At 42.1% G+C, this 72089-nt stretch overlaps 2 protein-coding genes across 4 annotated transcripts in view; one reads left to right on the top strand and one right to left on the bottom strand.

Annotated features, from left to right (window-relative positions):
- The window catches only part of map6a (microtubule-associated protein 6a), a 49238-nt gene extending 45688 nt beyond the window's left edge, over window positions 1-3550 (top strand). For 2 of the 3 annotated variants that reach the window (XM_034179021.1, XM_034179022.1), the window contains one exon: window positions 3388-3550. In XM_034179021.1, the coding sequence (XP_034034912.1) occupies window positions 3388-3535 (148 nt within the window). In that variant the 3' untranslated portion in view covers window positions 3536-3550. The remainder of the gene's footprint in view (window positions 1-3387) is intronic. The other variant, XR_004562876.1, reaches the window with a different exon arrangement.
- Window positions 3551-13996: 10446 nt separating this feature from the next.
- umodl1 (uromodulin-like 1) lies at window positions 13997-62929 on the bottom strand. Its single transcript, XM_034179121.1, has 18 exons — window positions 62854-62929; window positions 62087-62329; window positions 61724-61882; window positions 57666-57793; window positions 57410-57593; window positions 51104-51244; window positions 48381-48614; window positions 46989-47246; window positions 44541-44653; window positions 44227-44446; window positions 41998-42135; window positions 40647-41892; window positions 40313-40508; window positions 40015-40175; window positions 39555-39791; window positions 21966-22122; window positions 20741-20825; window positions 13997-14184 (listed from the first exon to the last, which is right to left on the bottom strand). Exons 1-18 carry the CDS (start codon window positions 62927-62929, stop codon window positions 13997-13999), a joined length of 4164 nt encoding a protein of 1387 aa, XP_034035012.1.
- Between the last annotated feature and the right edge of the window lie 9160 nt (window positions 62930-72089).

The following is a 72089-nucleotide window of genomic DNA, read 5'->3' as shown; positions in this document are numbered from 1 at the left end:
GGTTACCAAGTCCAACTGAGCAGTGAAGGCAGTTAAGATTTGCTGCAGCTCACCTAACATGCCTCCTGCTGGCGCCTGTGCACCTAGCATTGCCATTGGTGGTTCATCCGATGGTTGACGCCCCTTGGGATCCATGACGTTGGCCGAGAAATCCTGTTGTGAAAGTGTAGGTACACGGACCCACAACAGGGGGCGTAAATGAACGGACAATGGAATAAGCCAAAATACAACAATTTAATGTTGTGAATGTGCACAACAGAACAACAGACAACACAGTTTAGAATAGCAGCCAATAATTCACGGTGACGTGTGGGCAGGCTCTGGGCAGGCTCGAGGATAGAAGACGCCTGTCCAGAGAAGGCCCGGATTCCACACGTCTTCCACTGCCAACGGATCTGGAGCACTCCGGAGCCACCAAGCGCTGAGTCCCCAGGTGGCCACTGCCTCCGGCTGTCAGATCTGGTACTGCTGGCAGAAAAACAGACAGGTGATGGTGGGTGCGTGCACACCCAGCAAACAGTCAGAAATGGGTGGGAAACACCTCCACCTCAAACACAGTACAATTACGTGCAGTGCCTGATAACCTATCCCAATTTGGCGTGAGGAGCGAAGTCCGTCGTCTTCCTCACGATCCCCGAATCCCAGCCTCCAGCTGCAGAGATTAATCAGGAACGCCTGCAAAGAATCTAGACAATTGTGCGTTTGGCACCAGAAAACGGCTGAGAGTTTACCTGTTAGGTAGAATGATTTCTCGGCAGTGAGGTGAAGATGCTGCCCAGCCTTTATGGTGATGTGGTTGGTGATGATGAGTGACAGCTGGTGCTGATGATGAATGACAGCTGCCACTCCCAGTTGCTCCGGCGCCCTCTCGTGCCTGAAGCCCGCATTTCAGGCAGGGCGCCCTCTGGTGGTGGGCCAGCAGTACCTCCTCTTCAGCGGCCCACACAACAACCTCACAGCAGACACCCCCCACCCCCCCATCATCTTTGGTGCCCCACTGAGAAGGGGTTTGGCCAGGACCTTACAGGCTCCAGGTTATTTGGTCATTGTGCTATGGTTTTGTTAACCATGGTGGGAATTTTTTTTTAATGGTGCAAAATTTCTTTTTTCTATCTAGACTGTTGACATTCTTTGGTAATCCCTTGCCACCAACGGGAGGTTTTCCACAAACGCCCAAATGTTCAATATACTAGAGATGTGCTAAGGCTGTTTTTGCACACATCACGTTCAGTCATCAAGCTGTGTACACTGTAAACCTGAACAAGTTAGCATAACTCAAAAATATTGAGGCAATTGATTAAGTTTATACACTTAAAAAGTCAATTGTTCTCAGAATTTAAAAGGTTCAATTATGGGCTACTTGTACCTCATGATTACAATTAAATTAAAGTATTCATTAAGTCCATTCAGCTGTTCCCTTTTTTCACTCTGGGTCACCACAGCAGATCCGAAATGGAACTGCATGCTGAATTGGCACAAGTTTTACACCGAATACCCTTCCCGGCACAACTCCACATTATATGGAGCAATGTGGCAGGGGTGGGGTTTCAATGAGGAACCTTCTGAACCAAAACCACACTCAAAAAACTGACATTGGATTTGATTTCCATCTAATAAATCTATGTAAGCCCAACTAAATTAAATTAAATGATCTTGCATGGATGTGCTTTTTTGAGTTGGGGCTACATATATTTATTAGATGGAAATCCTGAGCATAATTGAATTGAGTTCATCCAATGAGTCATTTTTTTGTGTGCAAGCACACTAACCACTTGGCCACGACCCCTGATAAAGTGTTCATTCAGTCAACTCAAATATTTTCATATATAATTCCTTAATTCTTTTAAGTTGTGCTTAAGTTATGTTTTGACGTTTTGCTTAGTTATTATACAATTAGTTCAAGTCAATCAAAAATTCTGAGTTTAATTTACTCAAAAAGCAAGACCATGTTACACAAACTTGAACTATTTAAACAAATAGAATGTTTTCTTAAAACTGACTTTACACTACTTAATGTTTTTAGTTATTTTCAACATTGGGATTTACAGTGTACTAGTCGATCACATTCATGGGCAACTGTGATCTTCACATGCCACTCTGTAACGGGTATAGAATGTATTCTTCTGGGATACATAGTATCCATGAATGTGAGAACTGGACTTAAAGCTTGTCATTATATCAGAGGTGGGCATGAAGGGCCAAGATGGTGCAGGTGTTACCTCAGCAGGTGAATTCACAGATGATCAGGACTTAACATTGAGGGGAGGAAGTCATCAGTAAAACCACCCGCTGAGGTGGTTGGTTGGAAATAAATTGTGGCCCTTTGGCCCTCTGCATTATATTTTTATTTTAATTATCCATTTTTTCCCCATTTTAATTCTGATTCTAAAGCATGCTGCCACTGTTTTCCATTTGGACCTGCAATCTGGTTTATTTTATTTTCAGGACATTGTGCTGTGTCTAGAATATTTTTTGAGTTTGAGCTGGATATGAGCTAAACCAGCTGAGGTAAGTATGAATGGGATGAGGGGAGCGGCTTGACCAGAGGACATTGTAAGTGCATGTTAATTAGCTCTCTAATTTACTCACTTATTTACATTCAAATGTCATTTAGACTGTCAGACTGTCTTGTAGCTGTGTCACCGAACACCCTGAGACCCTCATTGCACATCTTAGTGTCGCCGTGTAAACTAGTCAACAGATTTAAAGCTTTTAAAAGTGTTAAATGGAGATTTAGTCAGTTTCATTGTGTAATTTTGGTGGATATTTGTGGAGATTAATAAAACTATACAATTTTTGTTTTTTTGTTTTTTGTTTTTTTGTTTTTTTTTGGGGGGGGGGGGGGGGGGGGGAGTGCACGCAATAGCCAATCAGAAAATGATTCAATTTTCCTGGAAGCCACTATGGTAGCCATCTTGGATGTGTAGAAATGGCACCATAAAACAGGTGTTTGTCAATATCTTGGCTTCTAAATGACCTAGGATCTTGATTCCAGTGGCTAAACACACATGTTTAGAGCCCAGGAATCCAGTTGTGCTCATTACACAAATGGCCATCTCAGAATTTGTATTTGTGATTTTGTCCACACATGCATTTTTATAAGTAGCACCATTGTATTGAACCATAGCATCTATTTCCTTCACTATTTTTGAACGTATAACGCTCCGTTTGAAGTCCACCGAGCCTGAGTGGTGATGGATGTTCTTCACAGTATCTTTGAAGTTGTGTAATCAGTGATCTATTGGTACTTCATTCTCCCTGGATAGTCTTGAGCGGTCCCAGGGTGCTCCGCTCAGCTCGTGTGAGATCACAGCCTGAGGGAAATGTCTCATAGTGTGTCTCTCTGTGTCTCTTCTTCTGCTATCTTAACGATGTGCTGCCTCCTAGAGACGCTGAAGACGAGGTTCTCCGATCCAGTCATCATCATTCCCGAGATGCTGCTGGAGGAGAACCAGAACCACTGGTGGACAGACCAGGACCTCGGAGGAGCGGCGGAGTCGTACGCTTTTCCTTCGACGTGAAGCAAATTGAATAGCTGTGAGGGGCGAGCCGCAAACACACACTGCTGCTCTGTACTGTACATATCGAGGTCTTGCAGGTAATCTTGGTGAATTCTGTGAAATACTTTCTGCTGTCCAAACGGAAGCCATCACATTTGAAACATGCATGTTTCAAACAGCTTTTATGCAGATGTTCAGTCATTTCATTGACATGCAGTTATTTAAAAGGACAATGTCTGTTATTAGTAAAACCACACCATAAAGTGCTTATATAACAAACAAAATCAGTACTGTACATGGATCCATTGTAGTGTAAATAAATGTGCATTACTTGCGGAGCATTGTGTTTATTTTCGGAACTTTTTGGACTGATGTGATGAAGACTGTGCAGGCTGCACATATAAGAACAACACATTTAGTCATTTTGTGCACATAATGATCAGGACAGAAAAATCTTGTACACACACACACACACACACATTCCAGTGAAAACAATACAGTTTTCATCCTCGATGCACAGGGTAAATACGACGGATCTAAGTTACTACGCACTTACAAGTACAGTGGACGTCCTGCTTGCAGATTCTGTCAAGCTTTTTGCACATTACACCACATTTTTGTGTGACTCAGTTCATAGAAGTCATCCGTTGGCAGTTTGTGACATTATGTTCATGTTGATTTGTGGTTCTGTGCGTCTCGTCATGTTCACAGCTGCTGTTTTTGTTGAGGATTTCTGGGGTTGTCATATTTGCTCGCGGTCAGGGCGTTTACTGAAGTGTGGGGGAGGGGTCAGGAAGCCACAACCTGTCCGCGTCAATCACTAAGTCAGCCGTCTCGATAAGATGCACACAAATGATTCAAAGCTCAGACGGCGTCTGTGTGACGAAAACAGACGATCGTCATTCCGAGCAGCGCTGTGCAAATGATTCAGTGTCTTTTTTTCTATATGTCAGTCTAAAATGTGTCAACGCTGTTGTTTTTACTTTGATATTATGTGCAGAGAGGCATGTGCTGACCTTTGACCCTGCTGCTCAGTTCCCATCTTGAAATATGAGTGAACCCAGAGAAAAGTTACGTCGACATGAGTGAGAAGCTGGAATCTTTTTTTTTTAACCATCGTCCCACCCCTGAGGCCCTGTGGGTGGCAATGAGTCAGTGTCCATGTCAGTGCTCGTTGCTCAAAAACAACTGGTCTGACTGACCTAAAATTTGTAGGCAGCATTTGAGGTGCTATCGTCCAACCACCACAAAGTGTCTCACAGCGCAATTCAGGCAAATCAAATCAAATCAATTTAATTTATATAGCGCCAAATCACAACAAACAGTTGCCCCAAGGCGCTTTATATTGTAAGGCAAGGCCATACAATAATTATGTAAAACCCCAACAGTCAAAACGACCCCCTGTGAGCAAGCACTTGGCGACAGTGGGAAGGAAAAACTCCCTTTTAACAGGAAGAAACCTCCAGCAGAACCAGGCTCAGGGAGGGGCAGTCTTCTGCTGGGACTGGTTGGGGCTGAGGGAGAGAACCAGGAAAAAGACATGCTGTGGAAGAGAGCAGAGATCGATCACTAATGATTAAATGCAGAGTGGTGCATACAGAGCAAAAAGAGAAAGAAACACTCAGTGCATCATGGGAACCCCCCAGCAGTCTAAGTCTATAGCAGCATAACTAAGGGATGGTTCAGGGTCACCTGATCCAGCCCTAACTATAAGCTTTAGCAAAAAGGAAAGTTTTAAGCCTAATCTTAAAAGTAGAGAGGGTGTCCGTCTCCCTGATCTGAATTGGGAGCTGGTTCCACAGGAGAGGAGCCTGAAAGCTGAAGGCTCTGCCTCCCATTCTACTCTTACAAACCCTAGGAACTACAAGTAAGCCTGCAGTCTGAGAGCGAAGCGCTCTATTGGGGTGATATGGTACTACGAGGTCCCTAAGATAAGATGGGACCTGATTATTCAAAACCTTATAAGTAAGAAGAAGAATTTTAAATTCTATTCTAGAATTAACAGGAAGCCAATGAAGAGAGGCCAATATGGGTGAGATATGCTCTCTCCTTCTAGTCCCCGTCAGTACTCTAGCTGCAGCATTTTGAATTAACTGAAGGCTTTTCAAGGAACTTTTAGGACATCCTGATAATAATGAATTACAATAGTCCAGCCTAGAGGAAATAAATGCATGAATTAGTTTTTCAGCATCACTCTGAGACAAGACCTTTCTAATTTTAGAGATATTGCGCAAATGCAAAAAAGCAGTCCTACATATTTGTTTAATATGCACATTGAATGACATATCCTGATCAAAAATGACTCCAAGATTTCTCACAGTATTACTAGAGGTCAGGGTAATGCCATCCAGAGTAAGGATCTGGTTAGACACCATGTTTCTAAGATTTGTGGGGCCAAGTACAATAACTTCAGTTTTATCTGAGTTTAAAAGCTGGAAATTAGAGGTCATCCATGTCTTTATATCTGTAAGACAATCCTGCAGTTTAGCTAATTGGTGTGTGTCCTCTGGCTTCATGGATAGATAAAGCTGGGTATCATCTGCGTAACAATGAAAATTTAAGCAATGCTGTCTAATACTGCTGCCTAAGGGAAACATGTATAGAGTGAATAAAATTGGTCCTAGCACAGAACCTTGTGGAACTCCATAATTAACCTTAGTCTGTGAAGACGATTCCCCATTTACATGAACAAATTGTAATCTATTAGATAAATATGATTCAAACCACTGCAGCGCAGTGCCTTTAATACCTATGGCATGCTCTAATCTCTGTAATAAATTTTTATGGTCAACAGTATCAAAAGCAGCACTGAGGTCTAACAGAACAAGCACAGAGATGAGTCCACTGTCTGAGGCCATAAGAAGATCATTTGTAACCTTCACTAATGCTGTTTCTGTACTATGATGAATTCTAAAACCTGACTGAAACTCTTCAAATAGACCATTCCTCTGCAGATGATCAGTTAGCTGTTTTACAACTACCCTTTCAAGAATTTTTGAGAGAAAAGGAAGGTTGGAGATTGGCCTATAATTAGCTAAGATAGCTGGGTCAAGTGATGGCTTTTTAAGTAATGGTTTAATTACTGCCACCTTAAAAGCCTGTGGTACATAGCCAACTAATAAAGATAGATTGATCATATTTAAGATCGAAGCATTAAATAATGGTAGGGCTTCCTTGAGCAGCCTGGTAGGAATGGGGTCTAATAGACATGTTGATGGTTTGGATGAAGTAACTAATGAAAATAACTCAGACAGAACAATCGGAGAGAAAGAGTCTAACCAAATACCGGCATCACTGAAAGCAGCCAAAGATAACGATACGTCTTTGGGATGGTTATGAGTAATTTTTTCTCTAATAGTTAAAATTTTATTAGCAAAGAAAGTCATGAAGTCATTACTAGTTAAAGTTAAAGGAATACTCGGCTCAATAGAGCTCTGACTCTTTGTCAGCCTGGCTACAGTGCTGAAAAGAAACCTGGGGTTGTTCTTATTTTCTTCAATTAGTGATGAGTAGTAAGATGTCTTAACTTTACGGAGGGCTTTTTTATAGAGCAACAGACTCTTTTTCCAGGCTAAGTGAAGATCTTCTAAATTAGTGAGACGCCATTTCCTCTCCAACTTACGGGTTATCTGCTTTAAGCTGCGAGTTTGTGAGTTATACCACGGAGTCAGGCACTTCTGATTTAAAGCTCTCTTTTTCAGAGGAGCTACAGCATCCAAAGTTGTCTTCAATGAGGATATAACATAAAGAAGGAATCATATCCTTAAACCTAGTTACAGTGCTTTCTGAAAGACTTCTAGTGTAATGAAACTTATTCCCCACTGCAGGGTAGTCCATCAGAGTAAATGTAAATGTTATTAAGAAATGTTCAGACAGAAGGGAGTTTTCAGGGAATACTGTTAAGTCTTCAATTTCCATACCATAAGTCAGAACAAGATCTAAGATATGATTAAAGTGGTGGGTGGACTCATTTACTTTTTGAGCAAAGCCAATAGAGTCTAATAATAGATTAAATGCAGTGTTGAGGCTGTCATTCTCAGCATCTGTGTGGATGTTAAAATCGCCCACTATAATTATCTTATCTGAGCTAAGCACTAAGTCAGACAAAAGGTCTGAAAATTCACAGAGAAACTCACAGTAACGACCAGGTGGACGATAGATAATAACAAATAAAACTGTTTTTTGGGACTTCCAATTTGGATGGACAAGACTAAGAGTCAAGCTTTCAAATGAATTAAAGCTCTGTCTGGGTTTTGGATTAATTAATAAGCTGGAATGGAAGATTGCCGCTAATCCTCCCCCTCGGCCCGTGCTACGAGCATTCTGACAGTTAGTGTGACTCGGGGGTGTTGACTCATTTAAACTAACATATTCATCCTGCTGTAACCAGGTTTCTGTTAGGCAGAATAAATCAATATGTTGATCAATTATTATATCATTTACTAACAGGGACTTAGAAGAGAGAGACCTAATGTTTAATAGACCACATTTAACTGTTTTAGTCTGTGGTGCAATTGAAGGTGCTATATTATTTTTTCTTTTTGAATTTTTATGCTTAAATAGATTTTTGCTGGTTATTGGTGGTCTGGGAGCAGGCACCGTCTCTACGGGGATGGGGTAATGAGGGGATGGCAGGGGGAGAGAAGCTGCAGAGAGGTGTGTAAGACTACAACTCTGCTTCCTGGTCCCAACCCTGGATAGTCACGGTTTGGAGGGTTTAATAAAATTGGCCAGATTTCTAGAAATGAGAGCTGCTCCATCCAAAGTGGGATGGATGCCGTCTCTCCTAACAAGACCAGGTTTTCCCCAGAAGCTTTGCCAATTATCTATGAAGCCCACCTCATTTTTTGGACACCACTCAGACAGCCAGCAATTCAAGGAGAACATGCGGCTAAACATGTCACTCCCGGTCTGATTGGGGAGGGGCCCAGAGAAAACAACAGAGTCCGACATTGTTTTTGCAAAGTTACACACCGATTTAATGTTAATTTTAGTGACCTCCGATTGGCGTAACCGGGTGTCATTACTGCCGACGTGAATTACAATCTTACCAAATTTACGCTTAGCCTTAGCCAGCAATTTCAAATTTCCTTCAATGTCGCCTGCTCTGGCCCCCGGAAGACAATTGACTATGGTTGCTGGTGTTGCTAACTTCACATTTCTCAAAACAGAGTCGCCAATAACCAGAGTTTGATCCTCGGCGGGTGTGTCGTCGAGTGGGGAAAAACGGTTAGAAATGTGAACGGGTTGGCGGTGTACACGGGGCTTCTGTTTAGGGCTACGCTTCCTCCTCACAGTCACCCAGTCGGCCTGCTTTCCCAGCTGCTCGGGATCTGCTGGGGTGCAGCTAACGGCGGCTAAGCTACCTTGGTCCACACCAACTACAGGGGCCTGGCTAGCTGTAGAATTTTCCACGGTGCCGAGCCGAGTCTCCAATTCGCCCAGCCTGGCCTCCAAAGCTACGAATAAGCTGCACTTATTACAAGTACCGTTACTGCTAAAGGAGGCCGAGGAATAACTAAACATTTCACACCCAGAGCAGAAAAGTGCGGGAGAGACAGGAGAAGCCGCCATGCTAAACCGGCTAAGAGCTAGTAGCTACGCTAAGCTAGCGGATTCCTAAAAACACACAAAGTGAATAATGTGTAAATAATTTAGAGGTGATTCAGCAGAAGGAGTGCTTTAGTTAAGACACGTGAAGATTACACTGAAACAAATCGTTATCTAGTTAACTAAATCAATCTAACTACACAGATTAAACAGCTAACAGATACAGAAAAACACCGCTGTGCTCCGGAACAGGAAGTGATACAATACCGCAGTGAGAGCCAACCACCAGTCAGTCAGCTGACAGGCATTACTCCTAATATCCACCCATGACCTCTAAATAGCCACACCTCTGTGTTCATGTGGGCGCACAAAGCTGGCACTCTCATATTGGCTGGTACCAGAAAGTGTTTGTGCCTGAGACCAAAAACCTGTCACAAAGTCTTATGCGGCATGTCCATGACGTGTGTACACTCTGTGCACAGCAACGTGAAGCAGCACATTATAACCTTGTGACACTGAATTGAATGTCGAAATTAATAATGGAATAATAGAAATAACTAAAGGAAAAACCATCTTCAATAACTCGGGTTTGTATTTTTAAATGTGGTTTGAAACTAAAAGTTTTTTATTATGCGTAATCATTCGGTTCTCTGGTGCTGAAAAATGAAGTGCCAAATTTTGCAGTTCCTTCAATGTCCACCTGAGGCTATCTCTAAAAGTGAGTCATGCTCCATAGACCCCCATGTTAAAATGCCCAACTTTTGCACATTAATGAACAGCCTGGTACAAAAAAGTTTTGGTATTTACATGTACTTCTCCCTTTCATGACAACTGTACAGGGGTGAGTTTTTACATAAGTCATCTGTTTAAGCTATTTTAAACAATAAAGTTATGAATAATTAGGGGTGTGGTTGCTTTGAGTGACAGCTAGTGTGCCAAAGGTCAAGGGTTACACCATCAGTGGTCAGTAGGTGCTTTGTGCTCGACTGTGTTTCTCCTTTCTGAGCATTTTATTACAAATACCTGAGATAACATGAGTTGCTGTGTGTCTTATTGTACTAATGTCTCAAGAATTTTGAGCTCCAGTATTTCCAGTGCTTGAAAATCTGTTATTTAAAAGTGTATGGCCACTGGGCTTTTAAGATTTAAATCAGGAACGGAATTCTCTTTGGCACCACTACTGTTTTATTCCTTAGCCTCTAAATAAGGGATTCATAATATGATATTACTAATATGATCAAAATTCACGTTGTCTACAAATAACTAATAATTAATTCAGTTGAAGGTTAAAAAAAAAAAATCAAACAAACAGCTGACCCAGTTAGCACAGGATGCAACTGTAATATTGCTGGGGGGGTGCAATCTGGTTACTCCAGAAGTAACGTTGCATCCATGTTGCATTTTTCCTCAAAATTCTACACACAATACCCCATAATAACACTGTGATTTTTGAGAGAGAGTTTTGGAAATTTATTAAAAAATAAAAAAAAAACTAAGAAATCACATGTACATAAGTATTCACAGCCTTTGTCACGAAGCTCAAAGCATCCTGTTTCCACTGATCATCCTTGAGATGTTTCTACAGCTTAATTGGAGTCCACCTGGGGTAAATTTGGACCACCTGTCTACATATAAGGTCCCACAGTTGACAGTGCATGTCAGAGCACAAACCAAGCATGAAGTCAAAGGAATTGTCTGTAGGCCTCTGAGACAGGATTGTCTGGAGGCACAAATCTGAGGAAGGATACAGAAACATTTCTGCTGCTTTGAAGGTCCCAATGAATGAGCACCAGTGGCCTCCATCATCTGTAAACAGAAGATGTTCAGATCACCAGGATTATTCCTGCAGCTGGACACTCATCTAAACTGAGTGTTCGGGGGAGAAGGGCGCTAGTCAGGGAGGTGACCAAGAACCCGATGGTCACTCTGTCAGAGCTCCAGCATTCCTCTGTGGAGAGAGAAGAACCTTCCAGAAGGACAACCATCTCTGCAGCAATCCACTAGTCAGGCCTGTGTGGTAAAGTGGCCAGATGGAAGCCACTCCTCAGTAAAAGGCACATGGCAGCCTGCCTGGAGTTTTCCAAAAGGCACCTGAAGGACTTCTCTGGTCTGCTGAGACAAAGATTAAACTCTCTGGCATGAATGCCAAGTATCATGTTTGGAGGAAACCATGCAATGCTCATCACCTAGTCAGTAGAGCAGTGCAGTCTCATTTGAACCATTGCGTGATATCGTGGGATCTGACCACATCCAGGGACAGTCAACACAAACAGGGCAGAGACTAAACCCCGGGCGGAGTGTGGGAGTTTCAGCACAAACCATTCGGGCCAGCTCTGTAAACTTAAAAGCATACTCGCCGTCACCTAGCGGACATTCCAGTTGAAGACATGCCGGTTTAAAATAGTTTCCGCTGAAGACTATCAACATAGCGAGCAATGACAAAATGTTGGACATGGCAAGCAGTATCAGTTGTTTCATCCACCTGCCATCCAAAAAGGGAGGAGCCTGAATTTAATCTGTGATCTCATCAGAAACAGTGGTTGCAAGAGCAGAGATCAAGTCATTTTGGATAAAATGAGATGTACCAGAATATCTCAAAATAGCTGTCAAAAAACAGGATTCAGCCTTCCGACTGATCCTCCAATCATCATGCAAACCAAACGCTCAGCGTCCAGGCCCGCCCACAGCTACAATCCCCTCCCCCCCAGAGACGCTGAGCGTCAGGGGGCGGGACAAAAATGTGACACTTATCCAATGACCGTCAAGTTTCAGTGGCAATGAAAAAACTGTTCCATGCGGTCCCATTGAAGTGAACAGACACTCAGCTTCTACGGGCAAATGCATTGACCATATAAGAAAAAGATTTGTTGAAATCTGACATTGATCTTACGGGAATGTATGAGAAGTTAACAAAATACAGTCAATTGATTTGTGATTGAACTTGTCTTCGAAATGAATGTGTCATAATGCATTTGTAGCGAAATGTTAATGAAATGTTTGACCATTTAATTTTTGACATTTTAGGGGAAGCTGAGCTTCCCTTGCAGTCTTAGAGAAATCGCCTCTGCTAAAGACCAAATTGAACTTGGACACACCCCAAAGGCATTTGCAACCAGCCCAGTCTCAGGTTTCTGTGCCTCCACTATGAAAAGCGCCCCATTTTCGTGACATGGTTTTTTAAAATTTTGCTATTTATAGTCCTCCCCTAAGTGTAAGTGTGTCCCCTCCCCTAAACCTAACCATGACCCCCCCATATCCCCCCATCACCCTGCATTTCATGCCCCCGTTACGAAATTAAATTGTGCCCCTGTCACAAAAAGTGCCTCGTTTTCGTGCCCCTGTCACAAACCCATAGATTAATGGACTTTTCGTAATGCCACCATGAACTACCATGAGACTGGGTTGTTCCGCACCACCTGTTCTGTGCCAATCGTCAAGATAGGGCCCTTGGTCTCTAAGCAGGCCGTGCAACGGTTTAATTAGTAATGAGTGAGTGGAAAGCTGAAAGCCTTTGAGGATCACAGCACGCACGCACACACACACACACACACACACACACACACACACACACACACACACACACACACACACACACACACACACACACACACACACACACAGTGACTGTTTAACATGATGAATGAATGTGTGTCAGAGCTGCCCTGTCCTGGACCAACACAGACGGAGAAGGGAGGAAGGACAGCAGAGAGACCGATCAAGTTACAACCCTTGCAAAGGATACTGCTCCGCCGCTTTGTGGAAAACACTCTTCTCTTGTGCATCCTTGAATCCCATCATCTGGTACTTTTTCCTTTTGCTTTTTTTTTCCCTCATTTGTTTTTGTTTGGGGGGGGGGGTGGCTGTGTTCTGTTTCTTTTATGGGTCAGTGTTTTGGAGTGAGGTTTTAATTTATTTTTAATGCAAATTAAAGCCAATCACAACAGCTGCATCAATAAGGAGAATGTGGGAGAAAGAAAGCGTTCATGTCTTTTAGCCTGAATTCCAACAAATTTTCATCCTAATTAAAGGCACATTTTAGAGGATTCTAGTTTCCTTTGATCCCTGTTACTCCCCCCATACCTCCTTCCCATCCCTGCTCTGGGCTGTTGCCATGGAGACAGTTTACCAGATCTCATACGGTGAGGCTGAATGGGTTAATTGGGACGTGGACCAGCTCCCCAGATGCTAAGCTCTGCTGTGCTGTGCCATGGGGTCTCCGGGGAGCTCCTCTGAAAAGAAACGCCCGTTTAGTCTGCAGCTGATTTCATGACCCTGCAGTCAACAATGTAGGATTATGGAAACTGTGGATTGTCTGCATCAGATCCGCTAAAATAAAGGCAGATTACTGGAGATCCATTTCTTGCTCACTGATCAGTGTAAAAGACACTACACACACATCCACTTCACCCCCCCCCCCCCCCGAAAAAAAAAATGAATAATGCAGGATACATTTGACTATTTCTTGTATAATTTGCTGTTTTCCTCGATTTATGTCTGTGTAAGCAGGGAACAACCCAATGGTTTCTATCTTGCAGGATTGTGTCAACAGCATCCTCAAGTGTCCAGTGTCATATGTGTTGAGATACAGGTCAATATTTTTTCTTTTTAAGGAAGATCAGAATCAATACTTGAGATTCATAGCTTTTTATAAATATTACAATTTACTTGCAAAAAATACATGAGTAAAGCTGTAACTGTGCAAAATGCAAATTACATTTAAGTATTTGCTACATAATTTTTCATCAAATATGTCAGATCATATAGTTTTAGTGTTAAAACCTCTGGACAGCAGGTGCCACTTAAAGCAAATATTGTGTTTTTTTTATAACATTTAATGTGCAAAAAAAGTGCAAACTACTGTGAAAATGCTACAACAGCGCCACCCGCTGATAGATAGGCTGCAATAGCACAACAAATGTATCCATTTTCCAGCTTGTGGAGCATCTCTAAGTGTCCAAGGCAATGTGGGAAAAGTTGTCCTGCTTGGGTTTGGTGTTGAAGTTGTAATGTCCAATACGGTTCCTCTGCCAATAGAAAATGCAGACGAAACCGAAGATGAAGAAAAGCGCCAAACCAACTCCGAGACAGGAGAAACCGACAACATGAATAAGATCCAATTTCTCCTCCAAAGTCTCTGCAAGAACCAAAGTGTTAAAAATTAGTAAACGATGAAACAAAACGAGCAGCTGAACACGTCATTTAACTAAAGGATTAACAAAACAACAAAAAAAAGTGCTGGAAACCTTTTAAACTAAATGCTATCTGATCATACACTCAACAAAAATATAAACGCAACACTTTTGGTTTTGCTCCCATTTTGTATGAGATGAACTCAAAGATCTAAAACTTTTTCCACATACACAATATCACCATTTCCCTCAAATATTGTTCACAAACCAGTCTAAATCTGTGATAGTGAGCACTTCTCCTTTGCTGAGATAATCCATCCCACCTCACAGGTGTGCCGTATCAAGATGCTGATTAGACACCATGATTAGTGCACAGGTGTGCCTTAGACTGCCCACAATAAAAGGCCACTCTGAAAGGTGCAGTTTTGTTTTACTGGGGGGGGATACCAGTCAGTATCTGGTGTGACCACCATTTGCCTCATGCAGTGCAACACATCTCCTTCGCATCATCCGTGAAGAGAACACCTCTCCAACGTGCCAAACGCCAGCAAATGTGAGCATTTGTCCACTCAAGTCGGTTACGACGACGAACTGGAGTCAGGTCGAGACCCCGATGAGGACGACGAGCATGCAGATGAACTTCCCTGAGACGGTTTCTAACAGTTTGTGCAGAAATTCTTTGGTTATGCAAACCGATTGTTTCAGCAGCTGTCCGAGTGGCTGGTCTCAGACGATCTTGGAGGTGAACATGCTGGATGTGGAGGTCCTGGGCTGGTGTGGTTACACGTGGTCTGCGGTTGTGAGGCTGGTTGGATGTACTGCCAAATTCTCTGAAACGCCTTTGGAGACGGCTTATGGTAGAGAAATGAACATTCAATACACGAGCAACAGCTCTGGTTGACATTCCTGCTGTCAGCATGCCAACTGCACGCTCCCTCAAATCTTGCGACATCTGTGGCATTGTGCTGTGTGATAAAACTGCACCTTTCAGAGTGGCCTTTTATTGTGGGCAGTCTAAGGCACACCTGTGCACTAATCATGGTGTCTAATCAGCATCTTGATATGGCACACCTGTGAGGTGGGATGGATTATCTCAGCAAAGGAGAAGTGCTCACTATCACAGATTTAGACTGGTTTGTGAACAATATTTGAGGGAAATGGTGATATTGTGTATGTGGAAAAAGTTTTAGATCTTTGAGTTCATCTCATACAAAATGGGAGCAAAACCAAAAGTGTTGCGTTTATATTTTTGTTGAGTATCATTTCACAGTACATATCCATAGACTGTATTTATATTGGACAAACCCTTTCTGATGCCACCTATAGGTTTTCTGAAGAGTGAATTTGAAGCTCACATGGGGGTGGCTCCAAATATCGCCATATTGGCAGTGCCTGACTCCGCCTAGCTCCCCACCCATCCTATAAATAGGTAAAGGGGTGGAGCATGGACAAGACCTGCATGAAGAATGAGGCTAGAACACACCACCATCTTGGAGTTACAAAATAAACTAAAGCTAACAGGCTAATCTTTGTCTGGTTACTTTATTAGCACATATTTTTGCAGACTGATGGTTTTCAGAACGGGTGGTTTGTGTGTGGGTATTAAAAGGTATGACTGGCATGCTGGTTCAGTAACATAACAGTGGCATGATTAGTGTAGCTAATGTCAGAAGGCTATAGACATCTGATAATTAGTGTCAGCAGTGCTAAATATACAAAAAATAAATAAATAAATACTAAAATTTCACACAATGGAAATACTGGAGCACAGACTTCTTAGATGATCTGTTAGTACAATTAATCCCACACCATGTCATATTATCTCTGATACTTGAAGTAAAATGCCCAGAAAGGACAAATATGGTTGCATCGTATAACAGCTGGCAGCCACTGCTAATCCTCAATGGGGCCCAGAACCTGTTGGCGCATACTAGCAACCCAAAGCAACCATGCCACTAATTATTCATACAGTTATGATTTAAAATAGTGTCAAGGGATGAGTTATGAAAAAAAAATCACCCCTTACAGTTGTTATGAATGGGAAAACTAGCTATATAGAGAGAGCTAAAACTAGGTTGTAAACATTTCTATTTATGCTGTAAAGTTGGACATTGTAAAACTGGAGTTCAGTGGGGACTGACTTGCTTTTGGAGCTGATAACCTCTAATTTCCTGCTTTTAAACTCAGATAAAACTGAAGTTATTGTACTTGGCCCCACAAATCTTAGAAACATGGTGTCTAACCAGATCCTTACTCTGGATGGCATTACCCTGACCTCTAGTAATACTGTGAGAAATCTTGGAGTCATTTTTGATCAGGATGTGTCATTCAAAGCGCATATTAAACAAATATGTAGGACTGCTTTTTTGCATTTACGCAATATCTCTAAAATCAGAAAGGTCTTGTCTCAGAGTGATGCTGAAAAACTAATTCATGCATTTATTTCCTCTAGGCTGGACTATTGTAATTCATTATTATCAGGTTGTCCTAAAAGTTCCCTAAAAAGCCTTCAGTTAATTCAAAATGCTGCAGCTAGAGTACTGACGGGGACTAGAAGGAGAGAGCATATCTCACCCATATTGGCCTCTCTTCATTGGCTTCCTGTTAATTCTAGAATAGAATTTAAAATTCTTCTTCTTACTTATAAGGTTTTGAATAATCAGGTCCCATCTTATCTTAGGGACCTCGTAGTACCATATCACCCCAATAGAGCGCTTCGCTCTCAGACTGCAGGCTTACTTGTAGTTCCTAGGGTTTGTAAGAGTAGAATGGGAGGCAGAGCCTTCAGCTTTCAGGCTCCTCTCCTGTGGAACCAGCTCCCAATTCAGATCAGGGAGACAGACACCCTCTCTACTTTTAAGATTAGGCTTAAAACTTTCCTTTTTGCTAAAGCTTATAGTTAGGGCTGGATTAGGTGACCCTGAACCATCCCTTAGTTATGCTGCTATAGGCGTAGACTGCTGGGGGGTTCCCATGATGCACTGAGTGTTTCTTTCTCTTTTTGCTCTGTATGCACCACTCTGCATTTAATCATTAGTGATCGATCTCTGCTCCCCTCCACAGCATGTCTTTTTCCTGGTTCTCTCCCTCAGCCCCAACCAGTCCCAGCAGAAGACTGCCCCTCCCTGAGCCTGGTTCTGCTGGAGGTTTCTTCCTGTTAAAGGGAGTTTTTCCTTCCCACTGTAGCCAAGTGCTTGCTCACAGGGGGTCGTTTTGACCGTTGGGGTTTTACATAATTATTGTACGGTCTTGCCTTACAATATAAAGCGCCTTGGGGCAACTGTTTGTTGTGATTTGGCGCTATATAAATAAAATTGATTTGATTTGATTTCATTCTTCAGCACAGGAGGCTGGGGCTTAAACACCTTCCAGCATCAACCCATGGTTTTTTGTGGTCAGTTTTATTTTTCTTCTTTATACTGCCTTAAATGCTCCTTATAGTAACTGTTTTCACTCTTTCTTCAAACTACATTAGTAAGAAAATATTTGCGAACAGCTAAAATTGATTAGCTTGTTAACAGTGAGGTTCCTGATTCACTTTCTCATTCCTGATTCTCACCTTCTTAAAGCTCTGACTTCAAGCTCTGACAGTGGAACTTGTACATGAAACATCTAAGAATATTTTAATCAGTTGTGTATACAGAGCACCAGATTCTTGTGTTGTGAAATTTACAGATAAAATAATTGAATTATTCCATCAAATTAAAAACAAAACGCTTTTTATGTGTGGGGACTTTAATATTAACATAGAAAGCTCCAGCTGCCAAAGATTAAGTGATTTTGTGAATACAATGTATAGTTTGGGGTTATTCCCCTTGATAACAAAACCAACCAGAATTACATCGCAAAGTGCAACGGTAATTGATAATATATTTACAAACAGAACAGATGAAATTATCAAGAATGGGATCTTCATGACAGATATTAGCGACCATTTACCAATTTTTTCAATATTTAAATCTAAAAATAGGTACAACAAAAAAACTGATATAAACTTTAAAAGAGATAAGTCAGTAAAAGCCTTAGAGGCATTAAAATATGACCTTAAAAATCAAAACTGGGAAGAAGTTTATGTCAGTGATGTTAATGTAGCATATAACTCATTTATGAAAATATTGATGAAATCATACAATAAAAATTGTAAATTAATTGAAATTAGTAAGAAAAGAGTAAATAAACCATGGCTGACAAAGGGAATAAAAAATGCTTGTGCAAAGAAAAACTATTTATACAGGTGCTTTTTAAAATCGCAAACAAAGGAATCAGAACATAAATACAAAAAATATAAAAATAAACTATTAACAATAATTAGGAAACAAAAAAAAGATTATTACAGTGAAAAACTAAATAAGAGTAAAGATAATATGAGGGTAACATGGGGAATTATAAAAAGTGTGATTGATAGTGATGGAACGAAAGAAACTATTCCAAATTACTTTGTTAAGGAAAATAAAGAGATATATGATATAAAAGAAGTTGCAAATGGGTTTAATGATTATTTTTCAAATGTAGGGTCAAGTCTGGTGGGAAATAAACCAATAATAGAAGATAAATTATGTACATTGGTAAATACGGTCAATAGTATTTTCCTGGACAGTGTGAAAAAAGATGAAATAAGAAATATTGTAAAAAACTGTGTAAGCAAAAGATCAACTGACCATGAAGATTTAGACATGATGACTGTAAAAAGTATAATAGAAATTGTTATTGAACCATTTACTTATATTTGTAATCTGTCTCTGTCAACTGGGGTTTTTCCAGATGAAATGAAAATTGCTAAGGTAGTCCCATTATATAAAAATGGAGACAAACATAATTTTCTAATTACAGGCCAGTATCATTGCTTCCACAGTTTTCTAAAATTATGGAAAAAGTTTTTGTAACAAGATTGGATAAATTTATTGAGAAACATATTTTAAATAATGCTCAGTATGGATTCAGAACCAAACATTCGACAGCTATGGCAATTATGGAACTAATAGAGAAAATATCAACAACAATAGATAATAAGGATTATTTTGTAAGTATTTTTATTGACCTGAAAAAGGCTTTTGATGTTATAGACCACTCAAGATTGCTCCACAAGTTACAACAATATGGAATAAGAGGTGTTGCACATCAGTGGGTAAAAAGCTACTTAGAAAATAGAAAACAGTTTGTTCAGATAAATAATACCAAATCAGAATTGTGTAACATTATTTATGGAGTACCACAAGGATCGGTACTTGGACCCAAACTGTTTATTTTGTATATCAATGATTTTGTGAATGTATCCAAGGTGCTTGGCAGCATTTTATTTGCTGATGATACAACGCTGTTTTACTCTGGATCAGATATACAGGAAGTAGCACAAGTGATAAATACAGAGTTGGAAAAAGTTAAACATTGGTTTGATATAAACAGATTGTCACTAAATATTAATAAGACAAATTTCATATTGTTTAATGACAGAGTGAAAAAAAAAATAATGTGTCATTACAAATAGATGGAATGGATATACAAAGGGTAAAAGAAATGAAATTTTTAGGAGTCATGATTGATGAAGATCTTACATGGAAGTCACACATAAATTACATAAAAGGAAAAATAGCGAAGCCATTGCTGTTTTGCATAAAGTAAAATATTCATTAAATAGTTATGGTTTATTAACATTGTACAATTCATTGATTCTCCCATATTTAACTTACTGTGTAGAATCTGGGATCAACATATACAACCTATATACAACCTTTATTATTTTGCAGAAAAGAGCTTTAAAAGTGATTAGTAACAGTGGTTTTAGAGATCCATCTAATCCATTGTTTATTAAGTATAGGATACTTAAATTTCATGATTTAGTCGATTTGAAAATATTACAAATGATGTACCAAGTTAATAAAAATACTTTACCAACAAACATTCAAAATATGTTTGAAAAAAGAGTAAGTAGTTATAAATTGATAGGAATAGAAGTCTTTAAAAAAACCAAGATTTAGAACCAAAGTAAAGGAAAGGAGTATTGCAGTAAATGGTGTCAAATTATGTAACAATCTTAATAAAGAAATTAAAGAATTAAGGTCGCTTAAATTATTTAAAAAACATATTAAATTAGATGTATTAAGTAAGTATGAAACTATGAAGTAAGTCAGTGGGCTGCAAGAAAGTCAAAAAAAAAAAGTAAACTTAATAATGTTTGGAGTGTCTTAAGTTTAAATGTAACCTGTCAGTGATGTAATCTATTAATTAATGGTCATAATTATGAAATGGGTCAGTGGTATGTAACAAGTTAAAGAAATGCAATCTGTTAAATAATGTTGACTATGATGCTGTATATTGAAAGATTGTATTGTTAAAAGGGGCAGAAATCATAAGACTTGTTCTTCTTTCTGCTCCTTTTCATTCTGGTATTGTGGTGCTTTTGTTTTTTGCTTTTCTGTTTTTCTTTTAAATGAATGAAATAAATATATATATATAAAAAAAAAAAGTATTAGTCTTCCTGTCTTCTTTTTTCTCTGTCTGTGGCTGAGTAAACCAAATGACCCAGACTAAAGAAGGGTGTCGTTACATTGACGCCTGCCATACCTTCAGATATCCTCGACAGCGGCCCTGTAGAAGCAAGAGTTCTCCCGATTGTGGTTCTACTCTGAACTGTTCTTTGTAGACAGTCCTGAAACGAAGCAAGAACGAAGACGCTCTTATACTTTTTTGATAACTAAAAGGTGATTACACTTTAGGGTTGTTTGACGCATGGATTTGCATATTAAAGAAAATGAAGTAACATAATCACACGCTAACAATCCATTTTAGAAGCTAGCTACTTACAGTATTGATTCCCCAATGAGGAGTAGATGGGGTGATTATATTTTAGTGTTGTTTATATGGAGCTAAATCCAGGCCAAAAGTTTTGTAATCTGAAAACAAATAAAAAAAATAAAAAAATCAATTTTGAAACTGAAAATTCAGTGTTTGTTCTTGAAAATTCAGTGTTTCAAAATCTAATTTTTTCAATCTTTTTTAATTTTCAGATTACAAAACCTTTGGCCTGGATTTAGCTCCATATGTTTGAACTCTTCTACTGCATTTGTAAATAAGTCATTCATCACTTGTAAATTCTGTATGGTGTATTGCATTTTGGGTGAAATTTCAATGTGATTTGTACATGGATCTGTGAGTTAAGTCAGTAAGAAATAGTGCATATTGAACACTGAAACTTGGAGATCAGACTGATAGAGGTGAGAAACAGTAAGCCTCTTGTTTTCACATTTTTAACATGTAAAATGACCATAACATAATGACAGAACAATCAAGTTGCTTGTGAGGATTTCTTGGTAAATGACGGGTGATGATGGCCACTGGAGGCCACTGTTGCTTGTCCTATGATAAGCCTGACAATTACTGAGATTGGAGCAATTCATTTATTTATTTGTTCTACTTGAGATTAGTTGGTGATAGCAAATTTATGCATGCTATACCAACACAGATTCTGTTTTATGTGGTACTGGTGAAAGGTTTGGACACACTTTCCCATTCTTGGGAAAATGTCTCCAAACCTTGGACTGGTAGTGTACATCTATCCTAATAAATGTGTTGGCTGGCTTTAAGTCTGACATTGCATTAGAGTGCTTGATGACAGAGATTTCATATTCACAATGTTTGTATATGATGTTAAGAAAAAAAATGCAATGAAGTACATAAATATGATAATTAGACTGCCAATTTGTACCTGTAAAGTCTTGCTGGGACATTAGACAGTTCAAGCTCCTACTGTTTCCATAATGTAGTTATTTTGTACATATCGGTTACTCACAGGGATGCAGGTGGTAGATCCAGTCTCCACACAGATCTGGACGAGACAGTGCAGGTAGATCATATCCAGACCGACAAAGGAGAATATCTGCACAGAGACACGAGATACGCTGGAGTTTCCATTGGTCAGCACATGGGTGTACGGGTTCAAGGAGCAGCTGCAAAACAGACACAATCAGTTTGTGTGTTTACATGCAGCATCTGAAATGACATTTTAAACTGAGCTCACAGTTTACAAACATTTATTATTATTTTATTTTCATGATTATTATAATAATACCCTGAATTGGAGTAAGCGGGTATAGAACATGGATGGATTATTGTTATTATTATTACTGATTAAAGCTGCACAACCTTTGGGCTTTTTAAGATTTAAGTCATAAGGAAAAAATCTGCACACTTAAGGTCTGTGCAAATAGCTTTACTGAAGCTGCGAGCTTTCGGTCTGTGAGACCTTCATCAGGCAGAGTGCATGTTACAAACGGTGCTTGGACTTAATACACTTAATTAGTGGCACCTGTAATCAGTGGTGAAGCACTCTGAATCAGTAGAGCATCATGGGAAATGCAGTGAAAGACATGAAACATACAAACAGAGAAAAAAAGGAAAAAGAACAAGTCCATGCTGTGTACACATCAGGCATCGGCCATCATAAAACAAAACACAAACAGTTCAAAATTAAATCAATACTTCAGAATTATATAAACACACTTGTCAAAATCCTCGTTTAGACCTGATCTATCTAATGTATATATCCAAAAGAGTTCTCGTTGGCATAATTTCCTGTCAGCATCACCCCCTCTATGTAGGGTTACTTGTTCTATACCCCAGAATCTAAGGGAAGAAAGAGGGTGTGACAGATCATTAAAATGACAGGCAACAGGATATTTTTCATCTTCTCTCCTAATGGAGCTCTTATGTTCACTTAATCTTTGTTTTAGAGGGCGGGTGGTTTTAGATATGGAGAGCCTCTATACAAATATATCACATGACCGGGGACTAGATCCCTTAGGTTTCTATCTTCAAGATCGTACAGAACTCCCACCAAGTCACTTTATCTTTGAGTTGGCCTCCATGGTACTGAAGTTAAACTACTTCTCATTTATAGGGGAATTCTATTTACAACTGAAAGGGACCTCTATGGGCTCTACTTTTGCTCCGGATTACACCAACCTATATGTGGGGTTTTTTTTTGAACAGAAGTTTGTTTTTAACCCAGATATAAACCGTTTTAGTCAGAAAAATCCTTAAATGGTATTGTTTCCTGGATGATGTTTTCTGTTTGTTTCAAGGAACAAGTGAAGAACTATTTGCATTTGGTACATATCTGAATAGTTGTAACTCTGATTTAAAATTTACTTTAGAATATGATCAATCACGTGTATCTTTCTTAGATATGTGGATTATACTAGGTAATGGGAGTCTGACTACCACCTTATACAAGAAAGAAAGTGACCGTAATACTCTTCTCTTAGCCACCAGCGCCCACCCTAGAGCTTTAAAGAATGGCCTACCTAAAAGCCAATTTTATAGATTAAGAAGACTCTGCCACTCTGACAATGACTTCATTGTGAAGGCAGTAGAAATGAAACAGCGGTTTTTAAAACGGGGCTATACAGCTCAGTGTGTCGATACGGCATATCAGAAAGTTCAGAGTAAAAGTGTAAAAAAAGAAAAACATTTTTCAGTCTCTGTTATTACCACCTCCACTCCCCAGGCCCACATTATCAAAAAAACAAAACAAAACTATTAAGAAACACTGGCATATTCTAACCACAGATCCAGCCCTGTCTGAACTTTTTCAGGACCCTCCTCTCTTTGTTCACAAAAGAGGACCAAACCTTCGTAATAAATTGATTAGAGCTAACATCGTACCCCCTCCAAAACAAACACTGTTAGCTCCTATCAAAGAAGGGAATTATCCCTGTGGAAATTGTGCTCATTGTCATAATTCAGTGAAAACAAATACCTTTAAGCACCCTAGAACCGGTAAACGTTTTGGAATCAGGGGAATAATCACATGTAATACGAAAAATGTTATCTATATGTTAACATGTCCATGTGATAAAATTTACATTGGTAAAACCACCCGCCCTCTGAAACAAAGAATAAGTGAACATAAGAGCTCCATTAGGAGAAAAGATGAAAAATATCCTGTTGCCTGTCATTTTAATGATCTGTCACACCCTCTTTCTTCCCTTAGATTCCAGGGTATAGAACAAGTAACCCTACATAGAGGGGGTGACGCTGACAGGAAGTTGTTGTGAAAAGTGTGATGACACGGACCCACAACAGGGGGCGTAAATGAACAGTCAATGGGAATGCAAAAATAACAATTTAATGTTGTGAAAAGTGCACAACGAATACAGATACAATCTATACTAATAGTCAATCTCAAGTTGGTGTCATGTGGGCAGGCTCAAGGATAGGAGACGCCCGTCCAGAGAGGAGTCGGAACCCACACGATTTCCACCGCCAACAGATCTGGAAGACCTCGGAGCCGCCAAGTCCTGAGTCCGCAGGTGGCCGCCATCTCCAGCTGTCAGATCGGGTACTGCTGGCAGGAAACAGAAACAGTTAATAGTGAGTGTGAGTGAACACACCCAGCAAACAGTCAGCAAATGAATCCTTTTCGGGAGGACAAGAACACCTCCACCTCCTGCTTTCACAAGTCCTGTGAGTTACCGTGCAGACCCAATATACACTTGTCGAGTGCTGGAGTGCAGAGCGGAAATTCCAACTCCAACCAACTCCCTCAGACTCGGATACAAGTGGATAAGCTGCAAACTCAAAAGTCACTAATTATCAGCTACCAGCTCAGATGCAAGGAACGTCACAACAAAGCTTAGCTGAGAAGAGTGCAAAGACGGCTGAGAGTCTACCTGTACGGGTCGACGATTTCTCGGCATGGGTGTGGTGTCTTCTCCAGGCTTTTATGGGTGCGGCATGATGAGTGGATGAGTGACAGCTGTCAACCCAGGTTCCAGACGCTCCAGGCGGCGACTGCGCCCTCTGGTGCCTGAAGCCCGCCTTCAGGCAGGGCGCCCTCTGGTGTTGGGCCAGCAGTACCTCCTCTTCAGGCGGCCCACACAACAGAAATTATGCCAACGAGAACTCTTTTGGATATATACATTAGATAGATCAGGTCTAAACGAGGATTTTGACATGAGTGTGTTTATATAATTCTGAAGTATTGATTTAATTTTGAACTGTTTGTGTTTGTTTTATGATGGCCGATGCCTGATGTGTACACAGCATGGACTTGTTCTTTTTCCTTTTTTTCCTCTGTATGTTTCATGTCTTTCACTGCATTTCCCATGATGCTCTACTGACTCAGAGTGCTTCACCACTGATTACAGGTGCCACTAATTAAGTGTATTAAGTCCAAGCACCTGTTGGGAAGTGTCGTGACACGGACCCACAACAGGGGGCGTTAATGAATGGACAATGGAATAGCCAAAAAGTAACAATTTAATGTTGTGAGGCGCACAACGAAGTACAGACAATACAAATATTGCAGAATGTCAATTATACACCAGGTGACGTGTGGCAGGCTCGAAGATAGAAGACGTCTGGTGCGAGAAGAGCCGGATCCCACACAGCTTCCACCACCAATGGATCTGAAGAACACCGGAGCCGCCAAGCCCTGCGCCCCAGATGGCCACTGTCTTCAGCAGTCAGACCCGGTACTGCTGGCAGAGAACAGAAACAGATTTTGATGAGTGTGAGTTTGCACACTCAGTAATCCCACAGTCTGTGTTCAATTAGGAGGGAGAACCTCCACCTCCGATAATCAATCAATCAATCAATCAATCAATCAATTTTTTTATATAGCACCAAATCACAACAAACAGTTGCCCCAAGGCGCTTTATATTGTAAGGCAAGGCCATACAATAATTATGTAAAACCCCAACGGTCAAAACGACCCCCCTGTGAGCAAGCACTTGGCTACAGTGGGAAGGAAAAAACTCCCTTTTAACAGGAAGAAACCTCCAGCAGAACCAGGCTCAGGGAGGGCAGTCTTCTGCTGGGACTGGTTGGGGCTGAGGGGAGAGAACCAGGAAAAAGACATGCTGTGGAGGGGAGCAGAGATCGATCACTAATGATTAAATGCAGAGTGGTGCATACAGAGCAAAAAGAGAAAGAAACAGTGCATCATGGGAACCCCCCAGCAGTCTACGTCTATAGCAGCATAACTAAGGGATGGTTCAGGGTCCCTAATCCAGCCCTAACTATAAGCTTAGCAAAAAGTAAAGTTTTAAGCCTAATCTTAAAAGTAGAGAGGGTGTCTGTCTCCCTGATCTGAATTGGGAGCTGGTTCCACAGGAGAGGAGCCTGAAAGCTGAAGGCTCTGCCTCCATTCTACTCTTACAAACCCTAGGAACTACAAGTAAGCCTGCAGTCTGAGAGCGAAGCGCTCTATTGGGGTGATATGGTACTACGAGGTCCCTAAGATAAGATGGGACATGATTATTCAAAACCTTATAAGTAAGAAGAAGAATTTTAAATTCTATTCTAGAATTAACAGGAAGCCAATGAAGAGAGACCAATATGGGTGAGATATGCTCTCTCCTTCTAGTCCCCGTCAGTACTCTAGCTGCAGCATTTTGAATTAACTGAAGGCTTTTTAGGGAACTTTTAGGACAACCTGATAATAATGAATTACAATAGTCCAGCCTAGAGGAAATAAATGCATGAATTAGTTTTTCAGCATCACTCTGAGACAAGACCTTTCTGATTTTAGAGATATTGCGTAAATGCAAAAAGCAGTCCTACATATTTGTTTAATATGCGCTTTGAATGACATATCCTGATCAAAAATGACTCCAAGATTTCTCACAGTATTACTAGAGGTCAGGGTAATGCCATCCACAGTAAGGATCTGTTAGACACCATGTTTCTAAGATTTGTGGGGCCAAGTACAATAACTTCAGTTTTATCTGAGTTTAAAAGCAGGAAATTAGAGGTCATCCATGTCTTTATGTCTGTAAGACAATCCTGCAGTTTAGCTAATTGGTGTGTGTCCTCTGGCTTCATGGATAGATAAAGCTGGGTATCATCTGCGTAACAATGAAAATTTAAGCATACCGTCTAATAATACTGCCTAAGGGAAGCATGTATAAAGTGAATAAAATTGGTCCTAGCACAGAACCTTGTGGAACTCCATATTAACTTTAGTCTGTGAAGAAGATTCCCCATTTACATGAACAAATTGTAATCTATTAGACAAATATGATTCAAACCACCGCAGCGCAGTGCCTTTAATACCTATGGCATGCTCTAATCTCTGTAATAAATTTTATGGTCAACAGTATCAAAAGCAGCACTGAGGTCTAACAGAACAAGCACAGAGATGAGTCCACTGTCCGAGGCCATAAGAAGATCATTTGTAACCTTCACTAATGCTGTTTTCTGTACTATGATGAATTCTAAAACCTGACTGAAACTCTTCAAATAGACCATTCCTCTGCAGATGATCAGTTAGCTGTTTACAACTACCCTTTCAAGAATTTTTGAGAGAAAGGAAGGTTGGAGATTGGCCTATAATTAGCTAAGATAGCTGGGTCAAGTGATGGCTTTTTAAGTAATGGTTTAATTACTGCCACCTTAAAAGCCTGTGGTACATAGCCAACTAACAAAGATAGATTGATCATATTTAAGATCGAAGCATTAAATAATGGTAGGGCTTCCTTGAGCAGCCTGGTAGGAATGGGGTCTAATAAACATGTTGATGGTTTGGATGAAGTAACTAATGAAAATACTCAGACAGAACAATCAGAGAGAAAGAGTCTAACCAAATAACCGGCATCACTGAAAGCAGCCAAAGATAACGATACGTCTTTGGGATGGTTATGAGTAATTTTTTCTCTAATAGTTAAAATTTTGTTAGCAAGAAAGTCATGAGTCATTACTAGTTAAAGTTAATGGAATACTCAGCTCAATAGAGCTCTGACTCTTTGTCAGCCTGGCTACAGTGCTGAAAAGAAACCTGGGGTTGTTCTTATTTTCTTCAATTAGTGATGAGTAGAAAGATGTCCTAGCTTTACGGAGGGCTTTTTTATAGAGCAACAGACTCTTTTTCCAGGCTAAGTGAAGATCTTCTAAATTAGTGAGACACCATTTCCTCTCCAACTTACGGGTTATCTGCTTTAAGCTACGAGTTTGTGAGTTATACCACGGAGTCAGACACTTCTGATTTAAAGCTCTCTTTTTCAGAGGAGCTACAGCATCCAAAGTTGTCTTCAATGAGGATGTAAAACTATTGACGAGATACTCTATCTCCCTTACAGAGTTTAGGTAGCTACTCTGCACTGTGTTGGTATATGGCATTAGAGAACATAAAGAAGGAATCATATCCTTAAACCTAGTTACAGCGCTTTCTGAAAGACTTCTAGTGTAATGAAACTTATTCCCCACTGCTGGGTAGTCCATCAGAGTAAATGTAAATGTTATTAAGAAATGATCAGACAGAAGGGAGTTTTCAGGGAATACTGTTAAGTCTTCTATTTCCATACCATAAGTCAGAACAAGATCTAAGATATGATTAAAGTGGTGGGTGGACTCATTTACTTTTTGAGCAAAGCCAATAGAGTCTAATAATAGATTAAATGCAGTGTTGAGGCTGTAATTCTCAGCATCTGTGTGGATGTTAAAATCGCCCACTATAATTATCTTATCTGAGCTAAGCACTAAGTCAGACAAAAGGTCTGAAAATTCACAGAGAACTCACAGTAACGACCAGGTGGACGATAGATAATAACAAATAAAACTGGTTTTTGGGACTTCCAATTTGGATGGACAAGACTAAGAGACAAGCTTTCAAATGAATTAAAAGCTCTGTCTGGGTTTTTGATTAATTAATAAGCTGGAATGGAAGATTGCTGCTAATCCTCCGCCCCGGCCCGTGCTACGAGCATTCTGACAGTTAGTGTGACTCGGGGGTGTTGACTCATTAAACTAACATATTCATCCTGCTGTAACCAGGTTTCTGTTAGGCAGAATAAATCAATATGTTGATCAATTATTATATCATTTACTAACAGGGACTTAGAAGAGAGAGACCTAATGTTTAATAGACCACAGTTAACTGTTTAGTCTGTGGTGCAGTTGAAGGTGCTATATTATTTTTTCTTTTTGAATTTTTATGCTTAAATAGATTTTTGATGGTTATTGGTGGTCTGGGAGCAGGCACCGTCTCTACGGGGATGGGGTAAGGAGGGATGGCAGGGGGAGAGAAGCTGCAGAGAGGTGTGTAGACTACAACTCTGCTTCCTGGTCCAACCCTGGATAGTCACGGTTTGAGGATTTAAGAAAGTGGCCAGATTTCTAGAAATGAGAGCTGCTCCATCCAAAGTGGAATGGATGCCCGTCTCGCCTAACAAGACCAGGTTTCCCCAGAAGCTCGGGATCTGCCAGAGGGAAACTAACGGCGCTAAGCTACCTATCGGTCCGCACCGAATATAGGGGCCTTGGCTAGCTGTAGAATTTCCACGGTGCGGAGCCGAGTCTCCAATTCGCCCAGCCCTGGCCTCCAAAGCTACGATAAGCTACACTTATTACAAGTACCGTTACTGCTAAGAGTGCCGAGGATAACTAAACATTTCACACCCAGAGCAGAAAGTGCGGGAAGACAGGAGAAGCCGCCATGCTAAATCGCTAAGAGCTAGTAGCTACGCTAAGCTAGCGGATTCCTAAAAAGACACGCAAAGTGAATAATGTGTAAATAATTTAGAGGTGATTCAGCAGAAGGGAGTGCTTTAGTTAAGGCACGTAAGATTACACTGGGAAACAAATCGTAATCTAGATAACTAGATCAATCTAACGGCGCAGATTAAACAGCTAACAGATACAGAAAAACCACCGCTGTGCTCCGGAACAGGAAGTTGATACAATACCGCATGAGAGCCAACCACCAGTAGAGGCAAGCAAGAACACACTCGGACAGCTCCTGAGACAACCACTTATCTGGGTGGGGTGGGAGGCGAAGCCGTCACAGTCCACACCAAACGCCAACACAGCAGACAAGGACTCCGTCACAGGAAAACGGCTGCAAAAGAGATCAGACTTTTGTTCGGTTTTTAGATTCAGCAGAGAGGTTACCTGTATGGTAGCTGATTTCTCGGCGGGGAGGTGGAGTTGCAGTCCGGCTTTTATGGAGGTTGACGTAGATGAGTGACAGCTGGTGGTGATGATCTGACAGCTGTCACTCCACTGGTTCCGGCGCCCTCTCGTGCTTGAAGCCCGCACTCCAAGCAGGGCGCCATCTGGTGGTGGTGGGCCAGCAGTACCTCCTCTTCAGCGGCCCACACAATAGGACCCCCCCCTCAACGGGCGCCTCCTGGCGCCCGACCAGGTTTGTCCGGGTGCGGGGCGTAGAAGTCGGCCAGGAGGGCCGGGTCCAGGATGAAGTTCCTTTTCACCCAGGAGCGTTCCTCTGGGCCATACCCCTCCCAGTCCACCAGATACTGGAACCCCCGACCCTTGCAACGGACGTCCAGGAGCTGACGCACGGTCCATGCCGGCTCCCCGTCGATGATCCGGGCAGGAGGCGGTGCAGGTCCAGGGGTGCAGAGTGGTGAGGTGTGGTAAGGCTTGATTCGTGACACGTGAAAGACAGGATGGATCCGCAGTGAAGCTGGTAGCCGTAGCTTCACTGCGGCCGGGCTGAGGACCTTGGTGATGGGAAACGGTCCGATATACCTGTCCTTGAGTTTCTGAGAGTCTACCTGAAGTGGGATGTCCTTTGTTGACAACCACACCTCCTGCCCGGGCTGGTATGCAGGGGCCGGGAATGCCGGCGGTCTGCATGGGCCCTTGGCCCTCGTCCGGGCCTTCAACAGGGCAGAACGGGCGTCCCGCCACACCCTGTGGCAACCTCCTGAGGTGGGCCTGGACCGAGGGCACACCGACCTCATCCCTCCACAAGTGGAACAATGGGGGCTGGAACCCCAAATACACCTCAAACGGGGAGAGGCTGGTGGCTGACGACACTTGGCTGTTGTGGTCGTACTCGATCCAGCCAGATTGGGTGCTCCAGGCCGTCGGGTGCGCGGAGGTAACGCAACAGAGGGCCTGCTCCAGCTCCTGTTGGCCCGCTCTGCCTGTCTGTTTGTCTGAGGGTGATACCCGGGACGAGAGACTCACGATGGCCCCCAGTTCCCTGCGAAACTCCTCCAGACATGAGAGGAGAACTGAGGGCCACGGTCTGAGACGATGTCCCTGGTATCCCATGCAGACTCCACGACTTGGTGGACCAGGAGGTCTGCTGTCTCCTGGGCTGTAGGGAGCTTCGGAGGGCCACGAAGTGGGCCGCCTTGGAGAACCGGTCCCTATCGTGAGAATGGTGGTGTTGCCCTGGACGGCGGGAGGCCCTTGACAAAGTCCAGGCCGATGTGGGACCCAGGGGCGGTGAGGCACCGGTAGGGGCTGGAGGAGTCCTGAGGTCCTCTTGTGGTCAGCCTTGCCCCTGGCACAGGCGGTACAGGCCTGGACATAGTCCCTGACGTCGGCCTCCGTAGACGCCCACCAGAAGCGCTGCTGGACTACCGCCATGGTCCTGCGCACCCAGGGATGACAGGAGAGCTTGGAACCATGGCAGAAGTCCAAAACGGCAGCTCTGGCTTCCGGTGGGACGTACAGTTGGTTCTTCGGGGCCGGTCCCCGGGTCCGGGTTCCATGTCAGTGCCTCGGATGGTTCTTCTCCACGTCCCAGGTGAGGGCGGCCACGACAGTGGACTCAGGGATGATGGTCTCTGTGGGGTCTGACAACTCGGCCTTGGCCTCCTCTCATGCACCCGGGACAGGGGCAATCCGATCGTTGGTTTCTTGGTCCCGGGGCAATTGTTCTGGAAGTCAAAGCGCCCGAAGGAACAGTGACCAGCGGGCTTTGCCTGGGGTTCCACCGCTGGCGGTCCGGATGACTCCAGGTTCCGATGGTCTGTGAAAACCGTGAAGGGGCAAAACCGTCGCTTCCCATCCAACAGGTGTCTCCACTCTTCAAGAGCCTCCTTCACCGCCAGGAGTTCCCGATTGCCGACGTCATAATTCCTGCTCAGCCGGGTCAACCTGCGGGAAAAAATAGGCACAAAGGTGGAGGGACCTTATCGGAACTCACCGCTCTGTGACAGCACGGCTCCTATCCCTGAGTCAGAGGCATCCACTTCCACTGCGAACTGGCAGTAGGGATCGGGCTGCACCAGAACTGTGCAGACGAGAACTGGCGCTTCAACTCCCTAAACGCGGCCTCGCACCGAGCCGACCAGGTGAAGGGGACCTTAGTGGAGGTCAGGGCTGCAGGGGGCTAACTACCTGACTGTAGCCCTTAATGAACCTCCTGTAGAAGTTCGCAAAGCCGAGGACTGTTGCAGCTTCCTACGGCTTCTTGGGTGGGGCCACTCTCTCACCGCCGCAGACCTTGGCCGGTTCAGGGGCGACGGAGTTGGAGGAGATGATGACCCCAGGAAGGACAAAGAAGTGCGGTGGAACTCGCACTGTCTCGCCCTTCACAAACAGCCGGTTTCTCCAACAACCGCTGTAGGACCTGACGTACATGCTGGCATGAGTCTCAGGGTCCGGAGAAAAGATGAGTATGTTGTCTAGATATACGAAGACAAACTGATGCAGGAAGTCCCGCAAGACATCATTAACCAATGCTTGGAACGTCGCGGGGGCGTTTGTGAGGCCGAACGGCATGACCAGGTACTCAAAGTGACCCTAAGGGGGTGTTAAATGCCGTCTTCCACTCGTCTCCCTTCCGGATCCGAACCAGGTAGGTACACATTCCTAAGATCGGTTTAGTGAATATTTGGGCTCCATGCAGGGGCGTGAACACCGAATCCACAGAGGTAAAGGGTATCGATTGCGAACCGTGATCTCGTTCAGCCCTCTGTAGTCAATGCATGGACGGAGTCCGCCGTCCTTCTTACCCACAAAAAAGAAACCCGCGCCCATCAGGGAGGTGGAGTTCCGGATCAACCCGGCAGCTAAGGAGTCCCGGATGTAGGTCTCCATTGATCCGCGTTCCGGACGTGAGAGGTTGTACAGCCTGCTGGACGGATACTCAGCGCCCGGGATCAAATCGATGGCGCAATCGTACAGTCGGTGCGGGGGAAGGGCGAGTGCCAGATCTTTGCTGAAGACGTCAGCAAGATCGTGGTACTCCTCCGGTACCGCCGTCAGATTGGGGGGGACTTTGACCTCCTCTTTAGCTGTCTCACCGGGTGGAACCGAGGATCCTAAACACTCCCGGTGGCAGGTTTCGCTCCACTGCATCACAACCCCAGACGGCCAGTCAATCCGGGGATTGTGTCTTAACACCCATGGAAAACCCAAAATCACTCGGGAGGTAGAAGGTGTTACATAAAACACAATCTCCTCCCTGTGATTCCCAGACACCACCAATGTCACGGGCTGTGTCTGGTGTGTGATTAATGGAAGAAGGGTGCCATCTAGTGCCCGTACCTTCAAAGGAGAAGGCAGGGCCACCAGAGGGAGCCCTACTTCCTTTGCCCATCTGCTGTCCAGCAGATTCCCTTCCAACCCCGTGTCTACGAGTGCTGGGGCGTGAAGGGTTAAATCCTCACTAAGGACTGTGACTGGGATTCGTGCGGATCTACGGGGTTTCCCCGTGTGCGTGTTATGGCCCACCCTTAGCCCAGTTTCTAAGGACGGGCGTTGTAGTTTGACCATTTGGGGCAGTTCCTCTGTATATGATCACTAGAGCCACAGAAAAAACACTCCCCGCGGGCCAGCCTCCTTTGTCTATCATTTGATTTCATTTTGGCCCTGCTCGTGTCCATAGCTTCGTCAGCAGGCGGAGCTGTTGCCACATGGGGCCCTCTGGCTGTGGAGCGTGGGGACGACGGCACCCTTTCGGACCCGGAAGGAAGAGGGACGGCCCATGCCCGGCCACACCCCCCGCCCTGCTCCCGACGGTGTTCCTCTAAGCGGTTGTCTAAAGGTATAACCAGGTCGACAAGCCCGTCAAAATCCCGTGGTTCCTCCTTAGCCAGCAGATGCTCCTTCAGGACCGGAGACAGTCCGTTTATGAAGGTGGCACGGAGTGCAACGGTATTCCAGCCGGACCTCGCAGCCGCGATGCGGAAGTCGACTGCATACTCGGCTGCACTCCGGCGCCCCTGTCTCATTGACAGAAGCACGCTCGAAGCGGTCTCGCTTCTGTTGGGATGATCAAAAACCTGTTTGAACTCCCTTACAAACCCAGTGTATGACATTAGGAGCCGTGAGTTCTGCTCCCAGAGCGCCGTAGCCCAGGCGCGTGCCTCTCCTCGAAGCAGATTAATAACATAAGCCAATGTGCAAAGACAAGCGAACACTGCATTAGGAAGTCCGCGCACGTCTCGACACAACCTCCGTACGGCTCCGGAGGGCTTATGTATGCTTCAGGGGACGGAGGGGGGGGGTCGGTGAACGACCAGTGGAACATCTGTGTCTGACAAGGGACCAGCAGGAGGAGGTGCTGCAGCAGTGCTTTGATCGCGCGCCTCCACCCTGGTGGCGAGAGCCTCCATCCTCCGATTGAGGATAACGTTCTGCTCGGTTACTAAATCCAACCGAGCAGTGAAAGCGGTTAGAATTTGCTGCAGCTCACCTAACACGCCTCCTGCTGGCACCTGTGCACCTCGCTCTTCCATTGGCTGTTCAAGCTCGGGTTGACGCCCCTCGGGATCCATGACGCTGGCCGAGAAATCCTGTTGGGAAGTGTCGTGACACGGACCCACAACAGGGGGCATTAATGAATGGACAATGGAATAGCCAAAAAGTAACAATTTAATGTTGTGAAGCGCACAACGAAGTACAGACAATACAAATATTGCAGAATGTCAATTATACACCAGGTGACCTGTGGCAGGCTCGAAGACAGAAGACGTCTGGTGCGAGAAGAGCCGGATCCCACACAGCTTCCACCACCAACGGATCTGAAGAACACCGGAGCCGCCTAAGCCCTGCGCCCCAGATGGCCACTGTCTTCAGCAGTCAGACTGCTGGCAGAGAACAGAGACAGTACTGATGAGTGTGAGTTCGCACACTCAGTAATCCCACAGTCTGTATTCAATTAGGAGGGAGCTGTCACTCCACTGGTACCCTCTCGTGCTTGAAGCCCGCACTCCAAGCAGGGTGCCATCTGGTGGTGGTGGGCCAGCAGTACCTCCTCTTCAGCGGCCCACACAACAGCACCGTTTGTAACATGCACTCTGCCTGATGAAGGTCTCACAGACCGAAAGCTTCCAGCTTCAGTAAAGCTATTTTGCACAGACCTGAAGTGTGCAGATTTTTTTCCTTTTTTTCCTTTTTACTTAGAAGTCTCTACTAAATCCTGCACCTTTTCAACAGATGAGCAGTGACCCTTCACTACTAAGATTTAAGTCATAAAATAATTTTTTGGTACGACTATAATTTTATACTTGACCATTTAAATAAGGGATTGATAATATAATACTGACAACATAATTAAAATTTAGGCGGTACAGTGGCTTAGTGGTTAGCACTGATGCCTCACATGTTCTCCCCGTGTTTGTGTGGGTTCCTTCCAGCTTCTTCCCACAACCAAAGATACGCAGGTTAGGTGAACTGGATTCAGGTTAAAGTGACTGAAAGTGCAAGAAAACTCCTCACTTGGGGGGGTAACAGGAAGACAGAAGACAGGAAGGAGAGGCGACCCCAAGCGCAAACAAATGAGCAGCCAGAGGGACTGAATGTCAGACACTCTGAGTCCACAGCCCGGACTCGTGTTTCATTTCCGCATCCTGCTTATATTGTATATTTGTTGTTCATATCAGATATCTGTTGTTTATATTGTATATTTGTTCTGTTGTGTGTTTAAAATTCTGTTTAACTTCATTTAGTTTAACTTCTTTCCTCTCCCACTTGCTATTTTGCACTGAGCACATGGAACTAATGCTAACTAATTTCCCCCTGGGATTAATGAAGTATTCTGATGTCAATGACCGTTGACCCTGACATTGCCTTTAAGGAATACATTTTGACAAAGATCATGGGATCTGATTTTCAACCTAATTTGGACCAAATATGGCACACACTTAGCCACATTTGAGATTGTGCTATTCCCTTATGATCAGATATTATCATAGGACAACAAGCTGGTGACACAAGGTCCATTTCCCTGATCTGGCTGACCTTGGCAGAATTTCCCTGGGATGATCAACCAGAGGACAGTCATCTGGGTGAAGATCAAGGTCATTGAAGCCAAATGTCAGATTGTAGTAGCCCCTACTGTCTTTGTGGCTAATGGTACTATTACCTACAACCCCAATTCCACTGAAGTTGGGACGTTGTGTAAAATGTAAATAAAAACAGAATACAGTGATTTGCAAATCCTCTTTAACCTATATTCAGTTGAATACACCACAAAGACAAGATATTTAATGTTCAAACTGATAAACTTTGTTGTTTTGTGCAAATATTTGCTCATTTTGAAACGGATGCCTGTAACACATTTCAAAAAAGTTGGGACGGAGCAACAAAAGACTGGGAAAGTTGATGAATGCTCAAAGAACACCTAAATGGAAACATGTGAGTGTCATGATTGGGTATAAAAGGAGCATCCCCAAAAGGCTCAGCCTTTCACAAGCAAAGATGGGGTGAGGATCACCACTTTGTGAACAACTGTGTGGAAAATAGTCCAACAGTTTAAGAACAATGGTTCTCAACGGTCAACTGGAAGGAATTTATGGATTCCATCATCTACAGTCCATAATATAATCAGAAGATTCAGAGAATCTAGAGAACTTTCTACATGTAAGCGGCAAGGCTGAAAACCAACACTGAATGCCCGTGACCTTTGATCCCTGAAAGGTTTTAATTAGTGTAAAGGATCTTATCACGTGGGCTCAGGAACACTTCAGAAAACCATTGTCAGTTAACACAGTTCGTCACTACATCTACAAGTGCAAGTTAAACTCTACCGTGCAAAGTGAAAGTCATACATCAACAACATCCAGAAACGCCGTCACCATCTCTGGGCCCGAGCTCATTTGAAATGGACAGACGTAAAGTGGAAAAGTGTGCTGTGATCTGATGAGTCCACATTTCAGATTGTTTTTGGAAATCATGGACGTTGTGTCCTCTGGACAAAAGAAGAAAAAGACCATCCAGATTGTTACCAGAGCAAAGTTCAAAAACTAGCATCTGTGATGGTATGGGGGTGTGTTAGTGCCCATGGCATGGACAACTTACACATCTGTGATGGCACCATCAATGCTGAAAGGTACATCCAGGTTTTGGAGCAACACATGCTGCCATCCAAGCAACGTCCCTGCTTATTTCAGCAAGACAATGCCAAGCCACATTCTGCACGTGTTACAACGGCGTGGCTTCATAGTAAAAGAGTGGGGGTACTAGACTGGCCTGCCTGCAGTCCAGACCTGTCGCCCATTGAAAATGTGTGGCGCATTATGAAGCGCAAAATATGACAACGGAGACCCCGGACTGTTGAACAACTGAAGTCGTACATCAAGCAAGAATGCACTGAATAAGAGAATGTTTGAACCAACTTAAAAAAAAGTGTTCCAATTTGTAAAAAAAAACCCTGAATGAATTAAGTTGTTTGAACTTAAGTTTGTAAGTTAGAGTTGATTTAACTTTCAAACTTAAGTTCAAACAACTTAATTCATTCAGGTTTTTACAAATTGGAACAGTTTTTTAAGTTGGTTCAAACATTCTCTTTTTCAGTGTGGGAAAGAATTCCACCTACAAAGCTTCAACAATTAGTGTCCTGAGTTCCCAAACACTTATTGAGTGTTGTTAGAAGGAAAGGTGATGTAACACAGTGGGAAACATACCACTGTATCAGCTTTTTAGAAACGTGTTGTAGGCATCCATTTCAAAATGAGCAAGTATTTGCACAAAAACAATAAAGTTTATCAGTTTGAACATTAAATATCTTGTCTTTGTGGTGTATTCAATTGAATATAGGTTGAAGAGGATTTGCAAATCATTGTAGTCTGTTTTTATTTACATTTTACACAACGTTCCTGTTGTGTGGCTGGGGGGCCTGGCTGCCTTTTTGTTTCTGTCTTTTGTTTTTCCTTCCAGGTGGCTTGCATTTGGGACTGAGTGGCTGTGTTGCTGAGGTTATCAGGACCTCACCCTGATCACCTGCGGCTCGTCAGGACTCACAGCTGAGGTGCATCTATATGGATTGGAACATGGTGGCATTTAAGACTGGAGTATACAGTGTGTATTTGCCAGAGACTCGACCTTGTGACCAGACGGGTGAGATCGTCATCTCGGGAGCCATCTCATCATCAGTGGATGCAGAGAACGTCCAGGGTTTGATGCACGGTCTGTGAAAGAGGAGGGGGTGAGGTCTCACGCTCGTCAGCACACTTCCTGAGGTACGTTAGATTTTGTGACTAACATTTATACAGTCAGTAAATGTGGTGTCCCTCACACCTTTTTATATTGAGCTGTATGTTAGTCATGTATCAGCTTCCACTGCAGTGGAGTTTTGTGAACTGGATGTTCCATGCCTGCAGGTTGGGAAGCTGATTAGTAATCAAGCCAGGAAGTGTTTGCTGTTTGTACACCTTTAAGTGTTCTCTCTGTGTGTAGAGTGTGGACTCACATAATGGTTCCTTCTTTCACAGACTCGGTTTGTTGCGGCCACCTGGGGGGTGTCGGCGGGGTCCTTGGGTCCGAACAGCTTCTGGCTCCGGACCGTTAGCGCTGCTGGGAGCGCACCACGCCAGACCGCACTTTCTTTTGTTATTTTTTGTATCACTGTTATGTATTAAATTCAGTTAGCCTTTGTACCGTGCTCTGCTTATTTCATACTGGGTCCTTCAAACGCTGGTCGGTTCTCCGAGCTGCGTCCGACACATAACAGTTCCAACTTCACTGGAATTGGGGTTGTAGTTTTCTCTAATGTAGTATAGCAGGAATTTAATAGGGATGGGACAACTAGTCGTAATTGTCGAGTACAACTAGCTAACATCCAACTAGTTGACTTATTTTTTATTAGTCGACTAGTCAAAAGCCATTTATTCAGTTCATGTAACCCTTTATAGAATAGACCTGCTGGAGCTGCCACCGTGTGTGAACCTTGGCAGGGGAAAGAGTCAACTCAAACAGGTCGTCTTTGCCTAGTAAATGAATCCAGTTATTGTCTTCATGCTAATGCTGTTTTTAGAATTTGTGGTTTTGTGCTTGTAAAGAGGTTAGGTGAATTGGAAACTTTAGAACTGCCCAGGTCTCCCTTGCAAAAAAGGTTTTGAGCTTAATGGGACAAACCTGGTTAAATAAATGTTAAATTAAAATAAAATTGTTAAAATAAATGAGTTTCACATGAAGATTCAAAACTGGCTTAATTCATCAATGTCAAATTTAGTTGCCGACTAGTCGATGACTAATGGCACCCAACTATTCAACTAATGATTTTCATTAGTTGTCCCAACCCCAGACTTTAAAGCACAATAGAGTACAAAACAAATACTTCAATACTGTGCATAAGTACATTACTTGGCACATTTTATTCACAGATAAAATGTGGCAGAAACCCCGACAGGGAGGCCTTCAGTAGACCAAACAGTGGTGTGGGCAGAGGCAGACCTGTTGTCCAGGAAGGTGTAGCTCTTGCTATCTGCAGGGTTTGGGGTGGGCGTGGCCCAGCACTTGTTCATGATGACTTTAATCTGCTCTGTTGAGGTGTTCAGGCTGATTTGCACCACCACAGCCTCGTCAGAGGACAAACTGTAGTTGTGAGGCAGAGGCACGGTGCCATTCATCAACTGCACAATCACCTGGAATGACCCCGAGGCCATGATTGTATCTTTGATCAGGTCGTATCTGGACACAGAAACACATGAAGTCATGTCATCAAACCAGAACCTCAGGTGATCAGGTTTCATATAAATACATGGCCTGTAGACCATGATGGTACACATTCTTTTTAGAGTTGCTCCAGTTTAAGATGAATAGAGACAATTTAAAAGAAGTTTATGTGTGTACCTGTTAGTAGAATAAAACCATGACAACATGTTGTGTGATCATGAAATCGTGTGACATTTACCCCATGGAGCCAAAGTCAGTAGAGATGAGTGTTTTCTTGCTGTAGGCACATATGATGGGCATTTGCAGGCGCACTTTAGGAACTATCATTGTTCCATTGGCAGACATGTAGGGATCCATGTTGTTGAGTAGGATCACAGATACTGTGTAGTAGGTTTCATTCTAGAAATACCAGATATCAGACAAAGTTTTTACTCACTTTGAGGATAACTGTGTTTATAGCATTAATTTTCAAAGGTACAATAAGTATTTTCCAAAAAGACTCAGCTGAAGATGGTAGTCGTCCAGTCTCAACTTACTTTAACAAGTATAGTGTTACACTCATCCCATGCCACAGTCAACTGCACATGAGTGTCATTGCCCCCGTTGACACCACATTCCTTCAGACCCAAGTGTAGGTCAGTTTCCCTGATCTGGCTCTTCTGTAGAAAATCTTTGCCAACTGTGACAGTGATGGCAGCAGCCCTGCACTCCACTGAGATGTCACCTTTCACACTCTCTTTGGTAGTAGTATTGGAGACTACCATTGATGTATTTGTGGTAGCAGGATTCGTAATGGCACTTGTCATGGCAGAACTGGTGGCTGTCATTAAGGTAGAACTGGTCATAGCTATAGAAGTAGTGGTTATTGACACAGAAGTGGATGTCAGTGCAGAACTGATGGGTGCTGGTGCAGGTGTGGTGCTTCTTGTGCCATTGGAAGTGACTGATGGAGCAGAAGTGGCTGTTGACAGTACAGGACTGGTGGTGGTCAGTGCAGATGTGGTGGTTGCCGTGCCAGCAGCTTTTCCTATGATGACAGAAGTGTTGGTTGTTGGGGCAGAGGTTGTGGTTGACATGGCATTAGTAGTCACCATTGGAGAAGAACTACTTGTTGACAAGACAGAAGTGGTGGTTGATGGGGCAGAAGTAGTGGTTGATGTGGGATTAGTAGTCATCACTGGAGAAGAACTGGTTGTTGACAGAACAGAAGCGTTGGTTGTTGGGGCAGAGGTTGTGGTTGACATGGCATTAGTAGTCACCATTGGAGAAGAACTACTTGTTGACAAGACAGAAGTGCTGATTGTTGGGGCAGAGGTTGTGGTTGACATGGCATTAGTAGTCACCATTGGAGAAGAACTACTTGTTGACAAGACAGAAGTGGTGGTTGATGGGGCAGAAGTAGTGGTTGATGTGGGATTAGTAGTCACCATTGGAGAAGAACTACTTGTTGACAAGACAGAAGTGCTGATTGTTGGGGCAGAGGTTGTGGTTGACATGGCATTAGTAGTCACCATTGGAGAAGAACTACTTGTTGACAAGACAGAAGTGCTGATTGTTGGGGCAGAGGTTGTGGTTGACATGGCATTAGTAGTCACCATTGGAGAAGAACTACTTGTTGACAAGACAGAAGTGGTGGTTGATGGGGCAGAAGTAGTGGTTGATGTGGGATTAGTGTCAGTGCCAGCTGTCATGTCAGTACTTATCATCAGGGAAGATGTGATGGTTGTCATAGTGGTACTGTTGGTTTTTGGAGTGGGGATGATGGCTGTTGTTGTTGTAGATGCTGCGGTGGTCATGGTGGTATTGGTGGATGCCAAGGCAGAAGTTGTGTTTGCCATAGGAGTAGCTGTGGTTGTGTTGTCAGAAGTTGGGGTTATATGGGATACAGTGACAGTTGGGACAGCTGTCATAGTGTGTGTGACTGTAGAACCAGTTAAAAGAGGTGTAGCAGGCAGAGATGTGACCGCAGCAGGTACCACTGTGCCGGTTGTGACTGTGGCTGTATCTAAAGTACTGACTGTTGAAGTTAGAGCAGGACCACCAGGTGAGTTTATTTCAGAGTAGGGTGCCGTGCTAACTGCAACGGGCTTTGCCTCAGATGTTGTGGTGACAACTGCTGCACAAGCACAGACACTCTGATTACAAATGATAAGCAAATCATAATGAATAAGATATGTATGTGTAAAATGAGCTGCTGCCACATTATTGCAGTGGATGTTACCTTCACAAGCTCGTCCAGGCCTTTCTGAGTTGTTTTCTATAAATCCTTCTAGGCAACTACACGTGTAGGAACCCCAGGTGTTGCTGCAGTTAGCCCACTCGGAACAATCATTTTCCCCTGTTGCACATTCATCAAAATCTTCCAAAAGCAAAACATAATATATTAATTCAGTTTGTGGTTGGAAATACAAGCAGGTGCATTAGATATAACACAACTAGGCAATCAGACAGAGCTGCAGTTTATTATGCTTTATGAATATGCTCATCAACTAAATTATTATATGCCTGTACCGGAATCCACATGAAATATAACTTCTTCTTTTTTATTCCATACACAGAAATATCTTGATCACATTGTGATGCCAAGTGGTGTTGCTTCAGGACACAAAGATGTTCTTGATGAACAAAGCTGTCACATCCTAAATCCTAAATGGTAAATTTGGTACAAATATAATTTGGTACAAGGACCAAATTTGCTAGATACTCCTTAGACATTACCCTTTTGAAAAAGCAGACTACCCACTTGATTCTTCAATAGGGAGCCAGGTAGGAGTCAATTGAAGAATTACACAGGGGTCAAATTTAAAAGATGCTCCAGTCATATTTAAAAATATACCACACTATTCATCGGCTCATAAAGATTCCAAAAAGGTATAGTTTGGACTATCTGTGACTGAATGTTTTGACGTTATGGAGTAAAAACAGCAAAAACGGTGACAAAGGTCAGTATTAGTTTATACAGGGGTCAAAAGTTAAAGTTGCTCCAATTTTGTTAAAAAGTGATGCAGATTATTGGTTGAGTTCATAGGGTTTTTAAAAGGAATAGTTTGCACCATGTGTCATGCTTAGTTATCATGTTATGGGATAACATATGTCCAGCTCAGTCTCACATTTTTTTTTTTTTTTTTTGTTCTCCTATCACAAAATGAGTCAAATTTTCGTGACGGGGTTTTGTTTAACTCACTATTACTAACCCTACTCCTACCCGCAACCCTAACCTTAACCATAACCTAACCCTACACTCAAAAAAATTACTTGTTGGACGAACTCAATTCAATTATGTGTAGGATTTCCATCTAATAAACATAAGTAGCCCCAACTCAAAAAAGTAATCCATGCAAAATAATTTAATTTTATTTAGTGGGGACTACATATATTTATTAGATGGAAATCCAGTCCAATGAGTCAGTTTTTTCCCCCAACCCACCCGTTTCACTTTAATTTCATGCAGCCACCACGGAATGAATTCGAATGAATTCATGCTGCCATGATGAAAATGTGGCGCTTTTCGTCACAGTATCATGAACCAATAGATTAACGTATATTTTGTGCTGCTGAATCACGACATGCTGTGAGATCAGGTTGCATATGTCATGTGTCATAGAATCCAATGGACATCAACACTGTTTGACTTTTACTTTGGAGACCACACATTCAACAGAGTCAAAACTATTCCATTTATTAATCCTATTAGCTTAACCAATAATCACTATCAGAGACCCACACAATAAAGTCGATAATTGTTCAGGACCTCCTAAAGCAAGTAAATGGGAAAAAAGTAGTGAGTACTTTTAATGATGCGTCATCTGCGGGTTGAGACATAACTGGTTCAGCACAAAAACATCTCGCCACAACAAGCTGTCTTATCTGCCACGGAGGAGTGTTAAGTGTAAGTCTCACAGAGATGAACGGAATAATATGTGCCATAAGTGGTTTCTTGTCCCCGCATTGATCCGACCCCCAACACCACATGCACAGCGCATGGAACTTTGCATATTTCCCTATTACAAGAGTAACAAAATGAGTAGTACTGTATCATATTGTGTTGTATTGTATTGTATCATATTGTAGTGTGTCTCGATATCATTAGATGATATGAATACATTTGGAATAACACTACACTTAATAATGTCAACATAATTATGATGTAATTTATGTAGGATTTTCAAACTGAAAGTGCTTCAAAGTAACAATCAGTTACTGAAAACTTTGTATGACTGCAGACTGACTCTTACTACAGATCTGAACCACACGTAAATCTTGCTCGTAACTGCAAAAATAAATATAAGAAAATTGGTGAATGTTTGACGTTTTCTTGAATTGCGAGCGTACAAGCCACATACTGTACAAAGAAATCAGTTCATTTCTAATCGTTCATGCGTGACTCTTCCTTACTGTTTAAATTACCCATCAAAACCACAGCTGCTAAAGAGAACAGAGAGCAGGGTACCTGTAATACTCGTCTTGTTTTCGTCTACTGTGTACTTGGAGCTGTTCTTCAGCGAGTGCAGCACAGCTGTGGACACGCTGCTTAAATTTTGGCTTAGAGCCTCGGCTGAGATGATGGTGAAGTTGACGATGACACTTCCCGGAGAGAATCCCACGATCACAAGTCTCACCTGGCCTGAATCCATCAGGGCCTTGATGTCTGGAGGGAGAGACTGGTAAATCTGTCGGGGATGCGTGATTCAGTTCCATCGTCAGAATGGTAAAGGATGACCAGTCTTATCTATTTCTTGGAATGAGCAGATGTAACTGGCGTACCTCCTTTACAATGCTCTCTGTGAGATTTCGATAAGCCTGGCTGCTGGTGTTCTTCAGGTCAGAGGTGTACTTGATGTTGGTAAATTGGGCTGTGACATTAAGAGTATGGGCATCTGTAAAGAACATGGTGTGTGAAACAGGTTTTTTTTCTTAATCATGCATTACACATTAAGGAAAAGGTTATCAGTCCCCATAATGCTCCTCAGTAGTCAATGCTAGCATCATATTTTCTAAAATATGGTTAACACATTACCATCTTCTTTCAACAAAGGTTCTGAGGTCATCCATGACAGACTGACGGTGTGGACGACCCCTGCCTGTGGTGCTGACGCCTGTGCAGCTACACCCATGAGCGCAAATGAAGGTCAGCTACGGCAGTTGCAAAATGGACTTTGATCGAAGACTGTATCTGAAGACCCAATCCACCCCCAACCAACTGGTGCTGTCATAGACGTCTGCATGGACTTAATAATTCTCAAAAACTTTGATGTTCCTCTGTATTGTTAAAAATGTTTTTATTAGTATGACCTAAGCAGTAGGTCACCCCTTTGAGTCTGGTCTGCTTGAGGTTTCTTCCTCAAATCATCAGAGGGAGTTTTTCCTTACCACTGTCACCTGTGTGGTTGCTCTAGGGATTGGTAAGGTTAGACCTTACTTGTGTCAAGCACCTTGAGGCAACTTTGCTGTGATTTTGCCAACCCACTCTCATGGATTGTTGTGATTCAGCAGCATGAAATATACATTAATCTATTGGTTCCTCATATTGTCACAAAAAGTGCAAAATTTTCACCATGGGAACACAAATGAATTCTGATTCATTCCGTGATGGTTGCGTGTAATTAAAAGTGCAGCGGGGCCGGGGGGGGGGGGGGGGGGGGTGTCAGGTGGTTATGGGAATGATTAGGGTTAGGGTTAGGGTTAGGATTGCAGGTAGGAGTAGGGTTAGTAATAGTGAGTTTAAAAAAAACATCAAGAAAATTTGAATAATTTCGTGACAGGAGCACGAAGAAAAAAACGTGAGACTGGGCTGGATTTGATGCTACATAAATGAAATAAATACATCCATGTAGGAGATAATCTAGATTACTTGAAAGCTTACTTGAAAAAAAAAACCACTTCTTCTTCATAAGACAAGTCCAGCTACTTTCACATAAAATTCCAGATACTCCCATTTCCTGTGGTTCACCAGTTACACTTGAACGTAGAGGCCTGTGCTGGAGCCAAAACATGAACCACAGCTCTCTGCAGCTCAGCAGGAAAAAACATGGTTTCATTCTGGTCTGGAACCTGAGCACCATGATGTCATGTGGCAGGAAGGAAAATGTGCAAGTCCTTTGAATGAGCCACTTCCAAACAAGTGGCAGTGCAACAATCAACAGTTGCAACAACTACAGTAAAATTAGGTCCCATGATTCATCTTATTCTATAGATTGGCCAGGGGCTGCAATATATCCCAGAATGCAATAGGCTTGACATGGGTACAGATCACCAGTCCATCTGCCGAAGGTACAAACAGTCAACTATTTACTCCCATATTCATTCCATTGACAATTATGAGCTACCCATGAGCCTAATCTTCTTACTGTGGTAAGAAGTCTGATTGCCTACAGACAGGCCAGCCAGACACTGGAGGAACATTCAACTCTGAACAAATTGACTGCAGGTTGGGTTTGAGCCCACAACCTTTCTGCTATAAGGTGTGCCAACAAAATATATCACCATTCCGTTCAAGAAGTCTGAGACGAGCTGGTGAAATCGGGTTTGACATAGGAAATAAATAGATTCTGTTTTGTTGGCTGGCAGCACCATAGATTGCTGGTTAGCAATGTTGCCTCACAACATGAAGGTCGCTGGTTTGAATTTGACCTGGGGTCCTTTTATGCGTGGAGTTTGCATGTTCTCCCTGTTTGTGTGGATTCCCACCGGGTGCTCGGGCTTCCTCTAATCTCCAAACACATGTAGGCGAGGTGAACTGGTGAATCTAAATTCACCATAGCTGTGAGTGAGAGTGTGAATGAGTACTGCAGGGCTGGCCTGTCCAGGGTGTACCCCACCTCTCTTCCAATGACCACTAACATAGACACCAGCTTTGGAAAATGAATGAATGAATGCATTGTTGTTGACATTATCATTTTCCCTGGTTAACTAAAATGCAGGTTGGTGCCTCTAAGGACCAGGAATCAGTGCTGGTACAAGAATACTGTAGTAGAAATGGGGTAGAAGAAACCAGCAGAGAAAAGCCCTGTGCTGGCGCAACGGTAGATTAGTACTCATACTATAAGATATAGGTGTTAACACACAAACCAATAAACAAGCCTATTTGTGGAGGTAATTGCCAAAAAATAGAAGAATAAATTGCTGCCTTGGGTACGTATGGTTCCTCATTAAACGAAAATACAGTACAAAAAGGGAAAAAATACCCCAAAGCTGTTTTTTTCTTTTCTTTACCTGTTTTGATCCACACATTGAGGGCAGGTCCTTGGCTTCCGCAAGCATGAGGGGTGACCGTAACTTTGTAGAGTAACCCTGGCTGCAGGCCTGTCACCTCCATCATGGTCTGGTTGATCTCCCAACGATTAATGAGTTCTGATTGTTGGTGTAGAACAATGATGTATGTCTGGTTTGTTTGAAAATGACTGGACCAGTACACACAAAAGGAGTTTCCAGTGACGTTGGTAGACTGCAACCTGGTGATCCTAGGAGGAACTAGAAGGCAGTAATAGGTATTAGTATGATTACAAGATTGTATCACGTTAGTCATGACTGGGGTACAATTAGTTAAACCTAACAGCCAGCGTTAGCATATCTAGCCGGCTGTTGCACCGTTTATCATAGCTAACAATATAGTCGGTTCTTTTCTGTTTGGGAAGCTAATGTTAATACATACTTGTGTTTACATTTGTTGTTATATGTATTTGTTAATACCGTTATTGTAGGGTTAAACTACGCTGTTGTACTTTATACGCTAGTTACTGGCTTTGTTTACCCCTTTTAGCTAGCAAGGTACAGTTGGCTTATTAACAGCTAATTTAATGGTAACTCTTCTAGCTATAGTTAGCTTATTTTCGTTATTTACATTTTTATTTTACATGGTGTAGATTTTAATGATTCTTCAGTTTATGGGTTCTTTAATAGATATCAACATATAGTACCTAGTTTGGGGTTTCCATTAGATAGCATATAGAATATGTATTTTGTCTTCCTATAGTAAGCTAGCAGGGTTAACTTTAGATAGATGCCTAAAACATATTACGTCATAGCTTCTGTTTGTATAATAAAATAACCATATTTATAGCTTAGCCTACTAGCTATAATTTAATTTTACTACAAGTCTCCAGACTAGGTACATGTATAACTACAGTCTTCTCCTGTATTAATATTTAGGTTTTAGAAGCTAACTCCTATAATATTATATTATATTATAGTACTATATTTATTGTATATATTGTTTATGACCCTTATTTTGTAAATATCACTTATATACATGATGTCCATTTTCTTGAGCCGCTTGGGTGTGTAGGGAGAGTTCCCATGGGTTTAAAAAGCTTTTCAACCTACCATCCCTGGTTCTCAAGACCAGGTACCTAAGTGGCTCTACTCTACTCTGTTCTACTCTTCTATTACACTCTTCTTCTTTTTGTAGATATTTAGATATACCTTAGGTCAGGATACACTAGTAGAGTTCTACCTCAGAATTGGAATGTATTATAGAAGACATACCTTACTGAATTTTCATGAGGATTAGCACCCTTTGATAGAAGTAAATATTCATAATAGTGCCCATTTTCAAACATCAGAAGATGATGCTTAATACTGAGATCAAGATTAAGTATTTCTTACAGCATGTGGTGGCTGGTAGAGGTGAGACCACAGTTGAATTCACGCTGGTATAAGGTGTAGCATTTGTTGACGAATCATAAAGGACAGAGCTTGTAGGACTTGTGCTGGTCTCAGAAGAGCTGAAGGTTCTCGTGGTGCTATTGCCTGTGAGGTCAGGTTGGGTGTTGGAAGCTGGAGTATAGACTGTATTCATGGGTGCAGGAAGTTCAGTGGTGGGTGTGCTACTGACATCAGCTGGGAGCAAAGGACAGAAGACACTGTCAAAATCAAAGTTTAGAACACTTTTGTGGCTGTCATAATTTGCCCTGGACCTGAATGAGTGGTGGAAAAAAGGTTGTGGGTTACCAAGCTGACATGTCACATTACAAGTTCATTCACGAAGAAATGTCTAAAATTAACTTGCATGTGAGGTTTATATGTGCACGTTAGAATGGGTAGAAATATCTCTGCTTTCAAAATCAGAGCAGCAACCAGAATTCTGTCAACAACAAATGGTCCTCCTAGCTTTCGGTCTAAGGCATAGTGCAGATCAGTTTGGGGAATTTCCAGCTCATGATATTCAGAGGTAATCTGAGCAAACAACTGGGCAGGAGGTGGCTGTGGTTCGGCTCAGCCTTTCTTAGGTTCAAGTAGGGGGTGCTCCAAGGAATTGATTGATTGAATGATTTAATTTGTTTCATAAAATAACACACCAAATACATACGTAATTGCCCACTAAATACACGGATAGCACAAGAAAGTGAAAAACACTTGTTTCCACTGAGGTCTGGCAAAAGCCACGAAATTGTTGTGTGGGCCGCCCGAAGAGAAGGTACTGCTGGCCAACACCAGAGGGCGCCCTGCCTGTCGTCGGGTTTCAGGCACCAGAGGGCGTAGTCGCCTCACAGGAGCCCGGAGCTGACAGCTGTCAGTCATCACCTCATCATCATCACATACCATAAAAGCCTGGGAGAGACATCACAACTCCGCCGAGTTATCAGCTTACCCGACAGGTAACCGACTCAGCCGTCTTGTGCCGTACGCACATGTTTTGCTTCTGATTTTTGCAGTCATGATCCTTTTGTATACTTACAGCTTGGAGCTGGGTTTGTGGAAGTTTGGAGGAGCTGGCGTTTCCACTCCTCACTTTCCTAACTTTCTAAGTATTGCATTAGGCACTGCACATTTTCAGTGTTCCTGTTTTCTGGGAGTGGTGGATTTTTCCCTCAGGAAGGAACTGTGATTTTTCCTGACTGTTGCTGGGTGCACACACACCCACCGTAACCTGTTTGTTTTTCCTGCCAGCAGTACCAGATCTGACAGCTGGGAGCAGTGGCCACCTGGGGACTCGGGATTTGGCGGCTCTGGTGTGTTGCAGGTCTCCATTGGCGGTGGAACCTTGTGGGTCCTGGCTCTTCTCTGGATAAGGCGTCTCCTATCCTCGGGCCTGCCCACACGTCACCTTCTTGTGTAACTTTTGATTGACAGACTAAAGCAGTATTTGACCTGTAGTGCACATTTGCAATATTAAATTGTATTTATTGGCATCTCTATTGTCCGTTCATTTACGCCCCCTGTGTGGGTCTGTGTCTTACACTTTCCCAACAGAAATACAATAAGACAACATAACAAAGGTAATACAAATGAATAATTATGAGAAATTATATAAAATAAAAAAAACATAATAATGTATAACATAAAGTAACAATAATACCAATATTTAACCTAAATAACAATGATACTAAAAATATTGATAGAATAAATAATTAGGGAATAACCCCCTTGTGTCTGAAGATTTGCAGATGTTAATGCTTGATTTTACAGCCCAGTCTCACAGCAAGTTATGATTCAGCAGCATGAAATATACATTAATCTACTGGGTCGTGATATTGTGACAAAAAGCACCTTATTTTCGTCACGGCAGCACAAATTCATTCTAATACATTCCGTGATGGCTGCACGAAATTAAAAGTGAAACGGGGTGTTGGGGGTGGTTATGGGTTAGGGTTGGGGGTAGGAGTAGGGTTAGTAATAGTGAGTTAACCCCCCGTCATGAAAATTTGAATCATTTTGTGACGGGAGCACGAAAAAAAAACGTGAGACTGGGCTTGATTTTACGGTCGCAAATATCCGTTTTACCGGCTCCACATTGTTCTATTCCAGTTCCATCATTTGCACGGTGTCACTTTCCGAATCCTTGTGAAAGGGCGTGGTCGGCTCATCAAAGCTTACCGTAGCAACAACAGCATCTTCATGCCAAAGTGGAAATTCTGTGAGCAGACCCACAGATTTCTCCATCTCATCAGCTGCATTGAGTAATTCTTTATCAAAGTCCACATCAGTACTTTCGTATGGTAGCTTAAATCCATGTATTTTGGCATCATCACCACTGCATTAGTTTGTCTCGCTCTCAACTGACAGCGTCATTATTGACATCATTGGTTGCAACGCGATCAGGGCGCGGTCGAATATTTTGTCACCATCAACATGATATTTTATGGTCTGAAATCCCACACGATTAACCAATTAAACTTGCGGAACAAATGTAATTGGATTAGAATACTAATTAACAATACTGTTACCTAATCAATAAAAATAACAAAAGTGTTGACAAAGCAAAGAAATAGTAAAACAATCAAATAAATGTAAATGTAAATGAAAACCAAGGAACCACAGATTTAGGAGGAGTTACATATAGATATTGTAGGTATTTTGTTTATGTGTGTCATTATTTGGTATCGTACCTGCACACTGCGCTCCGGAGTTGCTGGGGTCATCACCGGTAAACCCTTGACGACAGATGCAGCGGTAGGAGCCTAATGTGTTGTTGCACTCGGCTTGAGGCGGGCAGTGATGGAGGGAGGCGTGTGTGCACTCATCTACATCTGCATTTACAAACACATGGATGAAGCCAAAGAAGTCAAATTTAATAAACATCTGTCCACAACATGTCCGAATCAAAGAGCTCCAAGTGTTTTTAAACAAGTGACCCTGACCTCTAGTAATACTGTGAGAAATCTTGGAGTCATTTTTGATCAGGATATGTCATTCAAAGCCCATATTAAACAAATATGTAGGACTGCTTTTTTGCATTTACGCAATATCTCTAAAATCAGAAAGGTCTTGTCTCAGAGTGATGCTGAAAAACTAATTCATGCATTTATTTCCTCTAGGCTGGACTATTGTAATTCATTATTATCAGGTTGTCCTAAAAGTTCCCTAAAAAGCCTTCAGTTAATTCAAAATGCTGCAGCTAGAGTACTGACGGGGACTAGAAGGAGAGAGCATATCTCACCCATATTGACCTCTCTTCATTGGCTTCCTGTTAATTCTAGAATAGAATTTAAAATTCTTCTTCTTACTTATAAGGTTTTGAATAATCAGGTCCCATCTTATCTTAGGGACCTCGTAGTACCATATCACCCCAATAGAGCGCTTCGCTCTCAGACTGCAGGCTTACTTGTAGTTCCTAGGGTTTGTAAGAGTAGAATGGGAGGCAGAGCCTTCAGCTTTCAGGCTCCTCTCCTGTGGAACCAGCTCCCAATTCAGATCAGGGAGACAGACACCCTCTCTACTTTTAAGATTAGGCTTAAAACTTTCCTTTTTGCTAAAGCTTATAGTTAGGGCTGGATCAGGTGACCCTGAACCATCCCTTAGTTATGCTGCTATAGACTTAGACTGCTGGGGGGTTCCCATGATGCACTGTTTCTTTCTCTTTTTGCTCTGTATGCACCACTCTGCATTTAATCATTAGTGATCGATCTCTGCTCCCCTCCACAGCATGTCTTTTTCCTGGTTCTCTCCCTCAGCCCCAACCAGTCCCAGCAGAAGACTGCCCCTCCCTGAGCCTGGTTCTGCTGGAGGTTTCTTCCTGTTAAAAGGGAGTTTTTCCTTCCCACTGTAGCCAAGTGCTTGCTCACAGGGGGTCGTTTTGACCGTTGGGGTTTTACATCATTATTGTATGGCCTTGCCTTACAATATAAAGCGCCTTGGGGCAACTGTTTGTTGTGATTTGGCGCTATATAAAAAAATTGATTGATTGATTGAAGTGCAAAAGTAATACTTTGATTTAGTGAATTTCAAAGAAATGCAGCCTGTCTGCTTCGTGTCAGCCTGATCCTGTCAGATATCAGAAGCTAAGCAGTGCAAGACCTGGTTCGTACCTGGATGGGAGACCTCTTCAGAACACCAGCAGCAGGTAAAAGTGGAATTGTGTCAAGAAGGGCATCCGGTGTAAAACTTGTGCCAAATACCAATGCGGCAGCACTGCCAAGTGTTCCACATTGGGTGGGACAGTCCCGGTTTTTATCCCTGTGTCCCGCATCCCACATGACCGTGTGTGAGACGCCCATTAGTCTGGCATTTCTCCGGCATGCCCCCAGACCCCTCTAGTTACAGTTTGCACCCTTGGCGCTTGCGGCAAAGCGTGGGTGTCCGACACTGGTAAATTCAAATGTTGGCAGGTACAATGCGTCTCTGGCTGTATCCACTGTGGTGACCCTGAACAAAACAGGAGCAGCTGAAAAGACAACAAGAAGTGAATTTCAAAGAAGTGACTTGTACACTGAAGCAGGTATTTTATTTAGTGGTCAGGATGTTTTTTTATTTTGTTCTTTTTTTCCCCAAGGTGAACATTTATTGAAACAGTTGTTTCATTCAGTGTGTCAAGCATTTCCATTTTTTTTTTTTTTTTTTTGCACAAGTGCCATGAGGAACTTAACTCTTAACTATTCTGTTATAAAGTTATAAAGTCCAATAAACAGGGATATTCTGCATTTATAGAATGATATCCTGTTGCAATAACGTCCCAATATGTTCAGTTTTTAGCCGAATGTACTGCTGCCATTCTGTTTAGTACCTCCTGATTTTTGGGACTTGCTCACTCACTCATCTTCAACTGCTTATTGGGTCGTGGGGGCAACGGCTCCAGCAGGGGACCCCAGACTTGCCTTTCCCGGTCCACCTTAACCACCTCTGACTGGGGGATCCTGAGGTGTTCCCAGGCCAGTGTGGAGATATCATCTCTCCTCCTAGTCCTGGGTCTTCTCCGGGGTCTTCTCCCAGGTGGACGTGCTTGGAACACCTCCCTAGGGAGGCACCCGGGGGCATCCTTACCAGATGCCCGAACCACCTCAGCTGGCTCCTTTCAACGCGAAGGAGCAGTGGCTCTACTCCGAATTCCCCCCAGATGACCGAATTTCTCACCCCATCTCTAAGGGAGACACCAGCCACCCTTCTGAGGAAACCCATTTCAGCCGCTTGTTCCAACAATCTAGTTTTTTTGGTCAAGACCATAGGTGAGAGTAGGAACAAAGATTGACCAATAGACTGAAAGCTTTAGCTTTTGTTTCACTTCCCTTTTCCTCACAACAGTACGGTAGAGCGAATGCAGTACCACCCCTGCTGTGCTGATTCTCCGGGCAGTCTCACGTTCCATTGTCCCCTCACTCGTAAACAAAACCTGAGGTTCTTGAACTCCTTCACTTGGGGCAAGACCTCATTCCCTACCCGGAGTAGGCAATCCATTGGTTTCCTGCTGAGAACCATGGCCTCAGATTTAGAGGTGCTGATCCTCATCCCAGCCACTTCACACTTGGCTGCGAACCAATCCAGTGAGTGTTGGAGGTCACAGGCTGATGAAGTCAACAGGACCACATCATCTGAAAAAAGCAGTGACAAGACCTTGAGCCCACCAAACTGGAAACTTGTTAGACTTTGGACTTGTTGCTTTTTAAATATTTATTTATCGATCTTAATGCTTTTGTGTGTTTATGAATTTTTCTGTTATTTTGCGTGGCACTGGTGGCATCAAATTTCATCATGCAGCTGTGCAGTGACAATCAAGGCACCAAAGCCATTCAAGTGTTTCCAACTATGGCTCGTTTTCTGAAGTAATTCTTTTGTCTGCTGATTTGCGTGTCATGAAAAATTAATCATTTTGTGAAGCAGAGTAGGTCCTGATTAGTATTTCACTGGGGAAGATCAGGAAGCTGTGTGTGCTTCTCCATGAAGAACTGGAATTGTGTCAGGAAGGGCATTTGGCATAAAATGTGTGATGTTGTCATGTCCGTTTAAAACATGGAGAATCCCTGTGGACACTAGATCTGCTGTAGCGACCTTCATCAATTGAGCAGCGCAATCTCATTTGAGGGCGGGTGCTAAAGGGTTAAAATATGATGCATATGACACAATAATCCTACATCCGGGGACAGCAACGTGGCACTTTCTCTGAGTTCTTGGGCAAATTACACAGCAAACAAAGTGAAAATGCAAAGAAAAAGTGATGATGCAGTAGAAAGTGGACATGTGTTGCGGTTTGTTTATGACCTGGAGCGCAAATGTGTCGAGGTGATTGTGCAGGCGAGAGAACACAGCTACTCTAGTTAGCAGTGTAGGCTAACACTTAGCAGCACGACATCCCCCTCATCTTCCCTTCTCCACTGGGAAAAGAAAAAAATTGCACTTTTTGCGACTGCTTTGGTGATTGCAGCCCAAAACAAAACAGTACACCAATTTTCCATGTGAAGTGATGCTGTGTTTGTAATCCGCAACAGGAGGCTGTCCCCAGAAGTGGTCAAATCCCACAATATAATGCAGGGGTTCAAATGAGACTGCACTGCCCTATTGGCAAGAGCTGAAAGACAAACAGCAACAGTGTAGAATTATTGAGCTTCATACCAGTGGGATGCAATAAAATGTGACAATGATCTCTGATGTTACATGGACCCAAATAGCATAAAATCAATCATGCTTAAGACGTAGCAACATGTGGTAGTGCAGCGTCGAGTGAAATCAATATTCCACCCAAGGGATCAGCTGGACTAACAGTTCATTCAATAGCTGTGCATCGCACAACGAGCCAACTAGTTCATAACATGATGCTTTAAACCAGTTTAAGTGGCAGTTTACACAAATCTACCATGACAAATGTGCAACCAGTTAAAAAAAACAGAAACATACAGTTGTATGCAAACGTTTGGGCCCCCCTGATAATTTCCATGATTTTCCTTCATAAATCAGTGGTTGTTTGGATCAGGAATTTCAGTTAAATATATCATATAGCAGACAAACTCAGTGATATTTGAGACGTGAAATGAAATTCATAGGATTTACAGAAAGTGTGTAATAATTCTTTAAACAAAATTAGACAGGCGCATAAATTTGGGCACCCCAACAGAAAAAATACATCAATATTTAGTAGATCCTTCTTTTGCAGAAATAACAGCCTCTAAATGCTTCCTATAGCTTCCAATGAGAGTCTGGATTCTGATCAAAGGTATTTTGGACCATTCTTATAAAACACCTCCAGTTCAATCAGGTTTATTGGCTTCCGAGCATGGACAGCCCACTTACAATCACACAACAGGTTTTCAATATTCAGGTCTGGGGACTGAGATGGCCATTCCAGAATGCTGTACTTGTTCCTCTGCATAAATGCCTTAGTAGATTTTGGGCAGTGTTTAGGGTCATTGTCTTGTTAAAAGATCCAGCCCTGGCACAACTTTGTCACTGATTCATGAACATTGTTCTCAAGAATCTGCTGATATTGACTGGAATCCATGTGACCCTCAACTTAGGTAGCAAGTGTTTTTTTCTTGGAATGCTTTGTTCTTTTTCTGCCTCTTGTTATGTCCAGATAACTCAATATTAGTTTCATCAGTCCACAGCACCTTATTCCAAAATGAAGCTGGCTTGTCTAAATGTGCTTTAGCATACCTCAAGTGACTCTGTTTGTGGCGTGTATGCAGAAAAGGCTTCCTCTGCATTACAGCATCATACAGTATCTCTTTGTGCAAAGTGCACTGTATAGTTGAACGATGCACAGAGACACTATCTGCAGCAAGATCATGTTGTAGGTCTTTGGAGCAGGTCTGTTGGTTGACTATGACTGTTCTCACCATCCTTCGCTTCAGCTTATCTGAGATTTTTCTTGGCCTGCCACTTCGGGCATTAACTAGTACTGTGCCTATGGTCTCCCACTTCCTCACTATGTTCCTCACAGTGGAAACTAACAGCTGAAATCTCTGAGATAGCTTTTTGTATCCTTCCCCTAAACCATGATGTTGAACAATCTTTGTTTTCAGGTCATTTGAGAGTTGTTTAGAGGCTGCCATGTTGCCACTCATTAGAAGAGATACAAAGAGGGGAAACATTTGCAAGTAGTCACCTTAAATACCCTTTCTCATTATTGGATTCACCTGTGTAAGGAGATCAAGGGTCAATAAAATGACAAGGGTGTCCAAATTTATGCACCTGCCCAATTTTGTTTAAATAATTATTACACACTTTCTGTAAATACTGCAAACTTCATTTCACTTCTCAAATATCACTGTGTTTGTCTGCTATATGATATATTTAACTGAAATCTCTGATCCAGACAACCAATGATTTATAAAGGAAAATCATGAAAATTATCAGGGGGGCCAAACTTTTGCATACAACTGTATCTTCATATTTCAGACAACCGACAGATTCTCAATGAGTAAATCATTGACAGTATGAGATCTCACGAACAATTAACTGATTCCTGCTCAATCAAGAAAATGGCCCTTTTGTAAAATATAATTGAATGACTCATTAAAGATGGCAATAAAGTAAAAAAAAAAAACAAAACAAAAAAAAAACCAAGTACCTTCCTGAAAAGAAACACATACTTGCAACATAATAGCATAAAAGGTATGTGTGTGCTTTGTTTTTTAATGAATTAGATCTGTGACCGCAGTTTAGAGGATTTCCTTAAGAGCGGCTTTTTGTCTCTGTTTAAAATCCGCACGTATGACTGACTCATTAATATCGCTTCTGTGTGGCTCTGCACTTGCTGCAATGTTATTTTCCGCCACTGCAGGAAACAAATCTATGACTGTCACTCAAACAGAAGTGGTGGGAGAAGGAAACTGTGGTGCGACTGAGTCATTTCTTCCTGAACACTGTGTTCTCTCCAACATGAATCACGCTCCAAACTCTACAAGAATGTCATTTTTTGTGAAGAAGAAAAAAAAAGAAGAAGAACCAAAGGCAGTTACACGGAGATCTCTGCTGTGTGTCTTCACCTTCCACATGCACAGCTGACACCTCCTGTATGTGCTTGAGAAGGAGGTGCAGCTTTGATGTGACGGTGTGCAGCGAGAGTGAGCAGTTCAAGGCCATCAGCATCGAGGTAGCGGTTCTGAAAGGATGCACAGGCCACAAGCCGAGATAAAAGACAGACACGTCAGACTGCAGACCTCCAGTCACCTGTTAAAAATACAGACGTCTTATCTGGAGCGGTGGAAGCTGTCTGAGCAGGATATTAGTAGAATTTTTTACCATTGCTTGCAGTATTCGTGTGTGATTCAGCAGCCCTCGATCTTTAGACATGAGCTGGTTGTAATCGATCTTTACTGTCACTGTCGCATTGAATCTGCATCTTCCAATCTCAGAATAATTTGATGAGCCTGAAAAGATAAATTTGACAATTAACTCACTTCATACAAGATTCAAATGCTAAATGGACATCTGACACAGACACTCAAAGTGCTTTACAGTAATATCTCACACACACCCATTCACACACCCATCGCAAAGTGCCCATCTGCACACCAGGAACAACTTGAGGGTTACAGATAAGGGCCCTTTCACACATAACATGATCTGTAGACGTCAACTAGTGCACAAAGGAGGAATTGCATGCCAATTGTGAAAAATCATAGCTGCCTCCAATGCCTCATACACCTGTTGCTACAACTATTTGCGCACACCAGTGGCTAAAAGACAGAGTGTGCCCTGTGAGAGCCCATTCAATCCCTCTCACGGCAGGTGTCGGCCAAATTTCAGGTGACACACACGAACATCTAACCCCTGCTTACTTGGCACTTAGAAAATGTGTGGTCATTTACACTGTTAACACAACAGTCAGCAGACGATCACTTTCAGGCTGGATGTGAAATTTGTCTAAGTGCCCCCACAACTGTGAAGTTGCCAAGTACACGTGGCGTGCCAGAGTGTCGGCTCCCCAAACAACATGTGTGCGTGTTTCACATGGCGTACATGTGGTTCGCGTGCCCCCCTGCAGGTGAAGCACCTCTCATCTGATTGCAGAGTAACACCATGGTCTGTGTGCTGAATGGACAGGGGGCGTGGCTGGCTGTCAACAGCAGCAGTTGACATCTCTGGTCCTGGACGTCATAGCTGCAGAACACATACTGTGTTTTGATGGACACGCGTGTGTGTGTGCTTGCTGTCCTCACGTGGAAATACAGAAAAACATATATTGCTTTTGTGGCAGGCTGGAGAGCGCGCATAGCGTGCACATTGACAGGCTGCCCCAGGTGATACAGGCAGTCAGATCATAACACGCAGTGGGCAATCTGAATGTCATGTCACTCACATGAGCTCTGTTCCACATGATGCCCATCGGCATAATGTTTTCATGGTTCGCTCATACAAGCTGTTCCGCCATGATTCACCCTAATTTGTATTTATTCATACTATGTGTGAAGGGGCCCTAAGGGGTTAAGGGGTCCAAGGTATCTTTATGGTTTTCCTGTCTGACATGGAATGAAACTGAGGATGTTCTCTTCATAATCTCACCTTTCTAACCTCTAGAGGGGTTGAGAAGTTAGACCATTCTCTCTGCAGTGAGGCTCATGTCTCTGGGAGCTCACCTTCTGAGATTAAAAGATCCCTGAGCTCATGGTGTCTTGAGACCACTCGACAGAGGTTTTTGGTCTTGCTGATTTCTTTGCAGGAGAAGAAACATCCAAGTCTTTATGTTCCTAGTGCTTCCTGTCATACTGTATGACTTGGAGACTTGGAAGCAGTGACGTAAGGAAGCAGTGACCCATCTCTTCAGAAAATACTTGGGTACCGCTGGAATGTCTGCACCCAGTGAACAGTTACTTATGGAGACTGAGATGAGGACCAACTCTTGCATTGTTAGGGAATATGAGCTGACATTTTGGTCAGGTAACATGTTTCTCTGGGCATGGTCCAGCATGCGGGTGCTTCAGTGCACTAGGACTAGGACACCGGAAGCTAGAGAATGCCAAGGAGATGCCCATGGTTCACCTGGCTGCAGCAGGTACTAGATGGTTACAGTTGAGACATGGGCATGAACCAGTTGTCTGCGTGGACGGCTGCCAGGACCTGCAGCAATTTCATGGTGTAGTGAATGCTGCAATGCACACTACCAGCACATTCTACAAGACCTGACTCATCAAGTCCCCAAATGCATGCCCTTCCTGACACAACTCGAGACGTCAAAGCAGAGTGGGACATGGGCGGCCTTGATCCTTCTCTTTGGAAGGCAAGTGTACAACCACATGTACCATGGAACAAGATTTAATATAATATTCAATTCAAAAACATGTCAAGTGATATTGTAAAGTAACCAGTTCCTTTTATTTTCTTTAAAAAAAAAGTCAAAGACCTATTCACCACTATTTTCAAAGGTTTTATGTAGTAAATCAATTTGGTGAAAACAGTGAGTTTGCATTATTACCTCTGACAAGTGGATTATTTTTTGTTTGTTTGTTTGTTTGTTTTTGTCTGACTGTTGGTTTGTTAACAGGATGACCGCAAAAACTAATAATTTGATTTACATCATGCCATTCACATACCAGTGCCCGTGTAAATACAGTCCATCCAGAAAGTATTCCCAGCAATTCACTTTTTCCACATTTTGTTATATACAGCTTGATTCTAAAATGGATGAAATTCTTTTTTCCCCTCAAAATCCTACACACAGTACTCCATAATGACAATGTCAAAAAGTTCCTTTGATTTTTGCACATTTATTTTTTAAAAAAGAAATCACATGTACATAAGTATTCACAGTATTCACGAAGATAGGATTGTCTCTAGGCACAAATCTGGGGAAGGGTACAGAAACATTTCTGCTGCTTTAAAGGGGGCAATGAGCCTCCATCATATGTAAATGGAAGAAGTTTGGATCAACTAGGACACTTCCTAGATCTGGCCACCCACCTAAACTGAGTGATCGTGGGAGGAGGGTCTTAGTCAGGGAGGTGACCAAGATCCCAATGGTCACTCTGTCATTGTTCCGGCATTCCTCTGTGGAGAGAGGAGAACCTTCCAGAAGGACAATCATCTCTACAGCAATGGTAGAGTGGCCAGACGGAAGCCACTCCTTGGTAAAAAACAAATGGCAGCCCACCTGGAGTTTGCCAAAAGGCACCTGAAGGACTCTCAGACCATGAGAAACAAAATTCTCTGGTCTGATGAGCCAAAGATTGAACTCTTTGGCGTGAATGTCAGGCGTCATGTTTGGAGGAAACCAGACACCATCCCTACAGTGAAGCATGGTGGTGGCAGCATCATGCTGTGGGGATGTTTTCAGCAGCAGGAACTGGGAGACTAGTCAGGATGAATATAGCAATGTACAGAGACATCCTGGACGAAAACCTGCTCCAGAACGTGCTTGACATCAGACTGGGGTGACGGTTCATCTTTCAGCAGGACAATGACCCTAAGCACACAGCCAAGATATCAAAGGAGGGGCTTCAGGACAACTCTGTGAAGGTCCTTGAGTGGTCCAGCCAGAGCCCAGACCTGAATCTGATTGAACATCTCTGGAGAGATCTGAAAATGTCTGTGCACCGACGCTCCCCATCCAACCTGATGGAGCTTGAGAGGTGCTGCAAAGAGGAATGGACCAAACTGTCCAAAGATAGGTGCACCAAGCTTGTGGCATCATATTCAAGAAGACTTGAGGCTGTAATTGCTGCCAAAGATGCATCAACAAAGTATTGAGCAAAGGGTGTGAATACTTATGTACATGTGATTTCTTTTTTTTTTTTTTTTTTTTTATAAATTTGCAATAATTTTTCATAAATTTGCAAAAATTGTCACCATTTATGACCAAACCATAAATGGTGACAACTATGCCGGCTGGCTGAGGTGGTGATGCAGGGCTACCATGAGCAAACACCCAGGAAAGTTGATGAAGGCTATATTTTTCATTAGGACAATGCCCCCTCTCACAAGTCGCTAGCTGACATGACAGTGGCTACCAACTGATTGACCAACTGCTATAATTGCCTGATTTGGCAAGATTTGACTTCTATTTGTTTATCAGATAGTGAAGAGACATTTGTCTGGTAAGTGCTGATGGCATCACGACTGCTGCTGTATAACATGTATAACCACCAGAATGAAAACTACTACACCAAGAAGATCTAAGCACTGCAGCACCGTTACAAGATGTGTGTCAACAGGGTGATGTTGAAAAAAAAGAACCCATGTGTTGTCTCATTCCACAAGGTCATCTTTGTTAACCTTTTAACCTTCTATATATTTATATGAAGTGAACGTTTCAACAAGGCCATTGTGCAGTATGAACAATAAAAATCAGAACATATACTAACTTGAAGGATTCTGGCAGAGGGAGATACCAATTCTTTGGCAGCATTTTTGCCAGCCTGGGCAGTCGATATCCCAGTTGCAGTGTTCATAATTACTGGGACATGCACCATCTCTGGGACAGGATCCTGGCTTGGCAGTGAATTCTCCACTCCGGTTTACAGCTTCAGTCAAAATAAATAACACGGCACAAGCTGTCCATTAGAAGTGAAAAGACTAACAGCACACTCTCTATACTTACAAAATACCACAAACTATCAAAGTCACTTTGCCTGCTTACTACACTATGGGATGCAAAGACACTTCAAATCTAAATTGCAAACACAGAATGGAACAGTGCCAAAAATAAATGAATAATGCACACTCACGTAAGGCACAGTAACGGCCGACTTGTTCGTAGCCATCACAGCATCTTGTCACCTGCTTGGTAATGGTCTTGTATTCAATACGTTGGCTAAGTTTGTAAAGTCGAACTTCACATTTTGTCCAAAGCAGCCAGCCACCACAAGGCCTGGTCACGGTGTAGGGGATTATGTGCATGACCATGATACTGACTATCCTTGTCTCATTGCGAGCACATAGATGGTAGCCTGATATGGACAAGCCATTTTCTAGGGTAAAATATGTCACATCAGTTTCATACCGTAGTTTCATAGTCTGTATCTGATAATGTCTGATTTTATATTTCGTGTTATCCATTACCACTCCTCATTGCTTTTCTTAAATCTGTGAGTAATACCAATTGATTATCTTCACACAAATGCATTACAATGATAGAAATAGGACTAGAGAAGAAAAAACAATATTATAAAAACTCAGCCATTTCATTTAATAGCATCAGGATATATTAATTTCATGTTAATATGTCATAAGCTTTATACAATAGTTTCATAGTATACATCTGATAACAACATCTGATTTTATATTCTGTTATCCATAAGCAGTGCTCATTGAGTTTCCAAAAATGCTAAGCAATACCTGTTAGTCATCTGCATATAAAAGCATTTACAATGTTAAAAATAGGACTACAGCAGAAGATGCAAAATGTAAAAAAAAAAAACCCTCAACCATAGCATTTAATAGATTCAGGACACATTAATCTTGTGTTAACTTGTTACCTGCCAAGAATGCTTACCTTCACCCACAAGGTTTAGTCCCCTACAGAAAGCCAGTAGGGCCGCGACCACCTTGACAAATAGCATCCAACTCATTTTTCACCGAGCAAAATCCCAACAACGTATTGAACAACCATATTGTATGTACAAGTTTCACTGAGATGCTAATTGTGGAGGGTAGATTCAAACACCAAATCCTCTGCGGTTCTCTCTTTCTCCTCCCTTATTGCACCACCGTCCCTAATGGATCACACCATCATGGCAGTTGATGAGTATGACTAAATTACAAGTTTAAACTGAATTGCTATGTTGTCAATAGATTAAAATGAAAGAAATGCTTGCAAAATATGATGTAATCCACATTATTTGATATTTTGATGTATGATTGGCACGTCAGTGAACATATTTCAAAGATAAAAACCAAAGGTGTCTTGTTTTTTTTAAATGAACCAAATCATATTCTCTAAGTTATTTCATTTTATTTTATTCAATATGAGGGTCAGTAAACATGTTTATGATGCCAAAGAAGGAGATGTGGGATGAGAGAGTCCCTAATGAGCCGGTTTCTATCACAGGTAACCATGGCAGTCCTCGCTGTTGCTCCCAGAACAAGCAGCCTGCCGGCGCCCGTTAATGTTGAACAAGGAGGAGTAAAAAGGTCCCATTTTTCTCACATTCACATTGGGATGTTTTGGCTTTTCAAGTTAAGTTCAAGAAATAGTTTAAATCAATGTTGTGTTGTCATTTTGATGTTGATAAATCTGTATTTTTCCCTTATTTTCCTATTTTTCCTTTCTAAAATATGCTTCAACATAGTTCTTCTTTATCCTTAATTAGGTGTGAAAGTGTATCTGATTAAACTGACTCCAGTCATTAAGTAATAATGACTGCATGCAGGTTGAAACGTCGGAGCATGTAGAATTACAGAGCATTGACCTGCCACATACAGCAACAACACAAAACACAAGTCAGTGAGTCCGGACAAAGTCATTTACAGTATAATAATATATTGTAAATGAACATAAATTTGTTCTTTAGATGAACATAAATAACGCACATGCAAGCAATACTCTCAGTTTTTTTCAGCTTGTACCAGACTGGGTCACGAGACTGTTGCTTAGTGCTTAGAGCTTTGCAGGAAGATGCCTGTAGGCCACAGAAACATGGCAACAAACCCCCACTGAATGTTAGTAATGACACAAACTCACTGCCATTTATTCACTCATTGAGCTTCACTGGGACTAAGGTGTGGGCAGTTACATGCCCGGCACGGTGTATATGTGCATACTCTGTACACATTATATATATATATATATATATATATATATATATATATATATATATATATATATATATATATATATATATATATATATATATATACACTCAACAAAAATATAAATGCAACACTTTTGGTTTTGCTCCCATTTTGTATGAGATGAACTCAAAGATCTAAAACTTTTTGGTGACAAAAGTCCGTTTCAGTCTGTGAAGGGGGCAAAAGTTAAAGTTGCTCCAATTTTGGTAAAAAATGATTGGTTGAGTTAATATGGATTTAAAAAGGAAAGGTTTGCACCGTATGTCATGCTTTAGTTATCACGTTTTGTGGTAATATATGTCACATGTCATAGAATCCAATGGACGTCAACATTGTTGGACCTTTACTTTGGAAATCAAACATTCAACACAGTCAAAACTATTCCATTTATTAATCCTATGAGCTCAACCAATAATTTACACCAGTGTTTACCAAAGCTGGAGTAACTTTAACTTTTGACCCCTGCACAGACTGAAGTTGACCTTTGCCACCATTCTTGCTGTTTTTACTCCATAACATTCAGTCATAGATAGTCCAAACTAGACATTTTTGGAATCTTTATGATCAGACAAATAATATGTTATAGTTCTCAATATGATTGGAGCAGTTTTCAATTTTGACCCCTGTGTAATTCTTCAATTGACCCCTACCTGGCTGCCTATTGAAAATTTAAGTGGCCGGTTGTTTTTTTCAAAACAGTAATCTCTAAGTTTCTGTGTAGTCTCTCAGTTGTCCAGGTGGTTTCCATAATAGAGAAGCTTGAATCTTCGACTGGACTGGGTCGCTTGACGTGAGGATGTTTCGCTTCAAATTGCAGAAGCTTCCTCAGCTAAAATTCTTGCTCTGGTAGTCTGACTTCTGTCTTGACCCTTGTGGAGACCCTTCTCTTCTCAACCCAGTCCAGTCCAAGATTCAAGCTTCTCTACTATTGTAATCTCTAAGGAGTATTTGTGCTGAATTTGGTGCTTGTATAACCATATGAAGGATTGTTTCAGTTATTTGCTCCACCTTATCTGCTGGATGTCATGTGTGATGTCACAGCGCCATCTACAAAGTGACATCATGTCATAATGTCACAAGGACGTCACGATTTGCCATCAATTTATGGTGTCTGAATGATCAATCAATCAATTTTTTATATAGCGCCAAATCACAACAAACAGTTGCCCCAAGGCGCTTTATATTGTAAGGCAAGGCCATACAATAATTACAGAAAAACCCCAAAGGTCAAAACGACCCCCTGTGAGCAAGCACATGGCGACAGTGGGAAGGAAAAACGATGTTAGAAGACATGACTAAATCCTGACCAAAAACTGAGGTCACATGGTCGTCATGTGTTTGCTGGGTCTCTATCATTATGGAAGTTATGTATTTGAGAGTTACAATCTGTGGACAGTGTTACTTTAACTCTGACAAATGTGGCTCTATATAAGCTCTGGAAAAGCGTTAAACTTTGTCAGAGTTCATTTTCTTTTTACTGTTTTAAACTTGTAATCCTGTGTAAATATAATCGCTAACGGCTTATATTTTAATTCCAAAAAGTCACAAATCGATAAATAAAAAAAGTCTTTCCCTTTAAATTAGCTTCAGTCACAAGTCTGGTTTTGGCGCCGCCTCCTGGTGGTTAAACAGCCTATGGGAGCAGAGCGCACGTGACGAGTGTTCTTTGCGATGACTTCATCTCTGGTGTGGGATGACGTCAAATTCAAGATGGATGGAATCACGACCAGCGCGGAGAAAGCTACACGAGCCTGAATAAAGTGGTGGCCGTGCGGGGGGAAGCCGTTATCCACCGCGGGTCCGGTAAGTGTTTACCGAAGCGCAAAGTTCCCCGAAATGCTCCTCTGGACGGTGGAACGGGAGTTGCGAGTGTGTGTCGAAGATAACCTTGTGTTTTTTGTTTTTTTTTTTGCTCGCTGACGTAACTCGGCTGTGCCGCGCGCGCGCTGTCGGTTGGGAAGTTTTTTTTTTTTTCTTCCCCTCCCTCTCTCTTTCTTTCTCCAAGGAGCGAAAAATCCAGTAGTTGGCGGTTGGAAATCAACGGCTGCACGGACTAAGTGTACGTTAGTTACATTAGTAATCCGTTAAAAAAGGCGCGAGGGCGGCACAACTTTTCCTGTCTCTGACGGAAATATTTCGTGCTTTTCGCTGACTCGTTTACGTGCAACCGAAACGGTAACTGTGGCTGTTTTCTAAACCGAAAGCGTCACCTCCGAAGTTAACCGTCATGAGAAACGGAGCCACGTCTTTCCGATGACATAATGTTGAGACGCTTCTTGTTCGTGGCAAACTGCGATCCGGCTGGAATGTTTTTTAATTACTTTTTTTTCCCATGCTCTCCTAACGTGGTCTAAAAGTTTTATCGAACATTCTGCGCGATTTTTATTAGTTTTTGATGAATGAAATTAGCTTCTGTCCAACAATCATTTTTGAGAACCAGAGTCAAGTTAGTCAACAGAAGCAATGCAGCTTCTGGTCGTTTATTTTCAAAATAAAGTACTTGTTGAAGGATTGGAATTACGGTTCACTTTGTAACCACATTAAATATGAAATCATTGTTTACAGTAAACGCTCTTGTGTACCTTTGTTTCTGTTCTGCAAATTGTGAATCTTCTGTGTAGTATGCAAAATGAGACGGGATTGATTTTTCCAATTTCTGGAAGGGTGCTGCACACTTTGAACAATGTTTCAGTTTAAATTTTGATGAGATGTATGAAAAAAGAAAGTTTGGAAATTTGTACAGTTCTCTGTGTAATGTGGCATTGCCTCAGAAAGGGTAACTGGTGTAAAACTTGTGCCAAATCAACATGCAGATCCACCTGGGATCTGCATGATCCACCTGGGATCCCCAAGTAAAGAAGAAGCTGAAGGGACTCCAGACCATGGCTTTGTGCACTTCCAGGAGGCTTCTTGAAGTAGCAAAATTCTGATGTGTTCCAGGTCCCATTTTGGATTCACAGTCTGTGTGGAACGTTGACCAAATATAAATGGGCATTGATTGGATTCGGGGAGTTTGTAGCGCTCTACTCGCTGGTTGTTTTCATACTGGTAATCTATGCTGGGTTCAACTTTGCAAAGAATAGCCAGAAGGTTGTCAGACTTTTGTTTTAAAGCTGCTACACAGCTTTAATGCTTTATATAGATGTTTAAAAAAAGTTTGAGAACCTTCAGGCTAATAAATGACAGTTAGTTACATTACCAGAAAGACTCAACATATTTTATGTTGTTCATGTGTTATTTATGTTGCTTGATTATTTTATTCTGTTGCTTACTGCATTTTCAATATGTCAATATTTTCCTGAAGGAGGAAAAAAACAGCAGAACATCATGTGTGATATCCCTTCCTATAAACCCACTTTTTAAAAAAATAAACAAAAATGAAATTAAAAGTTCTATTGAATTCAGGCAATCTAGCACCAACTGCTTCTTCTTGATGAACTCATCCCATCTGCTCAAAGTGAGGTTAAGCAGTGACATCAGCTGCTGGAGTCAGCAGCTGCAAAGAAAACCTGCACCCTCTTGGCCCTTTCTGAATACTTTGGACACCACTGCAATATAGTAACATGCAAAGCCATTGTACCAAGAGGCGGACGTTCCATCACAACCTGAATCAAACATTTTTCACATCTCTTTGGCGCTTTTTCAAAATTTTAACTGGGAACAGAAAAACAAATGAGCCAGTGTACCACGATTAAGGCCCTATTTATTTAAAAAAAAAATATATATATAATAATTATTCATCCTTGACATCAGAAAAAAAAAAGTAGGGGGGGCTCCTTTTTTCTTTCTTTTTTATAAACAGGTACAAATATTTCAAACCTGAAAAGCTAGAAGCACTCAGAGTGCAAACCTCCGCCAAGGCCATGGGGTCACTGACGCCATAACATCTACACGCCGTGGAATCATTGAACCTAAAAAAGTCTAACAATGATGTTTGCTCAGTAGTAAAAAAGTTTCATCTGCTGTGACTGGATAGCATGTATCTTTAGCGCTTGGCATCACAGTTTATTGCAACTTGCACCTTTCCCAGAAGCTACTGTCATCTGAGCACTGATATTGATATTGCATGTGCTTATAGACAAAAAACAAGAGACAAAATTCAATTTATTATTCAACTAAACTGCAAATATATGAATGTTTTAACATTTATGAAACACTTCTCTAAACAAGGCCATAGGGTCACTGACCCTAAAGAGATTCCCTCCTTGGCACATTGATCTATTTCTTTGTCTCTTTCTCTAAAATTGTATATACTAATCATTAGATTATTAATATATAAACAAAAATAAATTTAAGAAATATTACAATTTGAAAACAAATGCACCCGAACTTGATGACAGCTGCAACTGCTTAATGCTAAGTTTTAACATTGAAAAAGCCATAGACATGCTAACGTGTTAGCATCGTGATCCGGATCACCACTAAAATTTAATCACTTGTTCCTCTTGTCATTTCCAACAACTCCACAAAATTTCATCAAAATCCGTTCAAAACTTTTTGAGTTATCCTGCTGACAGACAGACAAACAAACAAACGTGACCGAAAACATAACCTCCTTGGCGGAGGCAGTGGTGGGCACAGATAACCAAAAAATTAACTTCGATAACAGATATTCAGATAACTGAAAAGTTATCTTTGATAAAGATAAACCGATAAACCACCCAAAAATGTATCGGATGTTACAGATAATCGATAACCGATAAATTCCAGTATTGTCTCTGGTACATTTGCAATTACTAAGAAGCTGAAATTGACTTTTAACACGATCGCTTTTAAAAGCATCAAAAGTGACAAAAGACCCAAAGAATGAGCCAGTATGTCCATGTTTGGCCATACTGCCCCCTATAGGAAGCTGCACAGAAAATCCTGAGAGAACCCACAAAATCAGCTGTCTACTAATCATAATGCTCCGGTCAGGCGGAGGTCTTGAAAAATAAAGTCATAGTAACTTATGGTTTTGTGAAAATACTGATAGAATAACTCCATTAATGTCAATTCTGTCATTTGTACAAAGTTAAAATATAACATATATCTTTTAATGTTGAATAAAAGTGCCTCTGCTAAACACCGATTGGTTCAGTCATTCATTATGTAAACCAACACGCAGGGGCGTAGGTTTGCATATGGACCATAGGGACAAGTCACAACCAATATTTTGGGATGGCAAAATAGTCCCTACCAATATTTAGCATTTTTGTTTATATAACAAAATCATTCACTATTTTTTTGCGAACTCAATACTATAATTTTAGTCATCACGTTTTGTGTTTTTGACGTGCCAGAATGACAGGGTTACCCATGTTGCAATTTCAGTGGCTCACGTTCTTCTGGACGTGGACGTAAACAAAGTGCATCTCGTGGCAGGCAGTGCTTAATTTGTAAAGTGGGAGGTCCCGGAGCGCAGAGGATGGGTGGCTCCGGTGCAGTGTTGCCAGATGTACGATAATTATCGTATTTGTACGATAGTTTTGCCATCTGTACGATGTACGATCTATAATGGGGAAAAAACCCAATATGTACGATAATTTCAGTTGGTTGCCCAAACACGCATCTCTCTCTGACACCCAAGAATCATTTTGCAGGCGTTGCACTCAGGCGGCATCAAAGACACACCACACACAGGGCTGCTGCTGGCTTTGGGCTGCCGGGACAGTCATTTGAAAGCCCGCCCCCTCCCCATACAAAGTAATGAGTTCCCATCCAATCTCTGCAGGACAGGACAGGAAGATTCCCCAACCAACATCTTTTTTTTTTTTTTTTTCGAAACTGTATTTCAACAAATGCAATAACAAACAAACAAAACACAAGAGCAAAGAGATATACAAGAAAAAAAAAAAAGTTCAAGTTCCTTATGGAGGTGTCAACATTTTTTCTGTGTTCAACAAAATCTGCACAAGTGTCCATGGCATCGGATGACGACAGCGACCTCGAGGTTGAATTTGACTCTTTCTAGTCTGGTAATTAACACATGTTTGTGTTACTTCACAGTCTGGTAGTGCATTTGCTTGTGCATTTGCGTTCTTTTTGTGCCATAGTTTCCCCATTAATATAATTACTGTTTAAAAATGTGACATAAAATTCTTTGTAAATTAAAAAAAAACGCTAAAATAGCTACGTTGTATGCGTTTTGTTTGTGTACAATAATTTCTCCCAAAATACGATAATTTTGAGGTTTTGGTACGATAGTTTCATATTTCATATCTGGCAACACTGCTCCGGTGCAGAAAAACAAGAAGGGGGGGGGGGGGGGGGGGGGTTGCGAACAATGCTGTGCGCCACACTTAAAATAAACTGCACACCCACACAAACACGCACACACACCTTCACAAATGACACTAACACCCTGCCTTTTCGTCAAAAAATACTACATTTATGTTTGCTGTCTATGTACTTTTCTGTCACTTTTGCGCTCTTTTTCATACTTTTCCCTCGTTTCAAAAGTCACCGAACGCACTTTACTGTAATATATGCAACATATAGCACACTGTTGGAAAGCACGGGTTCTTGGCTTGCTGTCAGTGTTGAAATTTTTCAGAGTGAGGGCTTACATGAGAACTTACGGTAATGAGAATCAGCGGCGCACTAGTGTGAAACTTACGTGTTTTTCCTCTGTGTTATGACATCACAGGCTTACGCTTACCATAATACACCATATATATCATTGGAAATCCATTTTTTTTGGCAAATTAGGTTGCCAGATACCTACAACTGCATTATTGATGAAGAGAATAGATTATACATCTTGTTTGCAAAAACTTTTTTTTTTTTTTTTTTTTTTAGCTCCACAAGTATTTTTTTTGTTGTCTTGTTCTCTCAGGTGTAGGCCTATAGACTAGATTCGTGATTTTGGGTGCAATTTTGTTATTTAAGCTATTTGTTTGTTTGCCTACACACTTAATATTGTAAATAAAGTGTTAAATTATTCAGCATTATGTCGTCATATGTTATGTATTATGCTGTACTTGTGCGTCTAATGGTATGAGTGGGTTAGGGGGTGATGGTGGTGAGCGCTCTATTAGGTGGTGAACCTAATAGAGCGCTTCGCTCTCAGACTGCAGGCTTACTTGTAGTTCCTAGGGTTTGTAAGAGTAGAATGGGAGGCAGAGCCTTCAGCTTTCAGGCTCCTCTCCTGTTGAACCAGCTCCCAATTCAGATCAGGGAGACAGATACCCTCTCTACTTTTAAGATTAGGCTTAAAACTTTCCTTTTCGCTAAGGCTTATAGTTAGGGCTGGATCGGGTGACCCTGGACTATCCCTTGGTTATGCTGCTTTAGACGTAGACTGTGGGGGGGTTCCCATGATGCACTGTTTCTTTCTCTTTTTGCTCTGTATGCATCACTCCGCATTTAATCATTAGTGATCGATCTCTGCCCCCCTCCACAGCATGTCTTTTTCCTGGTTCTTTCCCTCAGCCCCAACCAGTCTCAGCAGAAGACTGCCCCTCCCTGAGCCTGGTTCTGCTGGAGGTTTCTTCCTGTTAAGAGGGAGTTTTTCCTTCCCACTGTTGCCAAGTGCTTGCTCACAGGGGGTCGTTTTGACCGTTGGGGTTTTTCATAATTATTGTATGGCCTTGCCTTACAATATAAAGCGCCTTGGGGCAACTGTTTGTTGTGATTTGGCGCTATATAAAAAAAAAAGTTGAGTTGAGTTGAGCAGGGGGGCCGGGTGGGGTGTGTGGTATTGTCCCTACCAAAGCTGAGACCAAACCTACGCCCTTGCCAACACGTTAATGTGACGTGTGTTGTGTGTTGGTTTAAAGATAGATGTGCTTTTGTAAAATATTCCATTTTTATTTGTAAAAACAGGCATTTTTACGGAGCCCTGGAAGTGTCATTGCAAAATGTTTTGCATGTGGAAAGAGTGTGCGCACGTTTTATTAGTGCCATGCGCACGTGTGATGATGTGCGCACGTTTTATGATGTTGTAAAACGTGCACT

The sequence above is a fragment of the Thalassophryne amazonica genome, chromosome 9 (genome assembly GCF_902500255.1).
Source record: "Thalassophryne amazonica chromosome 9, fThaAma1.1, whole genome shotgun sequence".
NCBI classification, from domain to species: domain Eukaryota; kingdom Metazoa; phylum Chordata; class Actinopteri; order Batrachoidiformes; family Batrachoididae; genus Thalassophryne; species Thalassophryne amazonica.
Note: the sequence above shows the minus strand (reverse complement) of the source record. Positions and strands in the feature narration are given on the sequence as shown.

Bases quoted from the DNA above. Each gene is read 5' to 3' on its own strand.
- umodl1 (XM_034179121.1), bottom strand. From the start codon at position 62,929: ATGAGTTGGATGCTATTTGTCAAGGTGGTCGCGGCCCTACTGGCTTTC. The intron at 62,330-62,853 runs GTAAGCATTCTT...ATTTTACCCTAG, and splicing joins ACTAAACCTTGTGGGTGAAG to AAAATGGCTTGTCCATATCA. The intron at 47,247-48,380 runs GTAAGAAATACT...ACTGCCTTCTAG, and splicing joins TCTACCAGCCACCACATGCT to TTCCTCCTAGGATCACCAGG.